Consider the following 72,089-nt stretch of genomic DNA (forward strand, 5'->3'; position numbering starts at 1 on the left):
AAATATTTGAAAATCCAAAACTTATTCAACTAGAGGCTCTTAAGAGCCAGTGTCGCTCACCTAGGTCTATATTCATCTTCAACAATAGATACTCTCCATCTTTGTGGACTAGAAAAGAATTCATGACAAAAATCTCTTCTTTGTTGATCTAGTCTTGCTGATCATTTTTGCTTTTTTTAATTTTCTATTTATCTAATATAGTTTTTCATAGTAGGCGACAACGCACAAAAATGATAAAAATCGTTATTAAAGAGAACAACTCAAATAAGTGGTCATCAGACAATTTAAACCATGTTGACTTATTTGTAGATTTTGTCTTGCTAATAATTTTTTCTTATTGAAGTTTCTATCTATCTATTATAGTTTTTCAGATATAAGGAAAAAAAGCAAAAAATGGGTCAGAACCATCATGAATGGGCAATAACTCCAATAACGGGTCGCTAAACGATTTCACTATTCGACTTATTTGTAGATCTTGTCTTGCTGATCAATTTTGCCCATTTAAGTTTTTATCTATCTATTATACTTTTCAGATACAAGACAAAAAGCACAAAATAAGTAAAATCGTCATTAAACGCCAATAACTCCAAAAAGGAGTCATCAGACGATTTCAACCATTTTGTTGTAAAACTTAATTTCTGAAATAAGTCTGATAATTTCTAATCGCTAGAATTAATTTTATATAGGAAATGTAAAGATACCAGGAATGCAAATTTGTATTTGCGTCAGACGCATATATTGTTCAGGCAGTATGTAACATCCAAGCTGTAAATTTAAGTCATTTGAAATGTGCACCATCAATTAATTGTCACACTAATTTGAATAAATTGCCAAAGTGTTAATAATCGACTGCCATTAAACGACTAGATGAAGGTTTCAGTGATTGTTGCTCGCTAATGTCCAGTGTCAACTATTCCATACATAATCAATACTATAGATGAAAGAACATTTAAAATGTACGTCAATGAACAAAAATATTGAAAGTAATCAAATTTGAAATTTTCCTTCAAATCGTTAAGTTCTGACCTTTCAAGTTATTGTGTACTTTTTTGCAACAGCAAAACATAACAAATGTTCCTGAAATAATATCGACTGGATTGATTGATTGTTGGATGCTAAACGTCCAGTGGCAAATATTTCAAGCATGTTCAGGACGAGAACAAATAAACAATAAAAAATAGGTAGGGCCTGTAAAAAGTAACTCCAAGGAAAATTCACAATGGAAAGTCCTTTATCAAATGGTAAAATCAATAACTCAAACACGTCAAACGAATGGAAAGCAATTGTCATATTCCCGACTTGGTACAGGCATTTCCTTATGTAGAAAATGATGGATTAAACCTGGTTTTATAGCTAGCTTAACCTCTCACTTGTATGACAGTCGCATAGAATTCCATTATATTGACTTCTATGTGTGAGCAAAGCAAAATACATAGTAATAGAGGCCACCGTGATGAAGGTCGGGGATATTCGGACTACAACTATGGAGTTAAATTGGATTGGGATTGAAATTTTGCCTTGCCTTGCAACAGGCCACCTACCGTCGTGTAGAGAGAGTGCCATGCTCTCTGCACGTTATGAACCGTTGACACAACTGTTTGAGGCCGTACGTTAAGAACCGTTGACCAAACTGTTTGAGGAGTCCGTTGTGTGAACGGTTCTTAACGTGCAGAGAGCATGGCACTCTCTCTCTCTCTACACGAGGCATCGGATTTAATGTCCCCATTCTGGCCGAACGTAGCTGCGTACTTGTACATCCCGCATAGCCCAACGGACGCCTTATTTTGGCAAGGTTGGCAACGGTTTTACTGCCGATCGAAATCCTGTAATGACCATATTCTTACCCCCAGTCACACTTGGGGGAATATTGAGTTTTTATAAAGACATATGCGAACTTCCTAAAGGTGGACACGTTTAAGAGTATTTTTGTTACCTATGAACACGAATGGGCATTCATAAAACGTTCAGTGACGTCATATGGATAACGATAATAGTCAACGACCAATCACTTAAATGACGGAGTCAAATGGTTATTAGAAAAACGAAGTAGGACTCATTAAATGAAAATAAAAATTATACGTTTTGAAAGTGTAGAACACCACAATTAACTAACAAACATAACTATATCCTCCATTAGTTAAAAATGACTGATGTGAAATGGCGTCTCGTTTTTATCTGTAATCCTGAAGTTTATACATAATACAACCCGACCAACGTCCTGTATTCTTTATCATGTATGCAGTATTGACTAACGAATCACTCTGTTTTAAATACAATACGCGTCAGATGGCGTTGTTGTTCGATAAATGGCTAACCAAGCGTTTTAAACTGCCTTAGAGATATTGTGTCCCTGGATGAAAGGCAGCAAGGGGACATCGTTTTCCCAATGATTCACCAATGAGTGTACGAATCGATTTAAAATACAAAAGGATGAGTATGCGATTTGCACCATGTAATTTTATCTATTGTGCATCAGATAATAATTTGGATGGTAGCTAACTGTGCGCCTCTCCTTGCCGACTTCTTCTTATTTTCATATGAGTCGGAGTTCCTTCAGACACTTCAAAAACAAGAAGATCAAAGACGCCAGATCATTTAATTTCATATTCAGATATATTGATGATGTTCTTTCCATAAACAATCCAAACTTTTCTGATCGGGTTCCATTAATGTATCTTCCAGAACTAGAAATTAACGAAACTACAGTCACGGCTTTCTCCGCCTAATTTTTAGACTTGTACCTCGAAATTGACATCAGCGGTCATATCAGTACCAGAATCTATGACAAATAAAGGATAGTAGTATACCGCTGTTCAATAGTCATAAATCGATTTAACTGAAACAAATCCGGGTCACAAACCAAAACTGAGGGAAACACATCAATTATAAGAGGAAACAAAACGTAACAACAGAAACACTGAACTCGATCCTACAAAAACAAACGAGACGATTTTAATTTTGAAATTATCAATTTCCCCCCATTTTAGTAGCAATATACCAACTTCACCTGCATATGGGATATACATTTCCCAACTCATTCGATATTCAAGAGTTTGCAGCTGCTACTCAGACTTTGTAAAACGTCACCTGTGTCTGAGCAAAAAGTTGATGAACCAGGGTTTTGTCAAAGAACGTCTCGTCCTTTTTCTAAAAAAAAAGTTCATCGGAAGATACCAAGTCCTTGTTGATAAATATTCCGTATCAACTTCACAAATAATACATGATGGTCTTGGTGTATAGATTCTAGGTTTTGACGTTGTTTATCATCTTAATTACGTGTTATAATGTTCTTTTATTTGTCTTTGTAAATTATTAACGTTTACTGTTTAGACGTGGCTCGGTACGCATACATCCCGCCATTGTGTTGTTGTGCTGTTGTCATTTTTTGTATTCTTGTGTTTCAATGTTGCGTATCTGCTTTGTCTATATGCCATTTTGTTTTTCTTTGTTGACATATTTGTTTGGTTTTATAGTGATTGAGATTATAACACAATGCTGACTGCTGTACCCCTATTTTTTACATTTTCACCTATTATGTCTGTTTGTTTTGTTCACATATTGTTGTCAATATAATGGAATTTTATGCGACTGTCATAAGTGAGAGGTTTAGCTTGCTTTAAAACCAGGTTTAATCCATCATTTTCTACATAAGAAAATGCCTGTACCAACTCAAACTCAAAACTGTACAGGAATATGACAGTTATTTTCCATTCGTTTGCTGTGTTTGAGCTTTTGATTTTGCCAATTGTTATAAAGGGACTTTTCCTTGGAGTTTGGTATTTTTGTTGTTTTACTTTTTACATAAGCGCTATCAACGTCCGAATCTAGTAGTACTGCAACTGACCTCGAAAAAGACGCTTACTTAACGAGTTTAATGCACCGGAATAACACACGGCTGGAAATTGTTTTAAATGTTAGAATAATATCTAAATTTTATTTTTCGTCTGGTCGTACAAACTTTCTCTGGTCACACTTTTGTATTTCAGCCTGTTTATGGGGTACCCCTCAATATATTGTTTTGGTTGGTCACTTTGAAATTAAAAAAATAAATGTCTTATTCAGTTTCAGGCTCTGTTCGTAAATTTTTTTGATGCACATATCATCAAGGGTCATCGGAATGCTAAGAACAGAAGTAAAATACCATTCCTGAATAAAATTTTAAATATTAAAATCAGCAGGTTTTAGCTGGAACTTGAGGCATTTTTTTTATAACAAGAAAACGTATAAAAGTTTATTTGAGTTGAAAAAATATGTTATTGAGATAATGTATGCAAATTTCAAAGGACAAACTCCGGATAGATTTGTAAAAAATCAAGAAGCTACGGAAATTTCATATCTGTCAATCACCTCCATTATTTATAGTAACCATTTATCAAGTTCAATCATTAGAACGTTTTGTTCAACAATAAATTTGTTAGTTTTGATGTGATTTTTTACATTATCTGTGATTTATTAAGATATTTTTTTAGTTTTTAAGTGTGCTTTGATCACATATTGTTGTTATGCTATATTTCTGTTGCTTAAATTTTACTTTTTATACCCGGCTTTAAAAAAGTGGGGGTATACTGTTTTACCTCTGTCAGTCCGTCCTTCCCATGCATATTTTCGTCGCATCTTTCTCAGGAACTACATTACAAGGATTTCTGAAATTTGGTTTCAGGGTTTATATAAGTCAGCTATACCGTGTGATGCGTTTTCAGATCTTACTTCTATGGAAGATACTATCTAAACTCCTTGTCGTACAAAAATCTTGCGGCATACTTCCGAATACTGGTGTCACCCATCTGCAGACCAAGTTTATCTTTCAGCCGCTTTGCCAACACACGATTTATTGTAGGCCGGATCAAGTATAGAATACGTAATTGTAGTTCCATCGGATTATTTTTTTTCATAGTAGGTAAATTGGATCTTATATATATAAGGGAGTATTTATATTTCCAGTTATTTGGTTTTCATTTTTATAAAACAATTGTAGTTCCTTTCAATTTTAAGTGAATTGTATGCATTTAAAATATTGTAAAGATTAAATGGTCGACAGGTCAGCGGGTAGATAGGTTAGCGAGTTGACAGTTTAGCAGGTCGACATATTGCAATGTCAATATGACAGCGGGTCGACATGTCTACAGGTCAACTGGTTAACCGAGGAACATGATAGGGCGACGATTAATTTGCAGGTTGACAGCTTAGATAATCGGCCTGTTAATTACTATAAATCTGTACATATTTAGATAATCTAAAACAAGTTTTTTGAATTTTATAGATTATTTCTTTTAGAGGTACATCTAATTGGTATTTTTAAAAGTAGAAATTCAAATAAAACACCTTATTTTATTATTATAGTTTTTCTTGGTGATGATGGCAATGGAAAATATTTGTAGTTTTGTTTCAATTTTAAAAGCCATATCTGTAATAATAATAAAGAGTATTTTCAATGTCACCAATTTTTTCATTGTTTTTGTCCCCTGCGTAACGCGTTGCGGGGGACATGGAAATGCCCGCCGTCCGTCCGGTCTTGTTAGCGCTCTCACAGGTACAATTCATGCCAGATTTTTATAAAACTTATACTATAGGTTAATATAAGCAATATCTCGGACAAGTTTTATAATGGTGGCCGATCGACTTTTTTTAAAGAGTTATGCCCCTTGGAAATATTAATTTTATGGAAAATGGCCTCGTTATCGCTCTCACGGGTACAATTCTTGCCAGATTTTTATAAAACTTATACTATAGGTTAATATCAGCAATATCTCGGACAAGTTCTGTAATGGTGGACGATCAACTTTTTTAAAAGAGTTATGCCCCTTGGAAATAAAAAATATGTGCAACGCGGGGAACATTGGAACTCTGTTCTTTTATTATATTTGTTTCTCGTTACTGAGAGCAATGTCCTTTATGAATTTATGGAAAATGTCTCAATTAGAATAGCCATATCTGTATCTATAACAAAATTCGTTTAAGATGTCACCTATTCTTTCATGTCGCACTCCTTTCGTCGATTTTATTTTCAGTTTCGCTAACTCCCATATTTCTTCGATTTCATTTGTGCATGTTCCATCAAATGCTTTGAATTCCTTTCTGTGATTTACGGTTTTATGAACGAAGCCTTCTTTTTCCAAAGTGCTATACGCTGCCCAGCAATCAGAGTTTATGTGTGCTCCTACTGCAACATTTTCCTTAATAGTACTGCGAATTCTTTTTTCCACTATTTTCAAAATAACTTTTTCTACCATTCCAAATACCCATGTATCTTGTTTTCCGGTGCCCCTGTGATATTTCCTTTTTTTTTTTTTACCAAAAAGACTTTCGTCTTAAGAAACGTTGCTGGAATACCATCTAGGCCCATGCTCTTACTTATATTTAAACTGCATTGTTCTTTATACACAAATTCCTCTGTTACATGCTTTAGGTTAAAAAAAATATCTGATTTCCTTCTCTGAACATAACAGGATCTAACAATATTTGTAGTGGCACAATATAAACTCTTTGCAGCTGGTAGTTTTTCTACCAGTTTTGCAGCTATAGTTATAAAAAACATGTTAAAATTATTTGATATTTTTTGTTATCGGGACAGTTTTGCCCATCAATATTTAATACTATATTAGGATTTGATTTAGGATCTTTTTGATATCCTAAATTTTTAAAACTTTTCCAAAGTTGTTTTGGGTTATTTCTATTTTCTTCAATTTCACTGCTGTAATAGTCAGATTTTGCAGTTTTGCATGATCTTTGAACATGATTTCTAAGTTTACTAAACTTTTTGAAATCTTCAGGATTTTTAGAAATCTTAAAATCAGATAGAAATTTGTCTCTCTGCTGAATATCTATCAAAATTTTATCTGATATCCATGGTTCTGTTCTTTGTTTAATACAAACTTTTTTAAGAGGGGCAACACTGTCAAGAATATCCATAAAAATTTCTTTAAAAAATGACCAGGCCTCATTTATGTCTGAGGCACTGAAACACCTTTCCCATTTTGCTTTAGTAAGCTTAGCTATAAATTCATCTTTATTATAAGATTTCACAGATCTGACTTTAACATTACTGTGCTTATTATATATAGATTTTGCTAATTTTCTAGTACAATATACCATACAATGATTACTAAAACCAATATTTAGTACACCAGACTGAGTGATTTTCTTAGTATTATTACATAAAATATGATCTATTACAGATGCTGTAAATTCTGTAATTCTTGTTGGCTCTTTAATAATTTGACTTAAATTAAACAATTTTAAAAGCTCGTTAATAGATTTATACAGTGATCCACTTTGATCTTTAAAACATATGTTCAAATCACCAAGTAATATAATTTCACAATCCTCTCTTAGCTGAGACAAAAAAATTTCAAATTTTTCAACAAAATTACAATTTTGAGGGGGTCGATAACAAGTCCCGACAAAAATAGGTTTAGATTTTGGTAATAATAATTCAATACACAAAAATTCATCATTATTGTTCTGTTTAATTATGCGATAGTAATTTACCGATGTTCAAATCACATAAATCAAAGTATCAAACTAAAATAGAGGGAATCGCATAAACTCCATAAGGAGCAAGACATAGAGTGCCGTTAGGGTAAGTGTCTCCTGGTGTGCATGTATCACCCGCCATGCGAATCCTAACTCAATCAAAAAAATATAATCGGGAATAGGACACAATTAGAAAATTACAAATTAGACGACTACTGTGGTACATAAAAAATGTAAGACTGCTAAGCATGTCGATAGTGAGATGAGGCACCGACACATCGGTATCAATAAAACAATTCGTGATGGTGGCATTAAAACGTGTGTAATGTCGCTTTCAGTCGTCTTTCCTCTTAATTCTGTCAAAACAGAAGTCCATATAGTGCGAACGTCACGTATCAATTGAGATATGTAAACGTCATACGATGGGGCAGACGGTATTTTACTGCAGGTAAATGAGAACTTGACAATTGAAAATTTAAATCATTACGTTATAGATTCTAGTTAAGTTTGTTGACTGGGAACAAGGGTGGGGCATTCGTTCTGCCACTGATAAATAAGGGTATGTTAGCTAGGGAACGGAAGTTATCCATGCTACCAACGGACCCCTCAAAGGGATGTTGCAAGATCTAATAGATAAATAAATAATAAAATAGTCAGTGTCTACTTCACAAATAATACAAGAAGGTCTAAATACTAGGTGCTAAAGTTGTGTATCATTTTATTATACTTTAGTGTCCTCGTGCTATTATGTTTCTTTTGGACGTATGACTTTTGACGTGACTCGGTATTTATGCATCCCGCCATTCGGTTTCTGTCTTTTTAACTTTGGGCATTCCTGGTGTAGGTGGGTCCTGGGATGCGATTCGGACACAAAGGGTTTTCATAATGTTGTTTCTATTTTGTTTACCCTTGTATTTGTATTTACTTAATTTTAACTATATCGAGAAAGTGTATACTATATACGATATGTACTATCAACGATAAAACCTTTTTTTTGTGACGTCATTGTCAAATTTACATCTCTAATGACTCTTTTGTAGACGTAACGCGCGACTGGCTTACAATATTTAAATCCTGGCATCTATGATAAGGTTCATTTCCTATCGTTAATTATCCATTTTTAGATGGTGATGTTCCCTTGTCACCATCTTATGGTGTTTATATATCTCAACTTCGTGTATGTAACAACGTATTAGATTTTAGCGAGAGAAATTTATATATTACTGAAAAAGTATTACACCAGGGTTTTCGATATCATAAACTAGTCAAAACATTTACTAAATTTTATCATCGGTATAAGGACATCATTCGTAAATATAACTCAACATGCAGACATCTTATACGTTCGGGTATTTCACATCCAATCTTTTATGGTAATTTTCTTTACAAAGCACAAAAATGTCAGTATTCACCTCAAAAGCTCACAAAACCTTTAAACAGACTTATTAAGAAGGGATATAGTTACGATACTGTTGTCAGGTCATTAAAAATTGCATATTTTGGCTTTAATATTGATTCACTTATAGGGTTTTTGCATCGGAATTAAACATATTTATTCTAAAAATAGTTGTTGGCATGACACGGGTTATGTTCTTCTCATATATTTTATGACGGTATAATACTAAACCCCTAACAGGAGGGATTGTGCCTGATATTCATATGATGAAGACATAATCTTTCAATCAGTTTAATTGAGGTCTGGAGCTGGCATGTCAGTAACTGCTAGTAGTCTGTTGTTATTTATGTATTATTGTCATTTTGTTTATTTTCTTTTGTTTCCTTTTCTGACATCGGACACGCACTTCTCTTAAACTGAGTTTTACTGTGCGTACTGTTGTACGTTTGTTTTTTCTACATTGGCTAGAGGTATAGGGGGAGGGTTGAGATCTCAAAAAACATGTTTAACCCCGCCTCATTTTTGAGCCTGTCCCAAGTCAGGAGCCTCTGGTCTTTGTTAGTCTTGTTACATTTTTAATTTTAGTTTCTTGTGTATAATTTGGAGTTAAGTATGACGTCCATTATCACTGAACTAGTATACATATTTGTTTAGGGGCCAGCTGAAGGACGCCTCCGGGTGTGGGAGTTTCTCGCTGCATTGAAGACCCATTGGTGGCCTTCGGCTGTTGTCTGCTCTATGGTCGGGTTGTTGTCTCTTTGACACATTCCCCATTTCCATTCTCAATTTTAACACTATTTACTTAACCCTTTTTGTTGGATTTTTTGTTAGATTAATTTGTTTAATAAAACCAGGTTTAATCCGCCATTTTCTACATTAGGAAATGCCTGTACCATGTTAGGAATATAACAGTTGTTTTCCATTCGTTTGATGTGTTCGCCATTTGATAAGGGACTTTCGGTTTTGAATTTTACGTGGAGTTCGGAATTTTTGTTATTTTACTTTTTTGTATGTTTGTTTGAATTATTTAGTCAGTTGTGTTGTATGTCTGTGATGTATGTTTACACAGTTTTGGCTGCTGGATCCCAATTATTGTCACATTAACCTATTATATAAAAATAAGGAGATGTGGTATGATTGCCAATAAGACAACTTTCCACCAAAGTTCAAATGAAGTGGATGTAAACAATTATAGGCAACCGTACGGCCTTCAACAATGAGAAAACCCCATACCGTATGGTCGGCTATAAATATGTCTGTTTGGGTTGCTAACCGATTTGTGTCAAAATAATGGAACTATAAACAACTGTCATACAATTGGGATCTTTGGCTAGCTGTAAAACCAGGTTTAACCCACCATTTTGTTTTTTCGGAAAATGCCTGTACCAAGTCAGGAATATGGCAGTTGTTTTTCACTTATTCCGTTGATTGATAGCGTTAAATTTTGTCAGTTTTTATGGACTTCCCTCTTTTGAATTTTCCTTGGAGTTCGGTATTTTGTTATACTTTTTGCTGAGGTTCTGAAAAGTTCAGAGAGCATGTCAGTTGCTCAGGCATCGGATTCAACCTTATCCCGACAGATCGGACGTGGCTGCGTTTTTATACATCCTGCATAGATTTAAAGGGGAGAACCTCTTTTTAGCGTGGGTTCAGTTTGCAAAGTGATAAAAGAAGTATAGGGCGTCTTGGCTTTCACCTCATTACAATACAGCAAGCTTGGGACGAATAATTAAGTTTTAGAAAATCAATTGTATACAGCCAGTATAATATAATAACAATCGTGTATATTTATATATGCAACTCCATCTTACTGATATCCTTACATGTATCACAGCTTTTCTGTTCTGTTGTCAACATGCCAGTAAAAGAAACAACATAAAATACTTATTCTCTTTTTTCCCATAAAGCTCTTAATAAAATATAGATATTCATCTTTAGATATTTTAGCGGATGTAAAATGTAACACTGTAAAAAGGTTTTTCTCATAATAGCCTCAATAATTTGCTTATTATTTTAAGATATAGAAACAATTGATTTTTTTCTTTATTAGAACGTTATTATGGTTTGCATGTGAGTTTGGTTTATCTCAATAATGTTGCAGTCATTCGAATGAGTTACCTTAAATGTTTTCCCTAATGCTACTTTAAATACGAATTTTCTAATCCATGCACAACTGATGATATATCTATTGTAGCAGTACTAGCACTAGGAAACTAACATTTTTATTGAAGCCTGTAACATTTGAAAACCAGCCTTATTCATCATGAAACATGATTCCTTTTTGTTAACATTGAAAGGTTGCAACTAGTTTGAATACATTAGGCAAAAAGAAAGTGAACTGAGTTGAAAAAAAAAAAGCTGACGAAGAACGGGCTAGAAGGCTAAAAGAACAGATCAGAACTATCCGGACGTGCCTCACTTTGTTTTAAAAGACTTGAAATAATTGCGTGGAAGCCAACTGCTCCCATTGAAACGTTCAATTAAGAAACGGGTAATTTTTTCATACTTATATAGATAAAATGCACAAAGTATTCGGACATCGCCCCATTTAGCTTCTGTGCAGATTTGCTTTCGAATAATGTCTATCCACCATGAATGAGTTTGCTTTCTTTTGTACAGTTTCACCGACATACCATGCGTGAACTTTTTATTGTGATTCTGCCTACAACTTCAAGAAAACGAAAAGTTTGGTTTTTTTATCAGTATTTACCTCCCTTTGGTCGTTTCAAATTCTGTCTTGTAAATTACTGAATTAGTTACACATAAAAAAAATAATAAGCATACACATTTAACACAAGTTTTCTAAAGTGATTTATCTTGATTTTTTTTATTTACATAAAGGGGAAAACGTATTCAAATGTAATATACACCTGAAATGAAAAATGTACATATATGTTCTGGGATGAAATGTGTAAATGGTATATTAGTTTGGTGAGTAGAAGAAAACCATTGGAACCCTTTAATTGTTAGATGATACATTTGTGGCGCTCTTTAACAAGAACAGACACATTTACTGTTGACAGCATATGGAATTTTAAGCCATTTACATCTCATTCCTCCATATCGGTCACGTCTTCTTTTCCTTAAATCTTTTACGGCGTTACTGTATTTTTGTTTGTTTCGTCGTCCTTTTCGATTTTTTCTCTTTCCCCTCCGACAATTCCAGCGGAGAATGCGTATGACATCGCCCTCTGTAGGAAGACAAGACATACCAGGAGGCCAAGAGCATGACACTTCTGTTGAACAGATGCCTTTACGTATCCAACGCGGCCAAAACATGCTTCCAATGTCGGTCCATACAAAATGAATATTGCACGTTCCGTGAAGCAGAAGCCATCGTTTGAATAAATCTAAGGTGTGATCAGAAATATTGGCAATAGCATTGTCACTGTCTGTTAAGGTCATATTGAGTGTTTCAACGTCTTTCATTAGTTTCTCATCAATGATTTCTGTATCTGAGATTGACACTTCACTTTGATCAGCATCAATCGGGCGTTCTATTGACATCCATTTATCATTGTAATCATCACCAAGTTTCTTTATTAAACGCTTTAATTTCAAATCTTGCTGTTTTGGAGCATATCTCATAAACCCTGGAATCTCTTCATTTATCGCATTATTCAGTTTATTCTTACGTCGATGTCTTCGATCCTCTCGGGGAATTTTATTAGAAAAGAAATCCGTACCAATGAGGTCTCCATATTTGAATGTTTGAAATGACAGTACAATGTCCGACAACATTAATACAGGAATTATAACTTTCAGGTCCAACATCGTCTTCATTATTACATATTTTGTTAACTGAAAAGTAAATAAGTATGTTAAGAAAATATAGCTACTCCTATCCTAAGTGATACAAGCTATTTCCATAGGTTTTGTTGTACAGATTTATATATTATTTTGAATGTCGCTCTAACTTGTGTAGGCTCTTCAAGCATGTTTCGAGTCCGCCGACAACAGAAATTTTGACTATCGAAGCCTTTTTATAAACAATAATTATTGAAATTATTGAATAATGAGACGTTAGTTTGTTGGTTTGACTGAAAATCTGTCTAGCATAGAAGATAACTCTCCGTATGGAGAATTCGACATACGGCAAATAGTTCATGCATATCCACGAGGAACAAACAACAATTAATTCAATAGATTAGAGAGTAGGTAGACGCCACCTAATAACCCTTCAAAGTATTGTTGCAAGAGTTTTTCAACGTGCAGAGAGCGTGGCGCTCTCTTCACACAAGGCATCGGATTTAAAGTCCCTATTCCGACCAAATAGACGCCCTCTTCAGCAAGAGGGTTTTACTGCCAGACGGAAGAAATCCCATGCCATATTTATATGCCCAAGTCAAGCCTTGGGGGCTCATCTTTTGAAACGAGATATAGAGAAACAAATATTTGAATGTTTCCAAATTGTTATGGTTTTCAACCTTCAAATTTTAACCGGGGTATATAGAACTGTGGTCATCCCTTGGACCTTTTCTGTTCTGCCAATAAAACTCTATATAGAGTGGAGCGTCTGTCTGGGTGTGTGGGATGTATAAATACGCACCCCCGTATAGTAGGAATGGAGATGATGTTAAATTCGATGCCTCGTGTAAAGAGAGTGCCATGTACGTTAAAGAACCCATGCAATAAGCAAGGGGTTATTATGCGACAAGGCTAAATTATTGTTCCTATTCAACAAACCCTCATTGTCTAGAGGTCGTGCCCTTCATCCGGTTGAACCCTAACATTTTAAGCAGCACTGGGTCGATACCTCTGCTGGTGGACTATCAGTCTTCAAGGGTATCATCAGCTCAGTAGTAGTCAGTACTTTGGTACTGACATGATTTATATCAAACCTTTCTAAAATTGTCCGTTTATAAATTATGAAATTATAAAGAAACTAAGGTTTCAACTCCCTCAGGCAAAGTTGACCTTAGATGAATTTGGCTATTTAGGTACTTTTTGGTCATATAGCTCTGCAACTGTTTCGGTTCTTATACATCCTCGGCTTTCAAATATTCGGCTTTGAGCGTTCCTGATGAAGGTTAATCCCGAATAGCACTTCGGGCTCATGAAATTAATAACGTGTTGTTTTCATTTTTTTTTGCAGGATCTGCCTATTGTATTTATTGGTTCTCTATTGTCTGGACATTCATAAAAATTTGCCACTGGAAGTTGAGCAAACAACACACAATCATTGTGGTCTTCTCCTTTTGTATACCGATGAGTTTAATTATGATGACTATAATATAAAATCATGTAGAAGATACTGAACTAATTGCGTTAAATTGAGAACGAAAATCTTCAATCGGAATTTGATCAAAATAAAAAAAAGAAAGAAGCATATGAAGCAACAATGTCTGAATCTCAAAGGTTAACAGGTTTATAGAATTATTATCACCTGGAATTCTCCCATCCAGTTGTAATACCTATGATATAATGGGGCGGAAGTTTTGCAGTTCTGGATGTATAAATACGCAGACACGCCCGGTCAGAGTAGTGCGTTAATTGCAAATGCCTCTTGCAAGGAGAGTTTCTCGGCATGTGAAATTACCCATGGAACAACTATATGTTTGTAAGTGGCTTGTGTCAGAGAAAATTTCTGCATGTATCCAAAGACCCATTGTCCTTTGCAGTCTTTACACTGTAAATGAATAATTCGTCCGACTTAAGATTTTAAATATGCACTTTCCAGATCAAGAACCGTTTTCGAAGTGTTGTTTATGTAATGAATTTGTAAGAACTTTTAGACTTCGTTACTTTAGAAAAATGCATATAAAGACATAGGTTCGGTACAAGTTATACAAAACACTTAAAATATGAATAAAAATCCTGTGATTTTAAAGACTGATTTGATAACGATATCCACTTTTCTATGGGTATAAAAACATTTAACGGTACAAATTTTTTGCACCAGATGCGCATTTCGACAATAAATGTCTCTTCAGTGATGCTCTGAGTCCAAAATATTTGAAAATCCAAAGCTTATTTAAAAGATGAAGAGCTTTTCCAATAATCCAAAAATGACAAAAACAAGTATAGCCAAAGCCGGACAGGGAATCAGAGCTTTGCACGAGGGAGATATATACGCGTTCTTACACAAATCGATAATTTTACGCGCGAAAATATCAAGAAATTATATTACAACGGTAGCATGCAACGGATATGTATAATACCTAGATACTAAAACTAAAAGATTAGGGATGCACGACTTGATATTGAAATAGAAATAACAAAGCTTTTACCATAGATTAATGTACTTAATATCAGACATTTATCACTCCAGCTATAATAGAATATAACAAGTCAAGTTGATTTAGTGTGCAATGTTACATAATGAAGATAATTTTTCTACATCAGATAAATAAAAGGCTCTTCAGATAAATAAGAGGTCGAAGGTACAAGTGCTTTTATGCTTTTTATCTAACATATACTCCTTAGAATATCCTTTCTCTGTATTATTATATCGCAACCACGACATAGATTTAATTATTTTCAAATTAAAACTGATTATTTCTTATAAAGTTTTCTATTAAACAGTTCCCTCTTCCTTTCGAAAAATGTGATCTCAACGTTTCAATTCCTGTTAACAGCAACCCTTGACAAATGCCTTAAAGGTCGCCATTTTCTGGGTGTTTTTTTTTTGTTTGTTTGGGGGGGGGACGTTAAGTTATGTTCTTTCAACTTCTACACAGCATTTAGATTGTATACGACTACAGCTTATTTGCTGATAATTTGCATATCTTTACTAAATGAAAAAAAAAAACGTACATTTCTGCAAGGTAATTCAGCAAGTATATGAAAAGAAGGTGGTGCTGTACGTTATTGAGAATTGAAAATATAGTGATTCACATCTGAAAAATAATGGTTACGTTTATGATGGATAGCTTTATTGAGAAAACAATTGTGTTGTCATTGTTGGTTGTTCATTTTTTAACTTGTATATTACAGAAACCATGACAACTAACGCATCCGTTGTAAACTTTTTGACGTTTTTTTTTTTAAATACGGTGCCAGTGTTAAATTACCGTACCATTTTTTATATTATTTTTTTTTCTGAAAAAATTATGAATATGTTATTAAATCTGTATAGTAATATACAAGTTGCCTTCTTATTATTAATGTCAAGTAGTGTAGATTAGTTTACATTTACGTTAACGTGACAGTAAACTTTTTTTTTATGTTATTATGCATTCCTTTAGTGCCCAAATGGTATGCTACGTTATTCAAGGATGACTATCTCGACAACTCAGATCTAATACATATACAGTTTTACCAAAATTCTATGTTTGTATGCGCTATTACTTAAAACTTTTTAGTCCCTTTCAACTATTAATTAGCAACTCTTTTCTCAAAACAAACTAGGAAGGACAATTAAAGCAAAATGCTAGTAAGCCAGATATAAATATATTAAATACAAAAAGAGAAAAAAATTGTATTTTTATAAACTTTTATTAAAGAGAGAAGTATGAAACAAATCATCCCAGTGTCAACATAAATTGTCCTTGTGTTTTAAAATTTAAGATGATGTCCATGTATTGTAATTTCGAAAAAAAGTATTTTGTCCTTACCTGTTCAGTTGAGATGTTCCGAAACAATTACATAACTTTAGAAATATTGTACCTTTAATTTACCAGCTATTTAACACTGGCTTGCGTCAACCTATCGAACTGTGAAGAGTTTGCGGCTGGTGGTTGATATATCACTGCCAAGTACTACTTCATAGCGTAACTGATTATCACGCGCTTTTGTTCTATTGATTAGCCGTATCTTATCTGTTGATCTGTTCTTCTGAGCAATTGAAGACAGCAACACAAGTCACCTTAGTATAAAATAATCAATTTTCTAACTACTTAATTGCAGATTGATTGTAATGGAAAAGAATGGAATGCATGCAAATTTGATATGGTTTAAATTGTTGTTCTTCTTGTTCAAATACTTTCGACAAAAAAGGTATATCCTTGATAATTGATATTTCGAACTCTTCACATCAAAAGATTGTACTTTAAGTGACATTCAAAAAAGAAATATGCAATATGCAACATGCAGGCAAAAAGAGAATAAATAGCTACATAATGTTCTTCAGTGCAACAAAACCTGACATTCGTAAATAACAGATCAAGAAGTAAATCAACAATTTCCAAAAGATTTCGAAATTGAAAAGTTATTCTTTTTTATTAAACAAGAAAGAAAAAATTAAATTATTAAAGTATTTTTATTTTTAATTCAATAAGTTTATATGGTGATTTTAATCAATTAATTTCTATGACATACGTGCTTCTGTGATTAATGTAAGATACTGGTTTGATACACTTGTCTTTCTGTGGTAAATTTAAGATATTAGTTTGGTACATATGTGAAATGTAAGATACTGAAATGTTTCACTTGTGTTTATATATGTTAAATGTAAGATACTGATCTGATTTAGTTTTTCTGTGTTAATTGCAAGATACTGAATTGTAAAATGCGTTTCTGTGTTAAATGTGCGATACTGATTTTGTACAGATGTGTTTTAGTATTAAATCTTAGATACTGATTTGGTTCAATAAATAAAGGCAACAGTAGTATACCGCTGTTCGAAACTCATAAATCGATAGAGATAAAAACAAATCCGGGTTACAAACTAAAACTGAGGGAAACGCATCAAATATAAGAGGAGAACAACGACACAACATTAAAATGTAACACACACAGAAACGAACTATAATGTAACAATGGCCATTTTCCTGACTTGGTACAGGACATTTTAAGAAAAAAATGGTGGGTTGAACCTGGTTTTGTGGCATGCCAAACCTCCCGCTTTTATGGCAATGTTAAATATAACATTAAAATGACAACATTACATGACATGACTACAATACAAATAAATGGGAGAACATATAGGACAAAGAAACACACGAATAATAGCTAACAAAAGGTACTAGGTTTAAAATTTAATACGCCAAACGTCTTTCTAAGGTACATGTTCGACTCTAGATACGATAACATAACGCTGTGTTTGCTACTCAGGCTGATATCCAGTTAAAAGGTAAAAGGTTTTAAAGGGCCTTTAAAAGTTTTATCTTGGTACATAATTAAGAATTTTTAGCATCTTATATACGTGTTTACACTCAAATTATAGTATGGAGCGCAGAGAAATTATTACGTAACAGACATCGGTTCTCATTAGTTGTCTAATGATTTGGGAAAGTTTCTATTGGCTAGAATGAGAAAACGAATTTGGAGCATGCCCCGGACATGAGAAGGTATTGAATACGGACAAAATTACAGTAGGAGTGTTCCAAGATCCGATATCCGTTACCCAACCAATGAATAAGTTTGTCTTTACTGGTTTACCTGGCTTTATAATGTCGCGTCAAATTCATGTTTATAAATAAAAGGAGGGACTAAGATGCACAAGTTTCTGAGTGCTCATCTGACTATATATGCATATACACCAACACTAAACATACAAATTACTTCAAGAATTTTGTCAGAATACATGTATTCCATGTTATTAAACCAAGTGATATATAAAACAGCTACTTCAAATCCACATGGTACCACTGAATTGTGCATAAGAATTGTTTTGAAAATGATCTTGAATATTTAGGAGGCATCTAATAACAAGTTTGTGTCAAAAATGACTACGACGGGTTTAAAATACCACACTTATGAGTATGTGTACAAAGGAGATAAATAACACCCGTTTCATTCTTAAACAATCACATCTTACTTAAAGAATAATACAGCGAAGCACTCCAAAGCTTTTTAGAAAGCTAAAACTTGTATATATTTAGGCTACATGTTGAAAATTCCCCCTGACAACCAATCAGAAAATAGGTTTTTTTAGTTGACAAAAGGCCTAAAAGTACATTTAATGATCCTTTATAGTTATAGTAAATACATTTTTCAAGAGCTTAATTGACAGCCAGTCATCCCTACAATGGGTTCCATTTTGACGATTGAAAAAAATTAGGTGGCGTAAAGGGGAGAATATTTTGACGAACTAGAATCCTGAATGTACCTACCCGAGAGGGTTACGATTTCACCCCATTTCTCCCAATGGAGCAAATCTTAAATAATTATTTATCTTAAATTTTCGTTCCTTCATATGAAAGAAACATCATGATAACTAAGGACGAATTTCTCTCTCATTCATGTTTAAATAAGTGCAGTTTTTACAAGTATTTCAACTTAAACACGTCTCTTGTCAAAAGTCAATCAAGATACAAGAATTTTTTTTTGTCAGCCAATTATGGCGCCCATTGCTGAGCATAGTAATCATTCATTAGGCAAAATAAAAAAGAATATACGCTTGTTTCCTGTCTCCAAGTTGAAAAAAGAGGTAGGTAGGTAGGAAATTTATTCTATATTTTATCAAATTGTATTTAACTGAGATACAGGTACATTTCAGAACAGAGGATACCCAAAACCAATACTAATTGAGAATTACTGAACATTATGCTAGAGAATTATTTGGTAATTGTCTGACTCATTGATGGACATTTCGCTCAAAACTTCAAATGTGTTTCAATATTGCAAAGAAACCTGGAAGATGTCAATTTAGGTTGAATAATTATAATAGTTATTTTCTCTTTTAATAATATATTTCATATATCTACATGTAACTGGTATAAAAGGAATGACAAGAAGAACTGTAACAGTTGAAAATAAACATGTCAGAGTTAAATCAAATGTTCGAGATGCGCCTTTTCTTTATTTTCTGACGGATTCAGACATCTTTTCTACAAATTTCCGCCAGTGCACAAAAAAAAATGGATCGGAGGAGACAATACCGGTCGGAAGGCAGGAAACAAGCATGAAGGTTGGTACCTGTTAAAACGTTTTAACCCGCTGCATTTGTATGCACCTGTCCTAACTAAGTCAGGAGCCTGTTGTTCAGTGGTTGTCGTTTGTTGTTGTGGTTCATAAGTGTTTCTCGTTTCTATTTTTTTTTTATATAGATTAGACCGTTGGTTTTCCTGTTTGAATTGTTTTACACTAGTCATTTTGGGGCCCTTTATAGCTTGTTGTTCGGTGTGAGCCAAGGCTCCGCGTTGAAGGCCGTACTCAGGCCTATAATTGTTTACTTTTTATACATTGTGACTTGGATGGAGAGTTGTCTCATTGGCACTCATACCACATCTTATTTATAATCTTTTTTTTTTGCCTAAAAAAACAAAATAAAATAAATGTATTAAACAAAACTGATATCTTTGATTAACAATGATTTCAGTTAGAATGAAATGACAATGATACAATCATGAACTATATCCATTTTTTTTAATCCACTTGAAATGACATTTTCTTGATTTCTGCTGTTTCCTTTCGAGTTCTCCTATATACATCACCAAATTAGTTATTCAAAAATTTCATATACTTAATTCGAAAAGAGAAAATCACTGCAGGGCTGCTCTATTGGGAGAAATGTGTTGGAATCATAACCTAGTGCTATGTATTTCATAACATGACTTCTCATGCTTATTCTATTTTAACGTTTTATGCTGATATTTTATGTTTTTTGATCCGGGCTATTGATATTAAAAATAGCAAATAGAAAACAAAGAAAAACAAGACAGTTAAAAAAAAACAGAAATAGAAATATTATCCCCGATGTCGTATTTTATAAGGACAACGTATCATCCTGGTTTGCCAACTTTAAATTGCAGATTTACAAGAACATATTATGTTGTTTTTTCTTGTTTTAACAATTATATAGTTTATTTCTGAATTGTTAGCCAATTTTTACCTGTAAAATTATAGAAAGCATACTGAATTCTACTAGTAAATTATGGGAAATATGTATAACAAAATATGTACAATTTTGTGGAAATATCTTGTAAATTTGCCAGGCAAATGCATTGAATTTGACAAATATTTTTAATAAAAAATATAGAAATGTTCATTATTTTGACAAAATATCAACACAATTTTTAAATTGTTGGTAAAATTCTGAAAAAAATTATAAAACGTAAAATAATTAAACTTGAAAATAAAATAAGTGCCATTTAAAATTTCTTTCATTTATTCATACAACAAATTCTAACACATAAATGCAGCTTTTGTAACCAAGCTTTATAATTGACACAATGTAAACAGTATTCTGTACCCAAGCTAGTATTTTATTGCTTCAATCTGAAATACATTGGCGAAGCTGACAATGAACCTGATACCACAACAGTTACCAACTACGTGACAGAGTTTTTGATTGAAGGATAGCACTTTTTATGGAACTACTACTGGACCGAATGACCCCGCGCCACCAACCACCTAGAAGACCGGTACAACAAGATAAAGCAGCGAGTCCAACATGCCACCCCACACCTACGAGATCATCGAACTGCTAAAAAAAAAACAAGCAGTAACAGAATGTACAATTATCCAGTATGCAGCAAGATGAGCTCGTCCTCCAAGAAGACGACGATACAAAGTAATAGACCCCAGACTTCAGCTACCGAAAGACAGATATATACCAGTGGTGCAGCAAAATTGGTGACACTCGAATCAAAAAAGGCCAAATAAGTACGAAGTTGAAAAGCATTGAGGACCCAAAATTCCCAAAAAGTTTTGCCAAATACAGCTATTGTAATTTATTCTATAATCTATAAATACTGAATTGGTACAAACGTTTTTCTGTGTTGAATGTAAGACATTGCTTTTCCTATCTGCGTGTTTCTAAATTCATTATCAGATACTGATTTCATATAGAAGAATAACCAATTTTAAAGAAGAAGCTTTATCAGTGTGTTTTTCTGGATATTTTTTAATACCTCTTTATTTTTATTTAATAGTATTATGTTAATTGTGTATAAAAAATGATTTTTCAATGTCATTTAAATATATTTCATACCTTATTTTTGTTCTGCTTTCTAGTCAAATCAAATATTAGTTTGGTGCAGCCTTCAGTTCAAATTGGGTATGGTCATATCCCACTTGCATTGTAATTTCTTTGTGCATTTAATCCACTTGTGTTTTTGTTTATCTCGTCCGTATATCATTTCCTGACTAACTGCACTCATTACAAATAAGGATAAACTTCCTTTTGTTCGACTACTTATGGCAGACCTTGTACATTTTATGCAACAAAAGAATAGTAATTGTGATAATGAAGTTAGTAAAGGTATGGGATAAGTTGATGTGACCAAAATATTGCAAAGGAATTTTATTTCCTGTGTATCTTATAAAGTTATTAAACAACGAATGCTTATCGTACAATGGCAAGTGGTTCATGCATATTAAGGTTTATCAAGAACACTGTACTAAAAGTACATTAAAGATCTGAAATATATTTCATAAAAACCTCACGGCCTTGTTACAAATACTATGTTTTAACGAATTAAAATCAAGCATTCTTTTACCAAAAAAAAAATGAAATATGGACTTGGTGTGCAAATCTCTACCGCATTTGTTTTCTTTTTTCCAATTAAGATGTTACCTTGCATATTTAACCAGACCTAACATTTTTAAACAAACTTTGAAATAAGGCAATTTTTCATCTAAATTTACATAAAGTGTTATTTCCACTTGAAAGACGTGTCGTGAAGTTTAATATTTTTTTTTTTCTTTTAAATCCTTACACTTTGCAGAGTTCCAAGAATAGCGAACATTTTATGATGAATGGCGGATGGAGAAAATAAGTTAATATGTTTTATCTGTTTTCATTTTCTACGCATAAAACGTCACCGAATATTACCCTCGTGGCCCCTTTACAAATTCTTATGTGTAAACGTATTTATATCAAGCATTCTTTTTCTAAAAAAAAAAAGAAATAAAATGCACTTTGTGTGTTAACATGCATTTTTCTAATTTATTTGTTTACTTTTCTTTCGATTTAAAAGTAACCTTATATTTTTAACCAGACATGTAACATTTTAAAAAAACAAACTTTGAATGGATGCAATATTTCATTCAAATTTACATGTATGTTTTATTTCAATATGGCAAAATGTGTAATGAAGTATAAGATTTCTTTTTCATTTAAATCCTTACTTTGCAAGGTTGTACGAAATGCACAAGTTGTATAATGAATGTCGGGCGGGGAAAATAAGTTCGTATTTTGTTAATCTTCGTTATCTGAACATTAAACATCATGCAATATTTGCATAAAAGTTATGATATAATAGAAAATATTCAGTGACGGTTTAAGGGTCAAAAACACAAATTGGATAGAAGTTTTGAAAAGAAATCCTGCACATGATTTCGTTTTTTTTTTAATATCTCTTTTCGGCCATATTTAGTAAGGGGCTTCGGTTTCCAAGTATTGCAGGGAATTGAGCAATATCTAATTGTACGTATCATTTAAGACTTATACCCACAACCAGCACTCAATCTCCACACTTCTGTCAATGGGGTTTGAGATAGCTATTTTAAAAAATTAACACATCTATATTTTATTATTATTTAAGTCTCTAATATTCATTTTTTATGATACAGAGGATTTGACGTATTTAAAAAAAAAACTAGGTAAACCGTATATATTTTTCCCGAGGAGAAGTTGTGTAAATGTTAAGCACATAGGTTGGTCAGAGAAATAAAAATGCAACCACCTGCAACAAACAAATGTTCAAATGCTCAAACAAACCAAAAGTATGGTTATATACTACCTAAGGATTCTATTTATATATGGACCACACTAGTATTACTGGACATTTATTTCAGTCGTCCTGAATATGCATATTAATTTGCCGCTGGACGTTAAGCAGCCATCCACCATCATCATTATTATTATTTTTTCAGGTTTTCAAACATTTTTTTTCTGTGATTCTATGACACCAGGATGAACCATGAAGATACCTTCAGCTTAAATTTGAGTTTAAAAAATTTTCATACTTGTTATAATCTTGTAAGACATTACATCAACGTAAGAGTTTTCACATGTCCGTAATTACTGGGTTATTGTGGAATAATATCACTTAAACAGAATGGAACACTCTTAACAGACACGAAACAGACAGATGCTCTCAATAGGCAATTTCAATCAGTGTTCCCAGAATCAAACACCACCACCATGACTGAATTTGAAAACAGTCATTACAGGAAAATAAAATACCTTATCTACCATGCAAGACTTAACAATGATTATCTAAGGTATCACCAAACTTTAAACTATTCTAAGTCGTTCAAAAGAAAGTGAACCAGATGAGCTGAAGCCTCGTCTTCTCAAAGAGCTAGATCATGAGATATCACAAACCATATGCCTCATATACAATAGATCATTAGACACTGGCGGAGGACCATGGATTGCCGAACTGCAAATGTCTCCCCCATTTAACAGAAAGGGTCTAAATACAATACAGAAAATTATAGACCTATTTTTCTCAGGATATGTAACCGTAAAATCTGGAGTGCCTCAAGGTTCTGTTCTTGTACCAGTTGGCTTAAATTCCACAATACGCCTTTTTGAAGCAGATACAATATATATTTGGTTGTTAAATATAAAAATGATTGCAAAGTTGTTAAATCTAAAAATGATTGCAAAACTATCTTAACACACTAGGTCCTTTGGAAAACACCTGAAAAAATGGTCTTTCATCACGACAAGTGTAATGTGTTTACCATTAGGCAGTCGAAATTAAAACCCAATGACACTTATCTACTACTTACATGACCTAACTACACCTTACATGACCTAACTAAACCTAACATGACCATACTCTCGAACAAGGCAAAATACATAGGGGATCCAATCCGACCTAAATTGACCAAGCCACATAAACAACATATATGCAACAAAGCAAGCAGCACACTTAGTTTGCTACGTAGAACCTTAACATCAGTCCACTTTTAGTTAAGCCATCGCTAGAACATGCCTGTTCATTTTGGAATAATTTAGGCTAGTTTACTGGGACATCAACAAAATAGAAAAAGCACATAGTATTTGATTAACACTGACTGCTAGGTTTGTCATAAAGAGATGTAGACAAATATATAGACAATAACTGTTTAGTGTCTTTAAATATCAGCTGTATTTGTACGAGGCTAAGAAACATGTGTAATGCGAGCTTCAGCGAGCTATTACTCCTGTTTCGAGCCGAGTACAAATACAGCTGATATTTGAAGACACTAAACAGTTATTGTCTTTATCCTGCAATTAATTTTGTAGATTTTTATTCCATCCCAATCGTTGAATTTGTTTTTGAAAGAAATCGACATGACTTAAACGCGGACCGTAATGAGGACCCCAAATTGTGACGTAAACAGTAATTTGACATAACCGTTCGCTCGCAACAGAAGCAAGATACCAGGAGACTATATACGTCTAGTATATACGTGTTATCTGTACACCTGTATTAGTATAGTAGAAAGGTCGACTGCAGGATAAACATAGTTATCCTGCAATCGACTTTTCTACTATACTAATACAGGACGAAGCGATATACGTATACTAGACGTATATAGTCTCCTGATATCCTGCTTCTGCTGCGAGCGAACGGTTATGTCAAATTACTGTTTACGTTTAACCATCATCTAATTGCCTTCCCCAAAAAACCAGACAGATTTATTCAACCACTCATTATCATACCAAATTCCATCCCACAGAACACAAATACGTCAGCAATAATTCTTTCTGGAACGGTCTACCACAATGTTCCGGGTGACTGTCGAGTCAATTAAAGCAGTTATCATCACTTACACCTACAGTTATTAAACTTTATCATGTGTAAAAAGTTTTATCTTAACAAAAAATTGTTAGATTGTAATTTTTTTTGAAACAAAGCGCTAGCTTTCAATAACTGCAAGTACTCTTATATCTGTACTGTGTGTCTTATGTTCTTTTATTAGTTGGTTTTTGTGTCGTTCTGATGAGTCAAGCCTTTTTCAACGGACTTTTATAGTTTATTCTTATTGTGCTGTTACACCCGCATTCATCTTTAAACCCGCCACATTATGTATGTGTCTGTTCCAAGTCAAGAGCCTGTGATTCAGTGGCTGTTCTTTGTTACTGTATATCATATTTGTTTTTCATTTATTGTTTTGTACATAAATCAGGCCTTATCAGGCCTTCAAGTTTCTATAGTTCGAATCGTTTTACATTTCTCATGTCGGGGCCTTTTTATAGCTTGCTATGCGGTATGGGTTTTGCTTATTGTTGAATGCCATACGATGACTTATAGTTGTTAACTTGTATATCATTTGGTGTCTGGTGGAAAGTTGTCTTATTTGCAGTCATAATACATCTTATTTTGATATAAATAAAGTTGCATGGTTTCTATCTTGAGCGAATGGTAATGTGAAAATTACTATTTACGTCATAGTTCATTTTGGTCTGCTTTTAAGCTGTGTCGATTTCTAAACAAAATCAAAGAAACTAAAAAAAAGAAACTTTAAAACACCAAGGTTTAATTTCAGAAATAAAAACAGTATATAAAATTGTTGGAAAACATATAATTTATTTGTACACTCCAGAAAACTGGAGAAAATCTCGTCGAGCATCGCTATTACTCTTGTTTCTTCAAAATTCATATTTTCCATCAATGTACAGATATATTCCTATAAGTTCAAATAACATTTGAAAATACCTCGGTGATTAAATAAATATAAAATGCCTGAAACATGTCGGTTGTAGTGGTATGAAGCCAGAAAAACACGGGATTTTAGTACAAACTTTCAAATCAAAGTACATTCATAGCATTCTGTTTTAATAACGCGAAGACAATTTTGTCATTTTCCTGAAAGTTAAAAAAAGTATGGCATATTCGTGGGCGTCAAATACCAAAAATATATAATTTATTATGTACCTAAAATCATAACTAACGACATGTATAAATACAGAAATGGCACGACGGATAGGAATGTCTTTCTGCATGTTTTGGATTACATGTAGATGGATTTAGAAAGGCATTTATGTTTCGTTTATTGACGTTCGTGATGTTTCGTCTATTCATCAGCTTGCAACTGATTACTAAAACAAAAATATAAACTTTGTTTTTACTTTCATTTTATAATTATCAACTACTGTGAAGGTATGTACCCTTAGATGTGAAAGACGTAAAGGGTGTGCAAAGCATATGAACACCAAGTTTAAATAAACAACGATCAAGATTGATGCAGTCTAAAGATGAAGATAAATACAGAAGTTCTACAGATAAAAGAATATCCTTCAATTAAACTGCATTTCAAACGAGGAATGTCTTATTTTTATTCACTATTGCAGCTTCGTTTATAGCAAATTTAATAAACCTACCGCAACATAACGCTAAGCTAAAAGTCAAAGAATTTTCATAAACAACAAGCATTACTACAACAACTAGATAGGTTATAAAACACATCGTAAAATACACCATAAGTGAGCTTTAATGGAATGATGTCATCGCCAAGCTTGAATAACTTTGAAATCCCTTTCAGTGACCTTTTTAATACTTTGATATTTTGCCCATCTCAATTAAAGGACCACGTTTGTTCGTTCTCTGGTTCTGCAAGTCGTAAATTTTCCTAGAAAAAAATGCCTAAGCCAAACTTGGCATGAATTATTCATATTACACGTCTATCAAAATTCACAATGAACAAGCCCGCCAACTAATCAATGTTCTTAACGTCAATACATAGAAAAACACAATAATACATGATAAAATGAGTAAATAAAAACTTGATAGGACTTCTGCCTAAAGTCCTGGAAATCATATAATCTTAAAAATTGTTCACAAAAAAAAATCCGGAAACATGGCCAACAGCTTTATTTAAGCAGTAGAACACTAAAGTGAGTCGAATTTGTTGCGTTTCTTGATTAAGCCGAAATCGTCATTTGGAACGCACAGAGTCAAAAGATCGGAAAGCCAAAAACAACTTTATACATTGAGATCAACCACGAGACACCTGATAACACACGATAACCTCAGGGAGAATGTCTGTAGTGGACACAAGATCATAAAGTAAAAAACCATGTGTGATATATATATTTTTATACCACGTGCAGGTGCATTGCTACTTAAATGAGGAAAAGCCCCTGTGTGGATACTATTATACCAATAATCACATTTATTATTAATTGTTGTTTGGTGGCTGTAGATAGATGTTGGTCCAGGTATGAAGCAAACTTTCGCTCTTCTAATAATTACATAATTTACAAATTAACTATTTGAATGTGTTAACTACTTACTATCATGATTGCGCAGATTCAATTTTCACAACAAAAATTTCCTTAATGTATATATTTATATCCTTCCTAAAAAAGGCGTTGTTGACTTTACTTATAAAATATAAATACACGTAAGATTTGAGGACACATATCATTTTCGTATGCAAATATGTATTTTCCCGAAGTAACAGTTGCTCTATGTATGATATCTGTACTTCCCCTATTGCTAGTCTGTAGCCGTAGCCAATTTAATCATAATTTGTTTTGTTTTCTCTTCTTTATATAGGTCTTTTTTTTCTGTTGTCCGTCCACTTTTCTATGTGTTTTTTTTCTGTATTTACCTTATTTATGTATTATTCTCTTAATTGCGATTTCTGATTTCTTTTTCAGTGTGACTGACTTGGCACTTCGAGTTTAGATTTCTTCTCTAAATCTATTCTGAAACAACAGATTGACATATTTTTTAACTTGTTCCCGTGGTAAATACTATATGACATAACATGCACTCGTGGTGATTAATAAATTTGATTGCGGTGATTTTAGCTATACGGGATTGGTACAATCTGCCGAAAACTCTTGTTTTAGCCATCATCAGTGTCACTGGAGATTGTACGTCAGCACTTCCTGATCATAGAATCATTTAAAGTTATTTTCCCTTACAAAGGTAAAAATTGAAAGTGGCTAAATAAAAAAAATATTTTATTTTACAATTTTGCATTATTTATTAGTTTTATGCAAAGTCATCTTCATACTGTTATATCAGAGCTCTGATGTTATAACATAATGACTTTTATGCTTTAATAACGAAATCAGATATTTTATATAGTTCATTTCGTCATTATTTCAATTAAAAAAGTAATAAAAATGTGTTATTGTTATAGCATAAAGAATAATTTGATCTAATTTGGTTATACTCGTCTGCAAATACTAACAAAAATCCTTACGTCTCATCGATTTCAATACAATATAGATTTAAAATGAGGAGATGTGGTGTGATTGCCAATGAGACAACTATCCACAAAAGGTAAAATGAAGTGGTAGTAAGCAATTGCGGCATTCGACATGAGAAAAACCCATACCGTATAGTCGACTATAAAAGGTCGCGATCAAAATGCGGTTTTTAAGCACGTGGATATTCGAAGTGTGAAGAAGTTTTTTGTAATTTTCCCGTTTCTTAAAATCATGATCAAATTTTTATAAAAAAGGATAAGTAAGAAGCCAAAAGTCAAAGCATTGAATTTAGATCATAATTACGGAATCTGTTTTTTTAGAGGAAAAATATGGACTTGAGAGATTTTGTATTGGCGCCGTAGTTTTGGAGGAAAAGATGAAACTTACTACGATCGATTTGATTAAAAGGAGGAGGTTTGAATAACATAGTTTAATAACGCATTTAGGTGATGCATGCATATAGCAGGAGACGCTTACCCGGTCTCGCTCCTTTTCGAGTTCTTGCGATTCTCACAGTTTGTGTTTGTTACCTTTATTCAATCGGCAAACCTCGGATAATTTCGCTACTCTACATCTATTATAGTACATGGGGAAATGGACTTTACAATTAATAATGTTTAGTTATTTTGATAGTATTGCTGGCATTGAATGAATTAAGAGCGCTTTTCATTCAAGAATTTAAGATATAAAAATAAAAACGCAAAATAACCATCATTGTGCTACATATATGTATATGTCAACAGCGGTACACGATCGTATCCTTTTGGTCTTAATAAAAAAAAATACGATCGGTTGTAAGGTGTGTGACAGAAAGTAAGGTAAATTAACAAAAAGTTGTATAACATTTTATTTGTTGCCTTATCGTGGTTACAAGGAAATAGTTTTCAGTTGAGGCTGTTTCGGCTTAGGGTGTAATCAAATTCATGTGTGAAACTGGTGTTGATTCTGTTTCAGCCAAGGGTGTATTCAAACTCATGGGTGAAAGTGGTGTTGTTTCTGTTTCAGCTAAGGGTGTATTTAAACTCATGGGTGAAAGTGGTGTTGTTTCTGTTTCAGCTAAGGGTTTATTCTAACTCATGGGTGAAAGTGGTGTTGTTTTGAATTTGTTCGGCAACCAACATTTTCAGAGATGATGGTGGAGTTATGCCATTCGTTTCTGTCGTTTATGCATGCCAATAAACTGTTGAATGTTGTAAATACATAGTTTTAGCTTTGAATTTAGTCGAGAAATATTATCGCTTGTTTTCAGTCGTATACAAGTGGCAAGATATTTATGTAGCACAGAAATACTTTATCAGCAGTGTGTTCAAATTTCAAAATACACTGTTTTTCCAATAGGCGACAATAGTAGCATTGTTCGAGATAGAGACTTTATAAAGTTGATTTTTTGGGACAAAATCTTGCTTGAATTTTGAAATCTCTTTTGAATTTATTCGCAACTTATCTAGTTAGACTGTGAGCAATTTAGATCTTAACATATTATATTGACACCTGTCTATTGTTGAAGACAATTAGATGTTAATTACTTATGTGTTCTCGTTAGTTTGCTATTTCATTGACGCATACCAAACGTCTCCCTTTATTCATATTGAAATGACAACAAAAGTTTATGTTCATAAGGTACAATGACAGTGCACAGTAATTTAAGGCTAGGACATTGCTTTATCTTGCTTCAGTAATAAGCAATTTTTTATTTACTTTGTTTGAATACTTCCCATTGTTTACTGTAGGTGAAATTTCTGACCCTCCCGAACAATGTGCCTTTGTTTTCAGTGGCTGTCACAATTTCTCGCTTTTGCCTCGATTTATTTTATTTAAAGGTACTGCCATTGATAATTCAACTTCCTTTTGGATTTTATAACTAAGCGTCTGCCATCACAGACGATTTTTTTCATTTAGAGTTTTCAAAAATGTACCTGTGGAATGTCGGAAATTTTGTCATGTTCAAAATGATAAATGAATTTATATTTACATTTATTACCCTCTATCTAAAAATAAGAAGACGTGGTATGATTACCAATGAGACAAACAACTTTCCACTAGGGACCAAATAACGTAGAAGTTAACAACTAGGTCATTGTACGGCCTTCAACAATGATCAACTATACTAGTTTTGGTATGAACAACAATGTAGTCAATAGTAACAAATACGTCCAACAAATTACATTGTTAAATTAAAATACTATATATGGCAGTATTTATAATAGTCGTTCTTGGAAACAACACGTTTAATATACAGTGTTTTCAAGTCTTTATATCATGATCCATAGCAATTTTATACCTCAACCTAATCATTTATTAGCCCCCTTTTATTTCCTGAAGCTTTTATGCCTAAAACTATATTGGACTTTCGATCTATCAGAGTTGAATTGCTAGTGCAACATTAAAATCTATAAACAAATGTTCCAAGAATCATTGATGTTTGAGATCAAGATTGGGGTCCGGTGGTTTTAGAGAGTATTATTAACAAGAGGCTCTCAAGAGCCTGAATCGCTCACCTGTAATTTTTTGCTTAAATCTTTCATCAATGATTATTTTTGCTTTTCAATATATATTAATGAATGGCTTAAAACTTCCACTGAAATGTTCTTTGTATCTGTCATATTTTCTTCAAAATCAAAGAAATGCATTTTACCCCTATGTTTCATTTTAGCCATAGTGGCTATGTTTCTTGACGTACAAGAAAATAAAATACAAAATTTATACTAGATACTCTGAAACTCATTCAGCCCAAATTTGGCTGAAATTGATTCAGCAGGTTCAAAGGAGAAGATTTTTTAAAGTAAGCAAACTAAATGAACAAATTGTGAAAAATTGATTTTAAAGAACAATAACTCCTTAATGGGACAATTGACAATTTTTGTCATACGGAATTTATTTGTATATCTTACTTTGCTGAACATTTTTGCTGTTTACAGTTTATCTTTATCATTAATAATATTCAAGATCATAACCAAAATCTGCAAAACTTCCTTAAAATTACCAATTAAGTGGCAGCAATCCAACAATGGGTTGTTAGATTCATCTGAAAATTTCAGGGCTGACAGAGCTTGGCCTTATAAACATTTTTACCTCTCATCAGATTAGCTCTAAATGCTTTGGTTTTTGAAATATAAGACTCCTACGTTCTATTTTTAGCCATAGCGGCCATGTTTTTTTACGAAACAGAAAAAAAACACAAACTTTATTCTAGATACCCTTAGAATCATTCAGCTTAAGTTTGGTTGGAATTGGTTCAGTAGTTTCAGAGAAGAAGATTAGACAACATGATAAACACATTGTAAAATTGTCCTTAAAGGGCAATAACTCCTTAAGGGATCAATTGACAATTTTGATCATATGAACTTATTTGTAGATCTTACCTTGCTGAACATTTTTGCTGTTCACAGTTTATCTTTATCATTAATAATATTCAAGATAATAACCAAAAACTGCAAAATTACCTTAAAATTACAAATTTAGTGGCAGCAACCCAACAATGGGTGATCAGATTCAACTGAAAATTTCAGGGCTGATAGAATTTCACCTAATGAACACTTAAACCCTGTCAGATTTGCTCTAAATGCTTTTGTTTTTGAGATATAAGCCAAAAACTGCATTTAACCCCTATGTTCTATTTTTAGCCATGGCGGCCATGTTATTCGACGAAACAGTAAATAAAACACAAACTTTATTTTAGATACCCTAAGCATCATTCAGCTTAAGTTTGGTTGGAATTGGTTCATTAGTTTCAGAGGAGAAGATGTTTGAAATAGTTTACACCAGACGGACGACGACGGACGACGACAGACGACGACGGACGATGACGGACGCCAAGTGATGACAAAAGCTCACCGTTCCTTCGGAACGGTGAGCTTAAAATTAAGTGAACGACGAACGACAAACGGAGGGACGGCAGATGCCAAGTCATAACAAAAAGCTCAAAATTTGGGATGAAAATTTGGACAAAATGCTTAAGAACTGCGCTTTTATTGGTTGTTCTTAACTCTGTTAGTTGTTGGAAGGTCTCCAACATTTCACTAAAAAATGACACATTAACAGTTTCCTACACCGTTTTGAACTAACACCCGTTGTAAAAGTGCTTCGCTGTTTGTCACTTTCGTTTGATGGCGAAACATGATCTAGATTAACTTATAAATTCTGATAAGTTTACGTAACATCAAAATAACTTTGAAGTTTATAATAAATTTTCTTTGTAAATTATTCACGAATTAATGACCAATTTACATATTAATAATGTCCTGCTAGTGAAAAACTATTAATTTTAAATATTAATATCAAAACTTGATACCAAATATTTACGCTTATTGATGAGAATTAGCTGTGTAGTATGAATGTTTTAAGAATTTAATTTTCGGCATTTTAATTTTGCGTAACAAGGAATACAATTTGAATGATATGAATAATATATTTGATTTTTTATATTAATTGATATTTAACTTGGAAATAATTTGATATGTGCATATTAACTATCGTCATTGTATACAAACACAAAAATTGCGGTCAAAGTTAGTAAAAATGTTATTGCGGTTCTAACGCCCGGGTTTACAATATTACGCAAACAATGTAACCTGTGTTAAAATCTCCAATGTACCATGGTCGTTATCATTCTGAACCAATATAAATGGTCAGATAAGTTTGGGATTTCAATATACCCATATTCGCAATGGGTATGAACTATACGACTAGCTTGAATCTTCTACATGAAGTGGAAACTGGTATTCTTAAGGGCAAAGTTCAATTCTTTTATTACAGTTCAGTAAATTCATCATAAAATAAGGACATATGGTATGATTTCAAATGAGAGAACTATTCAACAGAGTCAAAGTGACGTACGGCCTTCGACAATAAGCAAAATCCATACCAATAATAGTCAGCTACAAAAGACTCCGATATGACAAAATGTGAAACAATTCAAACGAAAAAAACTCACGACCTCATTAATGACATACCAATAAACAGAAAACAGATATAACATGCAGACAGCAACGAATTACAGGCTCCTGACTTTTGACAGGCACATGCAGACACTGGCTTGTTAAAAAAAATGTGAGCGGCGGTCAACCAGCAAAACATATAGTTGTCGTTTGTTGATGTGGTTCATAAGTGTTTCTCGTTTTTTATATAGATTATACCGTTGGTTTTCCCGTTTGAATGGTTTTGTACTAGTAGTTTTTGTTGCCCTTTATAGCTTGCTGTTCGGTGTGAGCCAAGGCTCCGTGTTGAAGACCGTACTTTGACCTATAACGATCAATTTAAGTCATAAAATATTTTGCTGAAACGAAGGCTTTGCGTGTTTTAAAGTTCAGTGTACATGAAAATGGTGCAGTACCGTATGTCTCAGCTGCTTATCCTTACTAAACATGATTAAAATGGCACCTTAGTAAGACAAATAAAGTCCTCAGCAAATGAACAAATCTTTCAGTTATCAAGACGCACGAGTCAACCAAATAAATATATTTACATCAATATGTCGTTTAATGAAAATTGATACCCTGCATTTATCATGCTTTTTAATAACATTCAGTCAAATCGCTGAAAGACCCCCCTCTTAAATTATTGAAAACTATCATTCTGCATTATCAATAATATCTTGGTGTAAATAGTAAATGCACTTGCTCAACATATATGCACTCATAAACAACTAAATTATATAGTCCTCCTAGTTATGCAAATGGACAAGTAAACCAACTTATCACCCAGATACACAAATCATTAAGGACAGGTGCTCGAGGAACTCTAGTATCTATTCACATATAAAATTGAGAATGGAAATTGAATTATGTGAATATGATAAAACTGTTCGGCTATGAACATATGTTTATTTTGTACAATTTAATACAAGAATTATTATGGGTCGGGACATAATTCGATGATACTCATGCAGCCTTAGCTACAACACGTCCCAATGTCAAACAAAAATGGTACATTAAGTGCATACATGTTCTTATTCTTATACACCCTTTCTTTATATTATCTTATTGTTAGGTGGATTGCAATCTGAAATGAATTTGAATATTTACTACATTGCGTCTACCTCACAGTTCATTTTGATGGTTATTTTGTATTTAGCATTCATATTTCGTGCGGGATTATTAATTACATGTATAAGAATTTAATATCTCCCGCACACGTAAATAATTCACGAGAAGAATGTGCATTTTGTCATTTTTTATTCCATCTTGAAATAAAACGGCAAATTGCGTATGAAATATCATACTCTTAATTTAATATTTAAATATGAAAATTCCTTTTGCATGTGACACTTATTACTTGTACCGGGTGTTGGTTTGTAATCTGATGAAGATGTTATGGAACAAAACAATTTTATTGTTGACAGATTTATTATATCTTTTCTGCATATTTTACATAACACCTGACAGTTTTTACGAAATAGTTAAATATATTATACTTAAAGTACAAAACACTCAACAATACTTTTGTCAATGATACCAGTACTTGTATAAAGTAGGGTTTAAATCAAGGGATATATACACACGAACTTGTTCAGCGTTAATACAAATTAAACACTAGGATCCAAATCACTATTTATTTCCATATTTCACTAGGATCCAAATCACTATTTCTTTCCATATGTCACTAGGATTTACTATTTTGCAGAGACCTTTCACTCGCAATAACTGCAATAGATCATCATGATAGTAGTAGTGAAACCCTTTAAGCATTTTTACATGTATCCATGAAAAAACTTCCTCATGTAGATTCAGACCTAAAGTTGTATGATTGGACAGCTATAAAATATCATGTAAAACAAGTGACAGATGGGAAATGACGGACACATTTGGAGCGACATGATCCGAAAATCTATAAATCACTGCGATTTATAACTTGACAATCAGAAAAATATTAATGTCACCTAGTGGATCTGGAATTAATGGTCTCTCAAGTCTACCCTGGAAATGTAAAATAAAAAAAGCATAAACAAGTCCGTTTAGTTGATTTGAAATAAATAGTTGACAAACTGTAAGTTTAAATCATAATTTATTTAATTTTATTTTATTTCAACAAACGGTGAAACTACAAAGCCGGGCTTCAAAGTTATTGTGAAACTACCTACTCTAGGGGTCACGTGAATCAGATGTGGATACTTAAAGATTCGAAAGGTCTGTTAGAGTACATACAATCTTAGTCTCTTTCCTCTTGCTATAGTATTAAAACATTTGAATTTTCTACCCCTTTCACAAGTATTGCCCATCCCAAACTAAAAGACATACTGAAAGAACTGGTCCTGCTTTGTTTAATACACAGTATAAAAAGAATGGCCAACGTAAATACAAGTATCTTGTCTTATGGAGGGATGAGTCGTATTTTGTTAACAAAAAATCACTCTTGATGCAAACAAAATATCCTCTGAAACTGACATTATGGGAACCAACTGTGTTCCTCATCTTGCCGACTTGTTCATTTATTTATATGAGGCTGACTTCATACAGGAGCTACTCAGGAAGAATAAATTAATTCATCACAGATACCAAGATAAAAATTTTGTACGCCAGACGCGTTTCGTCTGCAAAAGACTCATCAGTGACGCTCGAATCAAAAAAGTTAAAAAAGGCCAAATAAAGTACGAAGTTAGAGACATTGAGGAGCCAAAAATCCGAAAGGTTTTGTCAAATACAGTTAAGATAATCCATTCCTGGAAAGAAGCTAGCATTATCCTTTAAGTTCACATTCCGCTATATAGATGATGCCCCTCACTAAATAATTCAAATTTTGGTGATTATGTTGAACGCCTCTATCCCATCGAACTTAAAAATAAAGGATACTACAGTTAAGTCTGCCTCATATCTTGACTTTCATCTAGAAAATGACAATAAGGGTCGGTTGAAACACCTTCACGACAAAAGAGATGATTACAGCTTCCCAACTTTGAACTTTGAAATACTATGAAGAACATTCCAGCACCACCTGCATCTTGAGTATATATCTCCCAGTTGATACGATATTCAAGAGCTTGCATTTCATATTCCATATTTGGTGGGGTTCGTGTTGCTCAGTCTTTAATTTTCTATGTTGTGTTTTGTGTACTGTTGTTTTCTATTCGTCATTTTTTGCCATGGCATTATCAGTTTGTTTTTGACTTATGACTTGAATATCCCCTTGGTATCTTTAGCCTCTCTTTTACTATACAGAAAAACGCAAGTTACTATACAAATTTACATTTGAAATCTGTCAAAACAAAATAAAATGAATTTATCAGGGAAGAATCGTCACAATAGTCTGTGATATCGCATCTAATTATAACAGTCTAAGATATCAAAATATTACTATATCTTCCTACATTTCGAAAAATATACTAAAAAGATAACTCCTGAAAAGAATCGTTTGATTCGAGACATTACATCTGATGTCATACAGTTATTGGTTTGTACCTCTACCATCGTTATGGAACACAGCAAATCAACCTTTTAAAATTAGTGAATATTTATGAGAGAATTTCATCCGAATTAGTTTTTAATATACCCATAATTCCTTCCTTTCTCATATTGCGGAAGAAACAGACGATTCTTCCAACGGTGTCCTCTAATAAACTTTTCTCAGAAATTACTAGATAAAATTAATTCATGTTTGGCCAGCAGTTCAACAATGATGAATTGTAACATGTGTATGCTTTTCGGATCAGTCAGACACCTGCTTCCTGCTTTCCGGTACTTTGAATTACGAGTTGGGCTATACTTAACACGGCATCGTGTCCATTCTTGTTTTAGTATTAAAACACACAAAAAGAGAGAAATTAAGATAAAATTGACAAGTAGCCAAACAGACATGTTAAAAAATTATATCTGATTCCTTCCTTTCTCACATTGCGGAAGAAACAGACGACTCTTCTAACGATATCCTATAAACTTAATTGTGAATATATTAACCTTTTTATTTCAATTATTTTCTTACGACGTTGGATGTGACAGTCAGAGGTGTTCCCTTGGTTTAATTTTTTAACCACCAAAAGGCTCAAAAGCAGGTTTTGGTTTCCCAAATCCAAATTGAACTCGTACGTCGTCCAAAACGTCATTTTCTTTCATAGGGAAGTCGTTTGGAGTAAGTTTCTAATCATTGATTCATTTAACCAACTGTTTGAACTTCAGTTTCGGAAATAACCAGAAAGAATTGAAATGTGTTGAACAGAGTATAAAAACAATTGGGTCGACTTACCATTTCTAATGATGAAGTAATAGTAGAAGGAAAAAGGCGAGTTACAGCATACAATATGGCTACATTTCAGGCAATAAGAAATATCTTTGATGATGCTTTATCATATACTTAGCATTAATATGATAGTTTTTGCATATGTGTAACTAGCGGAAGTAAACTACCCATAAATTCACATACAGACTGATAACCAATATCAGCCCTATGTGACGTCAAGTGGTCGAGCTGATATGGGGTTATCAGAACGCACATCCGTAGTATATGATAAAATGATTAATTATGCATGTCCTTTTCCATATCGGCCTGGGTATTATCCCTCAATCAATATCAGCCCTCGACTAACTTCTCGGACTTAGATTGGGTCTCGGGATGATACCCGGTCCGATATGGAAAAGCATGCATTAATCTGTATGTATCTTTTATCCTACATCGAGAACAGCATGACAAGAGCCTTCTGGATACATAGATACAGAAGATAAGTGACACGAATAGGCAAAGTCGTCTAGTACATGAAATATTACACAATATGGATATTTACAATTCCAAATTAGCACAGTATCATTTAAGCTGGCAGACGTATAGACTATATTAACATCGTTACGGAAAGTAAAGTGTCCGATAAATTCGATGTAATTGACAAAAATGCAGTTAAGCTATCATTAGCAGCTAAAACAGGAAAACGATTTTTCTTTCAGCATGAATATGCAAAAGATACATCCATTGACAAGTAGTATCTCCAGGATGTCACTGCAAGCTTCAAGTTTAGAATAACTTTATTTGGAATCAAATACATTGTATGAGATTTGGTTACTAACGGTTTTTGTGTTATGTTTTTTTGTTTTTTTTTTGCATGGCAACAACTTGAACGATTATACATCGATATAGTAGTACTAAGAGCGCTTTCTAGTTAAATGTTGGCTTTATTCTTCTGCAAAGAAAAGAACAACACATTTCCAGGCTTATATTCCAAATGTTAGTCTTTTATAATTATCAGTTTTAAACATTTGACCTAAATGCAGAATCTTTTTAAATATTTTAATAATCTATACAAACGGGAAGTTACTATACTTATATAAATGGCTGGAAATTGGTATTGGAATCAGGATTTGATTAATATTTGTTATGAATCACTGTTACTATTGCAGCATGGACTACCTACATATCAGCAGCACTCGATTTCAACCCCGGTTTTTTTAATTGTTCGTGTCACACCTTTTGTTGTCTGCGTAGTGTTTTAGAAGCTGATGTTTGTTTTCTGTGAAGCGCTTGTGAGTTGTTGTTTGCTTTTAGGAAGTTTTTGTTGCTATTGTTTGTTTTCTAAACCTTCTAAAAGAGAAGAACTATTTAGACATAGATACTAAAACATTTCAAATAATGCAAGAAACTATACAAGCTATCATGTCTATACAATCTACTTACGTAATTAAAGTGCAGGGAATGTGTCATCCGCTATTAAAAAAGTTAAATGTTCCATTGTTGGCCTGCTGCAAAGCAAAAATTCTGATCCTATGCACTTTCCTATGACACCTCAATTCATCATCTTCGTTCACAATTGTTGCATAGCAAACTGTAAGCCGTAGCCAGGAACGTGAGAGGTGAAAAAAAAACTTACAGAGTTCAACAATATAAAATGACTAGAACAATCTTTAAACAAAAACAAAACCCATATGTTGATATGATTTAGGGGAATAACCCTTGAACCATAGGTTCTCTAGGCCAGTAACGCGAGAGGGGGGAAATCATAGAGTTGAACAATAGACAAATACCACTGACGAGGTTCCTGACGCCGGGAAGACACATGCATATGTGGCAGAGTTGAAGAAACTTAAGTAATATCTCAACTCTCACATTTTACCTGAATCAGTGGAATAATAATTAAATCAGTACAGGAAAAGCACTTAATTCTTTAAAATAACGGTATTATAAATACCAAAAGCATAAGCAAAACAATAATGAATAAATCGGTATTGAAAATAATGTTCAAAGTACCCAACTTTCTGGTATGAAAGCATACCGTCCTTTACTCTAACATTGATGGCTGCTGTTCAGGACATATTTCATAGAGCAACAAATTTCATAACTTTTTAATCATAGATTTTTAACAAATGATTAAATATATCGCCTAGTGGTAATAAATCGAACTAAAACGTGCCGTTTTTTATTAGTTCTGTGCACATTTGAACTGCATTTACTTTTATCAGGAACGAAGATATTTTAACAAACCTACGTATTACCGGGTATGAAATTCAGATTTGTTTTTAACAAAAAAGAATTGGCGCAATCTTTACGAGTAAATGCTAGTATGCGTACAGAAAAGTAGTATTCACAACTATAGAGCACTGTATATATGGCCTGCAACAATGAGCAAAACCTATATCGCATAGAAAGCTTGATAAAGAATGTTTTCTATTGTTATAAAACAGTATATGCCATTATCAGAATGTCAATGTGTGTGTTTGCTTGTTATCCAGCACCACTTATCCGTTAATATTTGTACAAAACTGTGTTGTTTTGGTTCCAGTCGGTTCACAAACAGTTTGCTAAAATAGGCTTTTCTGGATAGTTGCAATTTCAATGCAATGAATTTATCAAAACGTCCGAAGCAGTTAATTCTAAATGAGGTACTTATTGAGTATTGATTGATTCCAGTCGACCAACAACCAAAATTGCTGCCAGCTGAACCTTGTTTGTTCTGTAGTCGTTTGCTCTGTGTCTTACATAAAGTCGCCTCGTCCTGTACTGTGTATGACGTTGCTGTATGAAATAACTCTAAAGCACAGCTGTCGATGTTAAAGTATAAGTCCACTGATCGAGACCAAAAAGCTGAGATCTCAGAACTGGTTTACCCAGCCGCATGATCTTATGTCTGTCCTTTGTCAGGAATCTCGTCATTTGTTGTTTTTTTATACAAATTAATGCTTTTCGTCGTTTGCTCAATTTAGCAAGTATCTGAAATTAAATTTAGCATACATAACATTCTACATTGCCTCTATCCCCAAGGGTTAACCTGACTTGGATTAGAAAAAAAGTCATCCCGTTCGGTCAATCAAACCCTTGCTAAAATGGGGCGTCCGTTTGGCTGTTAGGGATGTATAAATATGCAGCCATGTCTGGTCGTATTGGGGATGTTAAATTCAATGCTTCGTGTAGGGAAAGTGCCACATTCTCTGCACATTAAAGAATAACCCTAACAACAACTATATGAGAGGTCCGTAGGTGGCTTGTTGTAAGGCAAAATTTCTGCCCCTTTCCAACATACTTCATTTCAAGTGGCAGTCCAAATTCGCCGCCCTTCATCCCGGTCGGTCTACCTTGTCGAATGTACCTATTGTATATTAATCATAAATAGTTTCTCGTCCTGAATATGCATGACATAGTTGCCACTGGACGTTAAGCAAGTTCCAATCAATAAATTTCTGTATAATCATTGAATGGACAAATGTTGTTAACAATTACAATTGATTGCACTGTTTATTTTTCGAATGAATAAACGTATTTTAAGAAATAGATGATAGAAAACTTTTTTTATCGAAAAGCGCCGATAATCTTGTAAATTAATTATAACATGATGGTCCCTTCTCGTTTCGAACAGTAGCCAGAGTAGTAATAATAGCGTTGAAAACGAATTAAATATTCTTGCATTCGCACTTGTAAAGGACTGTTTACGATAGAGGTAATTATAGTTGATCCAAATATAAATTTATTGAAAAACTGACTCATCATGAAGACTAAATTTGAATTGCTTGACCTTGATAACGATGTCATCACGATTAGACATTATTACACCTGAGATCCCCCCCCCCCCCCCCCCCCCCCCCCAGTTCTGGTGGGGTTCGTGTTGCTCATTCTTTGGTTTTCTATGTTGTATTTTGCATGTGTGTTGTTTTAGCCATGGTGTTGTCCGTTTATTTTTTACTTGTGAGTTTGAATCTCTCTTTGATATTTTTCGCCTCTCTGATCAGCCTGAATAGCCAGTTACGAATACACATTCTAAGACGTACCAATAGCAATTCTTGAAAAGTGCCTAAATCACTAAAAATGAGCTCGAATGACTGGATACATTTCTAAGGTAAAAATAAAATATTTAACTGGAATGGGTTGAAAACGAATATACTCTTGAGGAAATCCTCCCGCCCCTCCCACGGGCAGAATATCAAACGATTCTCCCCTTAAGAACCTCATACAATGAAATCAAGGACAACTGACTACAAATGTCGGAGATTTTATACCATGAAACTTTGATAGCTACAATATTTTTCAAAGATTTTGTATCGTCCTTTACTCAGATTGATATAGGAAGTTAAGGTAGATGTCTTGCTTTCAGAGGTAGTCGAAGTCGAGACGAGGCGCTGAAGATAACGAAAAGACTGAAAACTTTATACGGTCCATTCAGTCAAAACAGGTATGGAATATCAATTTGCATGACTAATTCTTTTCGTTCGCTGTATCAGCACACAAGAATAAACGTGAAAACTAGATTTTGTACTAGTATTCATTCAAAAAAATTATTGAAATATGAATTTAGTGGGCAATATAATTTAAACGGTTCATAAATTATTTATTCCAGATAAAAGCATAAGACGGAAAACGATTTACAATAATCATGTATTCTGCTGAATATAGTCCTATGGTCTAAATTACAGAAATGTCTTTTTTTTCTGCTGTGAAACTGTTTAAGATTCTTCGATAGAGATTGTTTTTCTTGTAATTAGAACAATTATCATTTGCAAACTGTTTAATCAATTACAATAAAGACTTTTCATATCGATAACAGGAATTCCGGGAAAAAATGTTTACAAATATAGTAAGTTAATTTGAAGAATAATTAAAACTGTGTATAAACGCCTACATAATTAGAACGAATTAGTACGTCTTCCTATGTATACACTACAAATCAATCTTTTCCTTTCAGATGCTTTCACCACCATCTCAGATTCTATTGCAGGTCGGAGAAGGGGAATTAATTCACAGCATTTAAAGTGATATGAAACTTCAGATTTGAAAAAAATTGAATATAAATGGCTAAGTTTTACTATACAACAAATGTGCGTGAACTTTCTTGTAGAAGAACAACCTTTATATTATCAAAATCTTCATAAATGTGGTGCTATTGAATTATTCTCTTCCCATACACGAGATCTCACGTTAGAGATTCTTACCCAATCCAATTATTGTCTTCCCATACACAGATCTCACGTTAGAACTTCGTCCACCGCACAGCGCAAGTCCGAGGGGAAAACCGTGATGAAAGAATGTAACAAACTTGCAGTGGAAGTTGAATAGTAATACTAAAAACTGATTCTGAAAAAAAAACAAATTTAATACAACAATCATTTAACAAATGTTAAGGAAAAGTTTAGTTAACAAATGGGAACGCATGGAAAATATCCAAAAAATTTGCTTGGCTCTATCAATTCACTTATTTGTCACGTGCTACACGTGCTCTGTGTTGATTGTTATCAATGTTCCGACCGGTAAACTTCGGCAACAAACCCGAAAGTTAATACGCTAGCGAGCAACAATCACTGAATGAAATATATTTTGTCAATAATACATTATAGATTCGTAATTAGATATAAGAAACGTGCATACAGGACTTAGTTTAGTATATAAACATGCATTGGATCAATAATTATAATAACATTAAAATTACAAGAAACTCGTTGCATATGACTTTAAACGTTATCATATATATATATAACTGAATTGATATGATGAGTTTTTTTTTATTAGCCTGAGAAAACAATCGGAGTAAACAAAGAGTAATGTGTCTCCTGATACTTTGAAACAGTACCGTTTCTTGTTTTGCCAGCAACCAAAGTCTCAAAATGCGAGAGCTAACTATTTATATAAAGCTTTATATTTCAGAAGTTAAAAGACTCGAATACTTCATCTCTTGCAAATCGATGCCTTATGCTACGACGTTTCTGTCTGTCATTTGTCCAAAGTCTTTGGTCTCATTTTCATGATCAGCGTCTGCTTAAAAAAAGTTCTTTTCGCGTTATTATGTGTAATGGGATTTGGAATCATTTCAAAGTTAACATGTCCGTCAGACAAGGTTCACCTGACCTTGACCTCTATTCATGAATTAGTTATAAAGTTCTAACTATATTTAGTGTATGGAATGATTGATTGGTGTACATGTTCGTTTGGCAGGTATGAATGACCTTAACCTCTACACGGATCATTGATAAAATTTAGTTTATGTGATACTAGTTTGAAAACCTTCTATCAAAGACTTTAAATACACATTCGAGCATGATCAACAAAAGTAGACGAGACATTTGAGCGTGTGCACTCTTGTTATCCTTTAATTCGAATTTCATTTATTTAAATGTCTTTATTGATTAATTGATAGATGGCAGGTTCTTGCTTAACATCGAGTGGAAATATTTCATTCATTTATACAGTGCGATACATTTGTTAAATTTGGTTGGAATGTAATTAATGTAAAATACAGATTTAAAAATTTATTGTAACTTTGTTATTTTTGATCGGCAAGAGAGATTATTAAATGATTTGGGCGGTCATTTTTACCGACGTTTTAAACATGCAAAGGATTACTTCTTTCCATAAAAATATCTGTCGGCGTATTTGTTGTCTTTACAATAAAGTAATATATACCGCTGTCGTTATAACTGCCTCCTGTCAAGATTTGTTTGTCTTTTAAGTTATAACAAAAGTCAAATCATGTCTTATACCCCCGCTTTCTAAAGACGGATATAGTGAGGGGGGTCCGTCCGTTCGTTCCTCCTTCTGTCCAACTCTTTTTTACTGAACTGCTTCTGGACCGCTTGTCAGAATTTTGTAAAACTTTCAAAGAATCTTATTACGTTGACTTACACTTGCACCTCCTATTTCATTTCTTCCTCTGAATGATTTTAGGTTTACTTTGGATGACACGGACTTCGGTCATATTTGCACACTATAAAGTTCACTTGTGTATCTGCTTTTCTTTATTAATCCATAGTCATGATTTAATGAAACTTTTTCAGAATCTTAACCATTTAATGCCATTGTGCATATATTGATTTTTTGGGGGTTCTCTTACCAAACATGGACTTTGCCATTGTTTATTTTGGGACGTAAAAATTTTGAATCCGCAACTCCTTCTTATCCCATTTGTTCCAAGACAGTTTAGTGAAACTGTCCCCACAACCATATTTTTTCTACTAATATTGTTCCCAAAAGGGCAGACGTTTCTTGACGAACATATCCTCAAACTATATCAAGTCTACATTTTAGTTGATTACTATGCTTAATGGAAAGTTGACTGTTTCGACTTTTCAATAGGGCCCTGGTCCTCAAACAATTAATGCAAAAGGTAGCACAGTCTGTATCTTATAGTCTGCATCTCATAGTCGGTAACTTATAGCAGTTTTCAAAAGGTGGCATAATCTGTATCTCATAGCAGTTTTCAAAAGGTGGCATAGTCTGTATCTTATAGTTTGTATCTCATAGTCTGTATCTTATAGCAATTTAAAGAGGTGTCACAGTCTGTATCTTATAGTCTGTATCTCATAGTCTGTAACTTATAGCAGTTTTCAAAAGGTGGCATAATCTGTATCTCATAGCAGTTTTCAAAAGGTGGCATAGTCTGTATCTTATAGTCTGTATCTCATAGTCTGTATCTTATAGCAGTTTTAAAAAGGTGGCATAGTCTGTATCTCATAGCAGTTTTCAAAAGGTGGCATAGTCTGTATCTTATAGCAGTTTTCAAAAGGTGGCATAGTCTGTATATCATAGCATTTTTCAAAAGGTGGCATAGTCTGTATCTTAAAGCAGTTTTCAAAAGGTGACATAGTCTGTATCTTATAGTCTGTATCTCAAAGTCAGTATCATATAGCAGTTTATAAAAGGTGGCACAGTCTGTATCTTATAGTCTGTATATCATAGTATGTAACTTATAGCAGTTTTCAAAAGGTGGCATAATCTGTATCTCATAGCAGTTTTCAAAAGGTGGCATAGTCTGTATCTTATAGTCTGTATCTCATAGTGTGTATCTTATAGCAGTTTTCAAAAGGTGGCATAGTCTGTATCTCATAGCAGTTTTCAAAAGGTGGCATAGTCTGTTTCTTATAGCAGTTGTCAAAGGGTGGCACAGTCTGTATATCATAGCAGTTTTCAAAAGGTGGCATAGTCTGTATCTTATAGCAGTTTTCAAAAGGTGACACAGTCTGTATCTCATAGCAGTTTTCTTAAGGTGGCATAGTCTGTATCTCATAGCAGTTTTCAAAAGGTGGCATAGTCTGTATCTTATAAGCAGTTTTCAAAAATTGGCATAGTCTGTATCTTATAGCAGTTTTCAAAAGGTAGCACAGTCTGTATCTCATAGCAGTTTTCAAAAGGTGGCATAGTCTGTATCTTATAGCAGTTTTCAATAGGTGGCATAGTCTGTATCTCATAGTCTGTATCTTATAGCAGTTTTCCGCTTTTTCAAGGTATTTTAGAAAACAGATTAGAAATTTGCTGGTTAGACAACACACTTTTTTTATTTTATTTTATTTAGTTTTAGAACATTAAAATCAAACAATGCAATCAAATAAAACACATTTGGGGGGTTTCATCCTGGACTTAAATATTCTAGTTTTAAGCCTCTCAGTGCACATTTATATACATAGTATACAACTACTCGTGATCTTTTATTTGCACATTTCTCAAATAGATGGAATTCCGGATTGTGCATCTTTGCAACTGATGAGCGATATAATTATTTATCAAGATATTTGAAGAAGAAAAACACAGTAGTTTAAAATTTATGACAAACGCAGTTGTAAGGATTGCGTGTCTTAAAAAATGAATATAACGCATAATTTTATATACTGGAAACAATACATTATTTTTATTTTTTAATCAAATCCACGATTGACACTTTAGCTTGAATTTGTTCAATATAGTGTGCAATGTTCCGCGTCGTAGTTTATTTGTCTTGTTAATACTATAAAAATCACCATTATTGAAAAACTATGTTGGTGTATCGCTCTGATAAACAAATGAACTCAAATAAAAAGGAATGGGGAATTCGTTAAAAACTAAAGGTAAACATGTTTTCACGAGAATCATTTTTTATTACTTTTTACATAGCCATGTGCATATAATTAAAAGGGGTCAAAATATTTAATCCCACATGGTCACTTTGGTTTTCCTCCGACCGGCAGAAAAACCCTCGTCAAAATTGGGCGTTTGGCTATGCGGGATTTATAAGTACGCAGCCACGTCCGATCCGAACGGGAACGTTAAATAGAATGTCTCGTGTAGAGAGAGTGCAACCCTTGCAATAACTCTTTCAGGGGTCTGTCTCGACATGTTGCACGGCAAAATTTCTTTCCCTATCCAATATATACCCTCATTTTTCCAATGGCAGCCCAAATTTCCCCAACCTTCATCCCGAACGGCCTCTATGACAGGACCTACCTATTATAGTTATTGTTAATTTGTTCTCGTTCTGAACATGCATGAGATATTTGCCACTGGACGTTGAGTAAACAAAAATCAAACAATTATCAAAAGTATTTACATTTTATAGTTTTAATCAATACAATATCTTGCGGAGCCAGGTTAACAACACTGTATAAAATCCCGTAACTATTTGAATTTTCAACGTTTGACACTAAGGTCATCTTATAGTTTTTATTGTAAAAGTTCTTTATTTATCTTTTTTTTATGTACAAAAAGCAACTTACGAAGTTGACTATTCTTCCGTTCCGCTGTCAACTGAAACAGATTCGGAGGACGATGTTCTGTATGCAAGTAATTCAAGCAAAGGGAACGTCAGTATCAAAAGGGTGTCGTACAACCAACAAAAAATTCAGTACTGCAGCAGACGAACTCGAGTGGGAATACTTTGTCTGGTCATTGTGGTCATTGTCATAGTGGTTGGTATAGCCGGTAACCAGGGGTTTAACAAAACATCAGCCCCTTCAGTACAATCAGTCAAAGGAATTAATTCTTGGAAAAAGAAGTTGGATGTCACAAGTAAGTTACGCGAGAAGATATAAGATTTAATTCATTGTGATATTCCAGTGATGATTTTTTTTCAATGAGAGGAGCTTCGTGTAAATGTAATTGTTAGTAAACTAGAAAGACAATTTGATAATAGAAAAATTAAATTCAGGATGATTTTCATTTTATACAGTATTGGATTGTTTTTATTTTTTTATTTATCATTCATATTGGTAGGGAAAATCTATATAAGACCCATTGGTGGCTTTGGGCTGTTTTCTGCTCTTTGGTCGGGGTGTTGCCTCTTTGACACATTCCTCGTTTCCATTCTCAATTTTTATTATTGTATCATTTGGTTGATGTTTTGTACTATGTGCTATATGTTGATATTTGGTTCACCTACATAGTGGGAGAGGCTGATGCAGCCATCCGTTTAATTGATGTAGATGGTGATGGTCTAGAAGACATTATTATAGCTGCAGGTCCCGATTCAAAACCGTCTCCTCCAGATAACAAGTACGACATAGAGTGTAAAAAAATAGGTATGTTATTTAATGTATAAATACAGTTCAGCTACCCGACCTTATACTATTCAGCAATCTTGTATTTGCTATGTGATTGATGGATCGTTGCCTGCTTAACGTTCAGTGCAGGGTAATTGTTTCATGCATATTCAGGACGAAAAAATTTTAACAATTGATTTAAAAGAAAGGTTCTGCAAAATGGAACGACTTGAATGAAGAACGGGAAATTTGGACTTCGTTATTTAAAAGTCTATCTGCATGACTTTCACTGATGACTTTGTAAAGTGAAGACAAATAATTTAGCCAAATTATCCACTATTCAAATGATACGATATTTCATGTAGTGATAACACTATTCAATTTTCGACCGAATATTATCATTTTGTTGTATCCTAATAGGTTTCAGTAATAGTTCATAGTTATGCCATATATATTGGATTCAATGTCACAAACGTCTATATATTATCAACAATAGCAAAGTTACAGCACTTCAAAATTTCTCGATATCATTCTAGAATTTCATCAGCATTTTATTTGGGTTTTTTTTACGTTTAATATGCATTTCATTGTTTTTATCAACAAATAGAACGGTGAAAGGAGAAGGAGACCCAACATATAACTTGTATTAAATTCAAACAATGGTTTGTAAGAAATAATGAAAGCGTTTCTTTTTTTGTAATTATATATCGCATATAGGATAGTTGAGAGGAGAGAAGATTTATTACTATTTTTTTAAGAAGCAATATATTTTAGAAATCGTTACATTATAATTTGGTTTCTTTCTATGAAATTATTTTATGTGGAAACTATACTATATGTAAATGCAGCTAAAATATTGATACAAGCATTTTTTGGCAAAATATTTACATACAGTGCTGAATAAGCAGCATAAAAAATACTTGTAAAACTCTGATTGTAGGTTTAGAAGCACCATGCTATGGGAATATCTACGCATTACGGGGCACCGATGGTACTCTGTTATGGAATATGAAAACGACGACGATTGCTTTATTCTTTAACTGCGTTGATTTTGATGTCAACCTTGACGGACAATTAGACTGTATTGCTAGTGGTCGCTTTGGTGTGCTCGTTGCAATCAACATAAAAAATGGTATTATTTTATAAACTTTCTCATCATTAAATGCTTATACTTTTTTTGTGGAACTACATTGCATTTAATGGCTTGAAATCTCGTATGAAACGACAGCACGATTTATATTTGCAATCCAAATTATTTATTCCCTGTAATTGGTTGTCTAAAACTATGTCACTCCATTTAAGATAGCTATATAATATATGAAAATGTTATGTTAAACCGCAGTGCAACCAATGACATAAATGTTCTTCACTTTGCCTTTAAACCATGACAGCTGCCACAGAAAGTTAAGTTCCTCGTGATTCCTGAAATTCCATTTTCCCCAGTGGCAGATGAATTTTTCTTCTCATTCTCCTTTCTTATGGTTTGAAGGCTGATTGTTTAACTGCTCACCATGAATTTGCCTATGATATTGGAATGAGCAACAAAAAAGAAATTGTATTTGTTCATGGCAAGCCTTTGGAACTAACACATTTCACTGATTTATAACCATCTCATCCAGGTTCAGTAATTTGGTCAGCCGACAGGAAGATCATTAATACACAATGGAATGTTTTCCATGTTGCAAAAATACAAGACATTGACGATGATGGCGTACCGGAAATGGTCGTTGCAAATGGTGGGGATACTACATTGAGACCTCAGGTATACTATAAGATTCCTCTGCAACTTAATAGCAGTATTTGTAGATAGATTTAAATTCTGTCATTTTAATTTGCATCATAGGTAATTGATGTTTAATGTTTAAAAAAAGTTTTCAGTATTTGAAAATAGTCTTCTTCTCAAATGATTATAATTTGATTTATAGCGCAACGTCTCTGTTCGTTCCGCCAGAATTGAACTTATCAGAATGGCATAAAATTTAAGGCCATAATTATTCCAACATATCTGCCTTAGGTGAATTATTATAAATGATACTGAACCGCAATTTCGTTGCGAAATCCGATGGTTTTTCACAGATTTGCAGATTTTTTTAAACTGGCCTAAGGCATCGATTAAGTCAATTGGTGTTATTCGAAATCCAATGGCCTAGTTATCAACATTAAAGATTTACCCATATATCACTAGATATTGACTGGAGAATTGAGCAATTATTCATAATTAGGCTAGTAACAAACGCCTTTTTACTTTATAAAATAAAACAACTGAAATAATCCCCTTCTTTGTGAATGGACTGTGGGAAGATAAAAAAAAAAAGGGGGGGGGGGGGTTAAAATTATTAAGCTTGAATACAAAACTTCCAATGTTAAAAAAATAGCGTTCAAAAAGTATTTCGGTTTTTATTTTCATATGTAACAGAATTAGTAAATGATCTCCTTTTTTAATGTTACGAGTCATAGTTCATAAAACATTTTGTAGTCAAGAGCAGTAGAATAGTCAAACTAAATAGTACAGACGAGGTTTCTGTTAATTCCAATCCATACATAAAAAGTGATGAAAACTACTACTTTCTAATGTTTCCAATATAATTTCCAGAAAATATAAAATGTTATGTAATTGTTCAAGTATTTTTTTCTAGATTTATTTATCAACCTTTTAGACATAGCAAATGCATTTTGTATAAAAAAAAAACACCTCCCGAACACAGTTTCCCAAAACCTTGAAATCTCTATGGATAATGAGTATATACACATGCAATTTGAGCACTGGTATCATGGCAACTTTTTCCTGTTTATTCTTTTACATTCGAAGTAACATAATTTTTATAACAGCTTAGTTATCAAGTGAATACGAAGAAAATTTCGTTCGTTTTATGATTTCGTAACTTACTTACCCAAATTTTATTTGAGGTGAAGAGATATAGTCATCTGATCTTCTCCAATCCAGCAGTAAAACCCATGCTAAAAATGATCGTCAATTTAGTATATGCGGGATGGATGTATAAATACGAAACCATGTCCAGTCGGAATGGGGACTAAATTCGGTGTATCATGTATGGAAAGTGCCAAGTTCTTTTCCCGTTAAAACAAACTTTTAGAATGGTTCGCTTGTAGCCTTTGCAAGGAATTATTTGAGTCTCTATCAAACACACCTTCTGTTTCCAGCGGCATTCTAAATTTCTGTCATTCAACCCGGTCTACTCACTTTGCAGAACTTGTTTATTGGATTATTTGGATTTAAAATACGAAGATTTCCGACATTTTCTACCTTATTTAGGTCCTCAATTGACGGCTGTAGCTGTTTGCATCTTACTTATCTCGATGTGCTGTCTTCATCGGGCTCTTCATGAAGTCTCATAGGACTATTTTACCCGATTTATTTTTAAATATAATTTTTTCTTTTTGGTTTTATCTGTTCGACACCATTTTTCGTCCTTAAATAGATGAAACTTCCATCTTACTGAATTTATTACTACGAATCGGTAAAACAACATTAATAGCTTCGCTTTTTTTACATATCTAATTTATCAACTCTACGTTTACATCTCTTATCCAAATCTTTTTTAAAAAACAAATTAATTCGCGATTTGATGAAACATACGTTTGTTATAGGTTACAAAAAGGTTGAATATCAAAAGCATGCTTTACTTTTAAAACACAGCTTAGTCAAACATTATAGAATGATGTAGAAAATTATCTTGTTCAATGCTTATTCCTATATAAAAATAAGGTGATGTGGTGTGATGGCCAATGAGACAAATATCAACAAGAGTCCAAATAATGTGGATCTAATTAAGCAACTATATAGCACCAGACCGTATTCAACATTGAGCAAAACCCATATTGTATAGGCCCTGACATGACACAATGTGAAACAATTCTTACGATAAAAAATCAACAGAAAAAAACTATTATCAAACATGAGAGACAGTAACCAACGAAAGCCACTGAATGACAGACTCTTGACTCGGGCGCTTAACCCTGCCCCTAACCTTGGACTGTGGTGTTATAGCACTATACAAGAACAGCTACTGAAAGCTAGTTCAAAGCCAATTACAACTAATAATTAAATCATAGTCTCCCTAGTTTTGAGATAATGTCTCAAAAATGTATAAAACTAGTACTGAAGGTAATTCTGAGTATTTTTGTCTCGAATGAAACCATTCGCATTCAACATATGAAATCATTCTGGCATCTGTATCCTTTTTGTGGTAAAACTAGCTTTAAAATGCAATCACGGCTTTATTGAAAACTACTTAAAATATATGAGATACAGATGACATGCTATAAAGTCATTATCATGTCATGGATAGACAATTTGATGGTCGATTCAGACTATACTTACACACAAAAAAGAGATTTAGAGGTCAACATACGGTCCCCACCACGCGATAAGTGTCTTATATCGGTATTATGTAAATTTCAGTGCGTCCAGAATCCACAAAAAAGTAGTAGGAAAATTTATAAAAGACTATCAAACATGTGTAACCTCGCCACATCCTGGTCGAGTCCAAGTCAGAAGCCTGTAATTCGGTGTTTGTCGTTTGTTGCTTTAAATCACATTTGCTTTGTTTTGTACATAAATCAGGCCGTTAGTTTTGTCGTTTTAATTGTTTTACATTTTTCATTTTTTGGGCTCTTGTAGATTGCTATGCGGTTTGTGTGTGCTAATAGTTGAAGGTCGTACGGTGACCTATAAAGTTGCTAACTTTTACGTCATTTGTCTCTGGTGGAGAGTTGGCTCATTGGCAACCATATCACATCTTATTCTTATATCAAAGACCTATCCTTTAATTGCGAATGATACCTTACGACCTATACTCAAAATAGTGTTGAAAAAAGTTCCATTGGCTTATGATTGTTTTGTAACATTGTATGTTACAAAATAGAAAGGAAATGGTTTAAACTAGTAAATTTATTGATAGAGAAAGTATGCACGCATGTACGACGTGTGTTTCTGGAATTATCTTCAGAGACTCAGTTTGTAAAACCACAAATATTATACTGCAAAATCAGTTTTACAACCATTACATTATTCATGAATTGATTATTTACATAGATAATAGCATGTCAATACTAATCATACCAAGATAATGGTAACTATGCGTGTGGTATCCTCGGGTTGTGTTAATCCACAAGCAGACAAGCAGTTGTACCAAAAGGAGTAGTAAATAAAAAAACACGATACCGATTCAGTGAGAACGACATGTGTTTCCGGAATAACCTACACAAGGTGCGTTAGGCACAGAGTGTGTAAAGCCATAGTAAATGAAAACTTTAAAGAGCATTAAAACCAAAGATATCGTAAACAAAACATACCATACCTTTGAAGCTCCATTTGCTTGAATGAGATGCAACTTGTACAATTTATAATTTATGTGCTGGAAATTTACACACAAAATGAATTATTTTAAAAATCATGCCAATATCGATATATAATCATATTGTGCTTAATATTGTTGTTAATGATGCCCTTTATGGGTTCTTGATTAGATTAATAAAATTCTTATACCCTCTTATACCCTTTATATTTCATAATATAAATATCATATCTGCTTTTTCTCTCCTCCGATTTGCGGTACTAACTTTTTTTTAAAATTCACATTCCAAATGATTATATGTATTTGTTGATTACAATTATGACGATTAATGACTCGTGCTTTTGTTGAAATTCTTCATTTAAGGAACATAACCGAACCTCTGGTCGACTTGTAATGTTGTCTGGTAGGACCGGGAAGATGGTGGGTCACCGTTTCCTGAATATCCCTGACAATAAGGAAACTTATATGTCACCTATAGTATACAGAACTACAGACGGTTCTCGGTACATCTTGTTTGGTAGTGGTGGAGAAACTATATCGGGTAAAAACATATTACCGACTTTTGACTCCCGAATACATACTTTTTCGGTGCAATTTGGGAAAAAATCTACTATTTTTCGATGATTTTGTCGTGTGTTATAAAGATAAAACATTTAATTTTCCTGCAAATTGCAAGTGGTCGATTCAAAGAGGGGGGAGGCGTAGAGGTCGTACTTTGATGGGGAAGTATATCAATGTTTAAGCATAAAATACTTTTTTTTAAATTTCGACTCACTTCGCTTGACAGTATATATATTCCGGAATTTTAAAAATACTGGACCCAACAACAGATATTACAAAAATGCATCTAAAGGGCATTGTATGTAGTCTTTATCTATAGACGACTCTTGTCTGTTTTTATAATTTGTTAAGCGTCATGTCAAATTTTCAAAACCAACCAGTCAGCCACGAAAGAAAAAAAAACAATAACCCTTCCCTAATATTCTAAACCCGCATGCCATTTGACTCAAAAACATATTACTCGGTTTCAAAATTATTTTTTTTAATTAAGGACTCGTTTTCATTGAACGAAAAAAAACACCTTTATCTATTTTGAAAAAATATCTAATAGTAAATGGACAGAGAATATAAATTGAAACAAAAAGATATGGCAATCTACCACATGTAGAGCCGTTCTAGAGCGTCAGAAATGTGTTATGAAGAATAACCCCAACTTCCCAATTTTTTTAGAAACTTTAGAAGTCGAACGTTAACTTTTTATACCCAGGGCCTGAACGAGAGGCCAATTAAAACGGATCTCAACCGTGCGACAAGGCAGCGGGAGTTCCATATAATGCGGAATGTGTTCTAAAGAGGGACACCAAACCAAACAGATCCGCCGAAATTAACAGCGATCGATGTTCAGATGTGTCACCAGGACACACGCTCCATCATTTCAATGCACTTAAGTTGTATATAAATACAACAATTGTATTGCAGTTTAAATGTGAGGTATTGAATGATAGAAATTTTTGCAAAATTCTTGTCAAACATGATGTTGTGTTCAATTTGAATGGACAAATATACTGATAATTTTAATGGTTTATACTACCTCAAAATCAAAAATAAGAATCAACGAATAGTATTGATTAAATCGATAAATATATAAAACTTACAGAGTTGCTTCCCTGTAGCCTATAACAGTATTACGGTGTTTACGCTAACAAATACAGCTTAACTTCCACAAGAAAAAGTTTCATATAATTTCTTATTTAATAGAGAAGTAAATTGACCTTAAATATTCTTTTTCGTACGTATCGGTTCAACATACATAATTGCGCATTGTATTGGTTGATGGAATTTAGTTTATTTTTAGTTGGGATTTTTCCGTTGAACGGGAGATAATCCAATTTGAACCATGTTGAATCGTCTTAGTTTAAAAAAAAAATAAAAACATAATATGAAGGAATTTATTTTTTAGGAATCTTACTGAATATTCAAACGAATTAATTTATCAAACTGACACTGGTTGTTTGTTTATGTTGAATTATTTTCAAATGTATAGTCGATGTCAGCTGGGACAATTATCTAACATAATATATTAGTCCTAGTTTAATATACTAAACAAACAAAAACATTCTCATATAAACCAGAGTACATGTATGTCTCTGTCATTACAAAAAAGGAGAATAAGTTATAATTGTATTCGATTCTAGCAAATCCTAAACTCATACACGAAAGCTAGTTTAAAAATCAAAAAGTCATGTTTATCATGAAAATAGAAAAGTTTGTGCAAAAAGTATAAGAAAATATAAAGAAAATAAAATATCTGCTTCTCTATGAAATTATTAAAAAAATATTTCGACAGGTAACTTGATGATGATTTCGTTACCAGATTTCTATACTTACATCAGCAATGGTTCAAAACCTGTTGAATTTGAAGGGAAATACAACCAATGGATACAATATAAAGGCATGACAAATAAAGACACTGGCATATTTACTTTGCATCGGTAATATATGATATATACAGGGTAGTAAAATGTTTAGGAATAGTATCGGATTATTACTTGACAGTAACTGTTTTCTCTCCATCTCTAGGTCATGATATCACACAGAGAGCTGAAGGCTCGAGGACTAATAATACATCTTGAATTAAAAATATCATTGCTTAAAAATGTTCTACTTAAAACGTATCAATCCCAACAACACAATGTATGCTGCAAGTCAATAATATAGACAGTTGAATATATTTAATGATATTAAAGAAAATATAACCGTAGATTCTAGAGATTTCACAATGATGCTTTCGTACTGACAAAAAAGTATAAAAAAAACCATTTAAATCGTGTATGTAACAACGTATTAGAATTTAACGAAAGAAATCTCTGTATTAATGACTAATTATTACACCAGGGTTTTCGATATCACAAACTTGTCAAAACTTTTACTAAATTTCATCGTCGGTACAAGGACATCATTCGAAACTATAAGTCAACGTGCAGACATCTTATACGTTCATGATGTTTTTACATCCCATCTTTTATGGTATAATATTCTATACAGAGCACAAAAATATCGCCTTTCACCTCAAAAGCTAACCACACCTTCAAACCAGACTTATTCAGAAGGGATATGGTTACGATACGGTTGTCAAGTTATTAAAGATGGATTTTTTTAAGATTAATATTGATTCACTCATAGGGTCTTTGTATCGGAAATAAACACATTTATTCTAAAACCAGTTGTTGGCATGATACAGGTTATCATCGGTTCTTCTCGTATAATCTATGATGGCATGATACTAAACTTCTAACGGGAGGGATTGTGGTTAATTTTCATATGATGAAGACATACTTTTTCGATCAGTTTAAATGAGGTCTGGAGCTGGCATGTCATTATCTGCTAGTAGTCCTTTGTTAATTCATGTTGATCATTGTCATTTTGCTTAGATTCTTCTGTTACCTATTCTAACATCAGACTCGGACTTCTTTTAAACTGAGTTTTACTGTGCGTATTGCTGTGTGTTTGTTTGTTCCATATTGGCTAGAGGTATTACGGTAGGGTTTAGATCTAACTTAACATGTTTAACATCGCCGCATTTTTTGCGCCTGTACCAAGTCTGGAATATCTAGCCTTTGTTAGTCTTTTGTGTGTGTTTTTTTTTTTTTGGTTCATTTGTATGTTTTGTAGTTTAAAGTGGCGTCCATTTCGCTGAACTAGTATACATAACAAACGTATACGAACAAGCATGCGACAGTTTTATAAATTTTTCATATCTGCCGCTTAGCACTGTTTCGGGAATTATGGAATTTACGTAAATTTAATGCTTTTATCATACTTCTAAAATTTTATTTATATTTAGTTACAGTATACTATAATTACAATAAATAAATTTAGAAAAAAATATTTACAGCATGTGTTTCTTTCCTTTTTCCCGCGGCAGAATGACTTTTGCATGTCAAAGAAATAACTACATGGTTGGCCCATTAATGACCTCATAATGATACATGTATGTCCTTTATCAAAAGTTAATATCCAAAACTCAAAAACTCCTTTAAATACAGGTGGAATGCCCTGCAAATGTTGGCTGTAACGTCACACAGAAATGTTAACACATATATCCAGTAGTTTAAGTAAACAATATGTGTTTATGCAATTAGAATAACTAAAGATTCAGATAAATGCTATCAATTTTTGTCTTTACTGAATAACATGTGATTCTTAATTGCTAAGGCGTATTACTTTGTTAAACAAACACCAAATTTGTTTATAGAATATAAGCAGACGTGCATTATAGCTTTTTCATTGCTAAATATAATTTTTGATGTAAACATGGTAATATAAAAAAAACAAACACTTAAGGGGTATCAAAGCTTGATATATTTGTTCCAAATAATCAGTCAATTAATTGCTTGATTTTTGGGGGGTTTTACGCCACTTTCAGCACTATTGGCTATTTCGTGGTGGCCAGTTGATATTAAAGGAAGAGAACAGAACCACATACCTTCTGCAGGAAAACTAGCAATCCTAGTCAATTTAAAAGATTGGACTCGAACTCACCTGCCACGTGCGGGTCTCAATCTCACAACCCCCGTGTTATTAGGTACAGTGGTTGAACTTGGGCTACTTAGACCACTCAGCCACCGTGGCCCTCTTTAAACAATCGAGGAAAGCTATAAACGACAATGCTGTATCATCTTTAAATGTTTTATCATAAATATTTATTTCAGCGGGAATAATAAAGGAGTAATTGTACCACCTGTAGTAGCAGATGTTAATAATGATGGTTTCCACGATATCTTGATGACAGCCTTTCAAGGTCAAATGATTTTATACAGTGGTAAAGACTTGTCGCTTTTGTGGAGGAGAGAGTTTCCAAATATGGAAACATACACGTAATTTATTTATATGTTTAAACCTTTTCCTGTAAGCTAAATTAGGATCAGGATGGGGTTTACAGAATATAGAATAATGGGTAAAAAAAAAACAAGAGAAAATAGGCCAAAAGTAAAGATTAGAGAACAAAGGGGCGGAAAAATATAAAGAATAGAGAACGATGGACAAAAGATATACAGAGTAAAGAAAAATAACCTAAACATTTAAAGAATACAGAAATGAAATACCCCTCAGCAAGACTCTCTAAAACGTGACCCAAGTATCATTTTATCTTTACATTAGACAATTGGAATTATTTTTAGTTTATCTTTCTACAATTACTTCTCTTCTAAGACTTCCCTAACAGCCCCCTTATAACTTATTGAAAACTAACATTCTATATTATCCCTTATATCATGGTATACCTGAGATCTATACTAGGAGTCAGTTTCACAAAAAAACTTACGACTAAGATTAGTCGTAAGTATACTGAATTGTTCATGACTTAGTCGTAAGATTTTTTTGTGAAACCGACTCCTGAATCGTAGTCCAAATAATTATGACGTCTTGTAAGGCTACTAGTATTTAATTCCTAGGAAGGCGTCACAACAAAAAAGTGAAATAGCCTTACAAGACGTCATAATTATTTGGACTAACTGAAACGGTATTCCTCAATTCTAGAGTATTTCAATTTATTAACAGCGATTTCATTTAATATAGATCCCCAGCACCAGGTTATTTCAACAACGATAACATTCTTGATTTTATGGTCCACTGGAGTCTTGGGGAATGGCCACAGTATAGCGAAACTAAGGTAAAAACTTATTTCAAGTATTTAAAAGCACTAAATGTTATTTTCATTTTGGGGTACGAACAATACAATTACCCATAGTCCTTTAGATTATGAAACGGCCTATTTAATGCAACAAATAATCTTATGATGTTATTCAAGGATTTGTATACAAATCCTTGTGTTATTGAATGAATATTATCGATTTATTTTAATAAAATTTGATTCAACTTTAAAATGAATTTTCAAGAAATGTCTGTAATGTGTAATATTAAAGAGAATGTATTCCCAAAACCTAACTTCTATGATATACTCGGTTACAAAATGGAATACATCCACCATTAGGAAATAAATGATTGATTATCTATCAGATATACATATTGAATGGTAAAGATGGTTCAACGTTATGGGCACTAAATGGAAATCAGTTTGTTATGTCGTCAGACCTCAGTATCAGAACTTCAGAACATCACAGAGACTTGTTTCTTTTTAATACACTAGGCAGAGGTAGTCCAATCAAACTGGATCAGCATCAAAATATACAGGGTATTGAAAGGCTTGATAAAGTAAGTTGATTTATACAAAATATACAGGGCAGTGAAAGGCTTGATAAAGTAAGTTGATTATATACAAAATATACAGGACAGTGAAAGGCTTGATAAAGTAAGTTGATTTATACAAAATATACAGGGCAGTGAAAGGCTAGATACAGATAAACTGATTGAAAGATTATGTCTTCATCATATGAAAATCAAGCACAATCTCTCCCGTTACGGGTTTAGTATCATACCATGCATCATAAAATATATGAGAAGAACATAACCCGTATCATGCCAACAACTGGTTTTAGAATAAATGTGTTTATTTCCGATGCAAAGACCCTATGAGTGAATCAATATTAATACCAAAATATGCCATCTTTAATGACCTTGGTTTTTTACAGTTTACAAGTAGATACAGTCTGGGGTTAAAGTTTGTTACACATCAATTTCTTTGTCAAACCTTTATAGAGTTTTATAACACTTTGGCAGATGCTTTTCAATGATTAAGTGATAATGTCTGAGGCAAACCTTTGAAAATATATTTTTTTCATTTTTAGTATTTTTTTGATAAATGGACTTCGTTTTTTACAGTTAACATTTACAGACAGTGTGAGATTCATTTTTTTTTACATGATAAATTTATAATCCTTCATGGATTGTTATGAAACTTGGACAGACGCTAATACTCTCCAAGACCAAGAAATAGCATCTAAAGAAAAACTTTGATTTTTTTTAATTCTGTATTTTACTGATAAATGGACTCACTTTTTAAGTGAACATTACACTTTTACACTTACAGCAGTAATCGCAAGCGAGACACAAAGTTACGCGGAACCCCTTACAATCTTTTTTACATCCTTGGCTTTAAAATGTCTGGTTGGAAGTGTTTCTAATGAAAGTTAATCCAGAAAAGCGCTTCGGATGCCTCACATTTATACAGTGCTATTTTAATGTTGTACGTATAACAAATATATATTTGCTTGTTTATCATTTTAAGTTTAATGTAGATTAATTAAAGCATTCTTCCAGCGCACATTAAAATAATTTTGATTGTTGTCTTATATTTGTGTATGTGTAGTATTGTTTAGGTGAACCATTAGTATAGCTTTTTGTCAAACTGTTTAGAATACAGACACTGTTATTACGCTTTGCTTGTAAGGAAGGCATGGAACAGAATCTGTATTTCAGCCATTTTGCTTTGTTTTGTGGAGAGGGTTTACATAATCTAAGCCTGATGCCTAATTTGATTTAATTAGGACAATTTGAAATATTGTTTAAACTTGCGTATTAATTATTAAAATTTGCATTGCAGAAACCACCATCATATTTTAAAGAAGTAAACAACTTTTTGGAACAATGTGTGGTATGTAAATTTAAGTTCTGTAGCATTTGAACAAATTTGCATCATCATTATTTACCCTTATGTTTTTGGTATAAATAAAAGGAGATATAGGGTATTCGTCAATGAATAAAGACAACAGTAGTTTAGCGATGTTCAAATCTCATTAATCGGTTTTAAAAGACCACCTTTACCATACATACAATGACATATAAAGCAACCAAATGGCAACATACTACAGACTTCAACAAGAAAGAGTTGTCTAGAAAATAGGTCAAGCTCTAAATCGTCCCTAGCCTTTTAAAGTTGTGAATGACCTGAATAGAAGCAATCTTAGATCTATCACCAATTCTCTAATTAATAAAAAAAAACCAGTAAGAATTTAATATTTATTGATATTAGCTTCTTTACTATCGAATTTTTCCACGCACATGTCCATTTTTAATCTTAAAAAAACAAAATTTAAACGCATTTTTTTTTCAGAGTTTTAAATACAAGTATGTCTTTACCATATTTCGAATGAAATATATCTTTTGAAAACACACAAAAACAGCATCAAATTGTGACGATTATTTCAGATTGCAGCGCACAAAGGTCATTTAAGTACCGGGACGTCCCGTCAGACAGATCTTTCAAATGATAATGATAAGAAACTTCCTTATAACTCAAACCAACAAAATCAAAGACAACAGGGAACAAATAAAAGTAATCGAGATTTTCAGGGAATGCATAATTATGGAAATGATACAGAACATTCGGATTTTATGCAACACCACAATAACCCGATAACGAACAAACATCAAAATTTCCTTGGAGACATGAATAGAAGAAGAAAGGTACACATTTTTAGATTGAAGATAATATAAGATATCGGTAGTCCATATGTATTGACATTTTCTATACTTTTATTATATGTTATAGGATTATTTTTAGTGATTTACAAATAATAATAATAATCTAGACGTTTTATATACCAAACATTTATAGATGTCTCAATATATTGGCCCTGATTTATCGACAACTTCAAAAAATGACCTTATATCAATTTTAATTAAGTAAAATGATAATATTGCTTTGATATTTCATTAAATCACCCTCATATTTTAACTATATGCATAACATCTTTTCATTTCAGTTAAGAAAACGCAAAACAAGGCCACTGTCAAAGACGAAAAACATTTCATGTGAATATAACGGTAATTGAATTATAATTTAAGTTACCAACTGCCGCTTTTTCAAATTAACTATTATTGTTTATTATTTTTTGATATAACTATTATCACAAATTACAGTAAAATTCGTGTATATGTAACGATACCACAAGTAAGACTGCAAACTATGGAAAGAACATATACCGCAAGTTATAACCTTTCACGATGTAGAAACATTTCAGAATTTCATTTAAGCTCCAACATGCTCTACCGTTAATACTTTATTAATAATTCCTGTTAATCATTTTGAATATGTTGTTTTATAGATGAAATCATGCAAGCAATGTATGATAATCGACATTTCATGTGTACGGACGAAGCTGAATTGCGAGTGGAGGTGTTTATACTTGATAGAACAACATTTAACAACCCAGTTCGACTTTTAAACCATGGCCTAGAAGCCTTCATGTATAGTAAGTTAGATATTGTTATGAGCTTTTAACTTTTAATATTAATTTATTTAAATCAGTTGTTCATATTCAGTACTTAGGGAAATAGTTGTTTCAAACTACCCGAAGATAGTTGAAAAGTGCCAAGTACCAAAATGTTTCAATTGGAAGAAAACTACCAGGGTTAGGAAAGTGTTAATAACAGAGATAGTCTAAGATACCAAGAGGCATTCGAAAGCCATGAATCCAATAAAAAAAAGTCAAAACCATGGCGAAAAATAAAAACGGCGAAAGGACAAATAACAATAACAAACCATTACATAGAAAACTTAAAACTAAGCTACACGAACCCTACCTAAAACTGGGAGTGATCTAAGGTGTCCATGAAGGGTAAGTAGTTCTTGCTACACATTTGGCACCCGTCGTGTTGCTCAAGCAAATAAAAAATCCGGTTAGAATAAAATTGAAAATGGAAATGGGTCGCTTTCGGAAATGTCACAATCTAGAACAAGATGATGGGATTGTGGTTACTACAAATGAAACATATCCGTAGACATATGTGACATAGATATCTCATAACGGTCAACTAAACCATGATGGGATCCGTTAAACTTTTGGAGGGATGACTTCAACTTTACCACTTGGAAACCTTGATACAATAACTTCTTTGTAAGCTGTAATCTTCTATCAAGGAAATCATGTTGGGAAATGCAAGCCATCGAATATCGAATCAACTGAGAGCAATATATTCTGTATGCAGGCACTGCTGGAATGATTTATGTACCCCATGAATTAACATAATACGAGTATATTTGTTTTACGATCACTGCTAAAAAGTAGTATATAATGTCCATGTAAGTGTTTCGGATGGTGCTTTACTTTTATGTTTAAAATATTTACTTAAACTGTAATGTTTAAGGTGTGCCAAATGAAGTTGACACGTCATTGCCGTCCAAAGACATATGTACTATGTTAGTGTCTACAGTCCTTGCTACAGGTAAGCTTTCAATGAAAAATATCTTTTGTGGAGAATCAGCTAATTTTACTTACCAATAAATGATATACTAGTAATAATGAAAGTTGTATGTTACTCATAAAGATTAAATCGAAAATTGTGGATGGCGTGAACTTTGCGGCAAAATGGAACAAAGGTCGTTGGGTCAAAACGTATAATACCGAATTCAGTGCGCGTGACACGTGTTTCTGGAATAACTTTAATCTGGTACTATTCAGACAAATAATTTAGACAGTCAAATACATGAAATATTTACATCAAATCAAAAGGATCTAAACGAACAGCATCAGCCATCTTAGGCCAACTTTACCTGAGTTAGTTAAACTACTATGATACATATTAGGCACAAAACTTCAATACATTTCAATACTGTAGCACTGACAAGCTGTACGCCTCAGTAAACCGCTAGTCGATTTAAAAGCAGTTTGAAAAAGTAACCGGGAATTGTAAAAGTTTTGTTTTCACTTTATACATGACAAGTTTTATTTTTCCAAAGTTTCTCGTCTGTCCTCAGCATCGATCCTTAGCGTGTTAGAAATATTTGAAATCAACAAATCCAACTTATTGTCCGCGATTATGTGAAAATGGAAATCACAAAATTAAGTTGTGAGGCGATGTAGCTATCGTAGATCAACGAAATATAACGAATGAATTTTTCTGGTTAAATTATTGTTTGCCTGGTATCTACCGGTATATTATACATAAGTTATTAGAGAGTTTATTATCTTTCGTGAACTGATTTTTATTATTCGTCTTTATGTATTGTTTCTATAATTGAGATGCAGAGGGGATGACATCTTAAAATATTCAAATTCAAATTCTTTATTAATTTTTAAACTTGCGGCTCATCAGTGTATTCAAATACAGTATATAAAGATAAAGCATTAACAATATGTATAGATAACAATAGGTGACGTCAGAAGTTTCATGTTTAACAAAATATAACATTACAATAAACAAGTAAATAAAATAAGACTTATTATTATCATGAAACTAAAATCTGGCGATATTCGTTAAGTAAGAGTCTGGCATACCTGTATTCGTATCGAAAAATGGATGTTTACTGGATAAATTTAGACAAATATACTTTACCTTATGTTACATCCTGCGGAATTCAAAATTTATTTCGAAAAATATACATTGAGTCGACAAGGAACATATAATAGCATTTGCCACCAAAAAAGCACGATTTCCATTTATTTGTTCCATTTTAATTGATGTTTTTGCATATTTTAGCGTCCATAGGGGATGTTGATGGAGATGGCATATTAGATGTGATCGCCAGGATCGATAAGGCTGGAGACAAATTTAATCGAAAAAAACGCATGTTTTCCACAATTAGTTCTAGCACTGTAGTAAAAATTAGTTTGTATGATTATTTAAGGAAAAGCAAAGCAAGAGTTAATGTTGATGCTGCACATACATTTAAGGAACAGCATTTGGAGAAGAACTTGGTAGACGTAGAGTTATTGCCATCTGATCGGCAGATATGGACAAGCTATATGGGGAAAATGGGAAATGGATATTATGACATGACGTAACCATGTAGATAAGGGGGGGGGGGGGGGGGGGGGGGGGGGTTAACACTACACTTGTTTGGTGTCTGTGTTGTTTTAAATATATATAAGCGGAAATCGAGTTAGCACTTTTATTATGTATTTAAAAAAAAGGTATACATAAGACATGAAACATGCTTCATAAACTTATAAGTTAGAAATGCAGTTTTGGTTGACGAATGAGACATTTTTTACTAATGTATTTAGTTGTCCCTCGTGATTGGGTATGTGTCGAGTACTCAGTCAAATTATATACTTTGACTACAAGTTGACACGATGGGTGTTTAATGCAGAGCAGAATATTTTTATATTCTATAGAACCTGATATTCATCTCAGTTTATTTGTAGTTTTTTAAAGGGGTTCCTTGGTTGTGGATTTACTTATAAACATGTCGAAATTTACGTATTTGACCTAAAAATTCAAGAATAGTTTTTGGTCGAAATATATATGAGCAACAGCTTAACCGGGCCCAAAAAGACATTTAACACACATTAGCATCTTTGTAAAATAAGTTTTTGTAGCAAAAAATGTTATCGGGTAAAACTGTTGCTCATATTTAAAAATTAATGACAAGATCTTAAAATGAGGCTATTTTGGCTTTTCTTTTTGGTTTGCTGTATTGCACAAACAGAAAGAAAATTACCATTTTCTGCATAAGGAAATGCCTTAAACAAGTCAGGAATATGACTATTGTTTTCAATTCGTTTGATGTGTATGAGCTTTTGATTTTGCCATTTGCTGAAGGACTTTCCGTTTTGAATTTCCCATGGAGTTCGGTATTTTTGTTATATTACTTTTTAAAGCTCTAATGCCAATATGTAAGACAAAATTCAAAAATATAAATATTCAGGTTCAACAGACTATAATGTCTTATGAAAATCTGAAAGTTGTTATTTTTTATATTGATATTACTTTTTGATTATCGAATTGAAGGGACCAAAAAAGTGGCCTTATCAGACCCTCTTTGAAAATAATCACTACAAAGTATCATTGCTATTCATTGTTGTGATACTTTTATAGCTACCGTCCGTCTCTATAAAATAAATTTCTTCGTTTACCCATGTCTGTAATAAGCTAAAGAAGCAACATACACACTGATTATTGATGAAAAAAAGAGAAAACTTCAGATATAAAAATGACGAGATGCGGCATTATTACCAAGTATGATCCGTTTGAAAACTATTAAGATGCGTCTTTTAACAATGAGGGAAAAAAGTATATAGTACAGTTAGCTATAAAAGGTCCCGGAATTACATAAGACCCAATTCAAAACAGAAAACGGCCCGATTTAAACTATAGTATAACATTAAGCAAAAAAAAAAATTTGATAGACAAAAACCAATGACATCTATTGGACTACACACTCCTGACTTGGGACAGTCAAATTAAAAACATGACAGAGTTAACATGTTCAACAAAGTTCAGCTGTTGAATTAATGCATCACATCACTGACGTTAACGCCATACTCCCATTCATTCATAAACAATATAATTATTAAGTATTTTGTTTCTACAAAAATATTTAAAAACAAGTTGTTACAGATTTATAATGTATCTCCAGCTCTTTGATTATCTTAAGCAGGGACTCATATTGGAACATTTCGTAAATGAAAATATACGTATGACTTTTATTTGCAGAATGGTTTTGCACAGTTATATAAATAATATCAAAATTGACAGAATCACTGTAGCGTATTTGTTTTGCCACACGGAACTTGCCGTGGAACCTGCAATGAGATAATAAATGTATCAAAATTAAGAATGAAAAAACCCTGTAATCTTGTTATGCGCAATGGAAACGTTAGTCTTTACATTAAATAATTGACCAAGGATTTATCCAGTATGAAACTGATTTTTAGCTTGTAATAATGAGTTACAGGTTATGCTTGAGTGTGACTTACTTTTGGCGGCATGATGGCCCTTTGAGTAAGAAATTTGTGTAAAACAATATGAAAAATACTTTAACCTATAATGAAAAGAACGATGGGTGGATGCCAATAGTAGAGTTTTGGTAATTTTGTTTTTGGTCATGGCTTAGTCCCACGCTTTTGTTAAATCATTATCTGTCCTTCCTTTCTTCAGATACACACAAATAATATAAAATATTTCCCTGTTTTCATTTTTGAGCAATATTTCAAACAAAAGAAAAAGTACATTTTTTATGTAACTAATTTTGAGGCAACAGTAGTCTACCGATGTTCAAATGTCATAAATCCATTAAAAAGATACAAATCAAAGTAAAAACAAAAAACGAATGCGTTACTGGAGAGTCTTGTAGACGAAACGCGCATCTGGCGTACATAATTTTAAGCCTGGTATATATGATGAGTTTATTTTCTACTGGCCTTTCAATCATAAAACTTTATATAGTACTTGGAGTACAAAATTGGGTAACTTCTGAGACTTAGAACGATAATCGTACTCGAAAGTTTAATGACTTTAAGCCTGTATTTTCTCCTTACTGTCCCAAAGGTATAATACGTGTGTTTAAAATCATACGGATTGCAGTTACCTTCACACTAGTTTTAACTTATAATATAGATTTGGTTATTGATGCCTAGCTGCCAAAATGCCTTTGTAAGAATTTAACGCATGTTCATCCTTAGTGGAAATGATTGTCAAAAGAGTTCGATTCAACATGTTACATTAAAATCAATTAATTCTAAAATAACAATATAATAGATGAAAATAAAAAAATAGATTGAATAGAATATACCATAATAAAGAATGGTCTCAATTGTTGAAGGCAAACTCGATGCACTTGACCTGCTAATATGAAACCATGCAATAATTTGGTAGCTTGATTTACCTTATTTTTTTTGTCGTTACCTTAAGTCTGAATTTTATGTCATGTATTATAGACTAGACAAATACAATCTTACCAAGGTTATCTTCTAGTTCTTTTGTTGTTGTTGTCATCATTGTAGTAGTAGTTGAAGTGCGTGCTGTAGTAGATGAAAACGTGGTCTCCGATGTTGATTTCAAAGGTGTAGTGGTAGGCGAAAACGTGGTCTCTGGTGTTGATTTCAAAGTTGTAGTGGTAGGTGAAAGCGTCGTCAGAACTGTGGTTGACGATTCTGGAGTTGATGTGGCTGTATTCATTATACGTTCACACATTTTACAGCATGAATTTTGTACCCAGGAATGATTCAAACAGCGGTAAGGGTACCGTTCTACGACTTCAGAGCAGTTCCATGTCGCGTCATAATATACAGGAACCGGCAAGTCGGCAAATAAACAAGTGTCTGAAAAATGAAATATATAGAAAGGATTTCCTTATATAACCTATCGCCAATACTGTATCAACGTGTGTTCTGTTTGGGGTGTTTTTCTGAGTACAAGATTCGATTGCAAATTTTGATGGAGCTACTTACACTACAGCACAAGAGAACGGCGAAAAGAACAATATTCTTTTGAATCTCTTATTTCCATTGGTGCCTTTTGGGTTTTTCATTCAAACTTAAAATCTTTTGATTTTTTTAATCAATAGACGGAATTTTAGTCGTGTGTATTTTGGCTTGATTGTTTTGATATTCTTATCTATTTTATTATTTATTCTCTATATAAAGATTAGATGATGTGCTATATGATTGCCAAAGAGACAACTTTCCACTAGAGACCAAATGATGTAGAAGTTAACAACTATATGTCACCGTAAGACTTCAAAACCATTAAACGAGAAAACTTATGGCTTAAGTTATGTACAAAACAATAAATGAAAAACAAATATAATATATAGCAACAGGCCCCTGACTTGGGACAGACATATACAGAATGTGGTGTGGCTATACAAGTTTGCGGGCATCTAACCTATGTTTTATTTCAGTAATCAATGTCATAAGTAAAAGTTATCACAAATATATTGATATTTACCGTTATCAACTTTCGGTGCCTGTTCATTTGTAGTACATATTCCTCTGATACACCACTAGAAAATGAAAAATAAACTTAGTTCGTTCTTGCGATTCTTATTCAAACATTAGTCGAAAGCTCAAACAAGCTCGGTGCTAAGCATATAAGTATGCCCAATTTTTCATGTATTTGTTTTCAGAATTTGAATATACCTCACAGATTTTTTAGATTTCTCACAGAAATTTACTTGGAAATCCATTCTCACTCAAGTTTTTAATAATAATATACATCTGTAGTTTGGGGCCATCTGTGAAAGAATATACTTTGTTTATATGACCAAAAAAAGGAAATTTTGTATAAACAAGAACTGTCAAAAGATAAAAAAAAATATGTGTAAAATGTCGAAAAATTAAATCAATTGGTAAATACGGATTTTTGTTTCGACACATAGCGTCCAGTTGCGGAATCTTTATCGTCTTCCGTAGTCGTCTTGAAAGTATTCCACCAAACCTGTACAGATTCTTCTACAGGTAGCACGGTAGTATTTGCATTCCGGAATTTAGGTTGCTCTTTTGTGTACCCTACCTAAGTCAATGTATTTGAACAGTGTGGTTGGACAAAAAATACAGTATCAACTGAACATATTTTCCCAAACTGAGGGATGAATCAGGTGTAGAAAAATATGAAATAATTTTACATACAGGTGAAAATGAATTTTTGAGAATTTTTTTAAATTTTGTATTCACTGCATGATAAAAGACCTAAAAGCACTAGTGGCCTTAGGTTTTTAAAGATAGCAAAAAAAGTAAACGGTCATGATACATATTTAAATTCATTTCTGAAAATTATAATGAAAGTACTTCAGTAAACTGTGTACATAGAATTTTGGGCAGTGCTAGAAAGTGGTGAAAAGTTTAAAAAGGCTATCATTATCCCTTATGGGCCAGGAAATACTACCGTGCCACCTACAAGGCATACAGTTGTTCGGCGTTTATTTTAATTTTTGACGGTACTGAATTTGGACTTTCCAGTACCAAAACAAGGACTTCCCCATTCTTACATAATATTGTTTATCTGAGCGAAACATTTCATGCATAAATAAAGGCAACAGTAGTATACCGGTGTTCAAAAGTCGAAAATCGATTTAGGGAAAACAAATCCGGGTTACAAACTAAATCCGAGGGAAACACATCAACTATAAGAGAAAAACAACAGGAACAACAGGAACACTGAAGTGCAACAAAAACAAACGCCACATACATAGAAACGAACTATTTGATAACAACTGCAATATTCCTGACTTGGTACAGGACATTTTAAGAAAAAAAACCGAGTTAACACTATTGAGCTTTCGTTCGTCCACCATTTAGACCACAATTGATTTTGATAATATTTTTTTTTAATTTGCATATCAATATTGAGCATAATATTTTTCCTAATCTACTTTTCATTGTGTATGCCGTAAGAAAACACATAAAAAACTTACCTTTCCATCACCACAAGGTGTTCCATCCCCAGGAATAAATCGATTGCAATACCTTGGATCATTTGGATTCAAACAAGACATAACATTACATATCTGACTGAAATTTCCTGCATAAAGACCCTGTAATATCAATTATATATTAACTATTTAATCTTTTCCCGTGGTTATACAGATAAATCAACCAGAAGTCTAACTATATTTTTTTTCAGTTTCAAATTTTGGAAGTGTTAGTTTACTAGCGAAAACTGTTTGAAACATTACCAGGTGGGAAAATGGACGATACCTTTATCATCTGATTGTCCGAACACTTGATAATCTCTTTATTGAAAGTCACACTTTCAACTTAAAATCCAAACATAGACTACAAGTGTAGACAAAACAGTCTAAGGTCAACTTTGCTTAGATTAGTACGGATAATAAGCAGATTGAAAAGTTATTTTGTAAAAAAATCAAAATCGAATAAAAGCAAACGATTTTTACTTATTTTGGGTAAATGAATACTCCCATATGTACGAATATTTAGCTCCTCCGTAATTTTCGACTTTGAGCATCCAAAACGATAACATGCAGGGCAATATAAGTAGAGGAAAAACAGACAATACCCTTACCAAAGGAAATTAGACGAAAAAAACAAAATAACAGTCCACAAAACACTACACACAAATCTTTATTCTAAATTAAAATATGCAATGAGGGTTAAAATAGCCATCGGTCAATGTTAAAGGTTGAACAACACGAACCCCATCAATAAGCCTAAACTTACCTCCTATACACTTCTCGAAATATCATTGGTTTAAAGCGAACACGTCGGAACCGTGTTTATTTAATATTTGGTCAGTGGTCGTGCTTTATTTTAAAAACACGATCAATGAGCGTGGTTTATTTCAAATACACGATTTGTCGTAGAGTTATGTTCCTTTTAAAAAACAAAACGGTGTTGCTCTCAAATTAACATACATGATTATAATTTTTCATGCTTTTAGACAAATCATATCTTAAAGACGCTGACTTTCTCACTGTAATCAATTGAAAGTTCTATTGTTGAGTTAACATTGTGATATCAAGGTTTACATCTACGTCTTTATTCCCCATATTAAGATAGTAAAGGTAATCGGTAAGATAAAGTCGTTGCACAGTATGCTAGTGACCTGATAGGATAAATACGAAGTCAGTTAATTCCATAAAGAGCTCGATCTTTGCTCGCTCTCGCCCCTTATGTAGTTTACTGACTGACCCTGTATATATCGTATTCTGA

The 72,089-nt window shown here is 33.1% G+C and overlaps 3 protein-coding genes across 5 annotated transcripts in view; 1 reads left to right on the forward strand and 2 right to left on the reverse strand.

Moving 5' to 3' along the window:
- Positions 1-11,663: 11,663 nt before the first annotated feature.
- Positions 11,664-21,907, reverse strand: LOC127709880 (noggin-2-like). 3 transcript variants are annotated; one of them, XM_052215561.1, is made up of 3 exons: positions 21,687-21,907; positions 16,478-16,676; positions 11,664-12,670 (listed from the first exon to the last, which is right to left on the reverse strand). In XM_052215561.1, the coding sequence occupies exon 3, from the start codon at positions 12,650-12,652 to the stop codon at positions 11,861-11,863; it is 792 nt and encodes a 263-aa protein (XP_052071521.1). In that variant the 5' UTR covers positions 12,653-12,670; positions 16,478-16,676; positions 21,687-21,907; the 3' UTR covers positions 11,664-11,860. The 3 variants fall into 3 exon arrangements, with proteins under 3 accessions (XP_052071521.1, XP_052071520.1, XP_052071522.1); XM_052215560.1 differs by having other exon boundaries at positions 16,426-16,676; positions 21,687-21,906; XM_052215562.1 differs by lacking the exons at positions 16,478-16,676; positions 21,687-21,907 and adding an exon at positions 15,626-15,694.
- Positions 21,908-46,983: 25,076 nt separating this feature from the next.
- Positions 46,984-65,480, forward strand: LOC127709867 (uncharacterized). The gene is made up of 16 exons (XM_052215544.1): positions 46,984-47,071; positions 47,709-48,008; positions 48,383-48,517; positions 49,419-49,610; positions 50,098-50,240; positions 54,160-54,337; positions 56,144-56,288; positions 58,509-58,673; positions 59,374-59,467; positions 59,815-60,009; positions 61,298-61,348; positions 61,903-62,160; positions 62,460-62,520; positions 62,802-62,948; positions 63,844-63,921; positions 65,176-65,480. Exons 1-16 carry the CDS (start codon positions 47,047-47,049, stop codon positions 65,478-65,480), a joined length of 2,472 nt encoding a protein of 823 aa, XP_052071504.1. The 5' UTR covers positions 46,984-47,046.
- The window catches only part of LOC127709875 (A disintegrin and metalloproteinase with thrombospondin motifs 10-like), an 11,519-nt gene continuing 4,175 nt past the window's right edge, over positions 64,746-72,089 (reverse strand). Inside the window, exons 5-8 of the mRNA XM_052215553.1 lie at positions 70,835-70,954; positions 69,370-69,424; positions 68,379-68,741; positions 64,746-67,223 (exon numbers count right to left, since the gene is read on the reverse strand). Coding sequence (XP_052071513.1) covers positions 67,150-67,223; positions 68,379-68,741; positions 69,370-69,424; positions 70,835-70,954 — 612 coding nt within the window. The 3' untranslated portion in view covers positions 64,746-67,149. The remainder of the gene's footprint in view (positions 67,224-68,378; positions 68,742-69,369; positions 69,425-70,834; positions 70,955-72,089) is intronic.

This window comes from Mytilus californianus, unplaced genomic scaffold (assembly GCF_021869535.1).
Source record: "Mytilus californianus isolate M0D057914Y unplaced genomic scaffold, xbMytCali1.0.p SCAF_7, whole genome shotgun sequence".
Taxonomy (NCBI): Eukaryota; Metazoa; Mollusca; class Bivalvia; order Mytilida; family Mytilidae; genus Mytilus; species Mytilus californianus.

Bases quoted from the DNA above. Each gene is read 5' to 3' on its own strand.
- LOC127709880 (XM_052215561.1), bottom strand. From the start codon at position 12,652: ATGAAGACGATGTTGGACCTGAAAGTTATAATTCCTGTATTAATGTTG.
- LOC127709867 (XM_052215544.1), top strand. From the start codon at position 47,047: ATGGGGAATTCGTTAAAAACTAAAG. The intron at 61,349-61,902 runs GTATGTAAATTT...CGATTATTTCAG, and splicing joins ACTTTTTGGAACAATGTGTG to ATTGCAGCGCACAAAGGTCA. The intron at 62,521-62,801 runs GTAATTGAATTA...GTTGTTTTATAG, and splicing joins CATTTCATGTGAATATAACG to ATGAAATCATGCAAGCAATG.